At 36.2% G+C, this 72,089-nt stretch overlaps 1 protein-coding gene across 1 annotated transcript; it reads right to left on the bottom strand.

Annotated features, from left to right (window-relative positions):
- Positions 1-28,069: 28,069 nt before the first annotated feature.
- On the bottom strand, positions 28,070-31,946 carry LOC145159084 (Nucleotidylyl transferase superfamily protein). Its single transcript, XM_079077982.1, has 12 exons — positions 31,613-31,946; positions 31,186-31,305; positions 30,798-30,983; positions 30,602-30,653; positions 30,416-30,481; positions 30,087-30,173; positions 29,868-29,960; positions 29,689-29,769; positions 29,516-29,587; positions 29,341-29,409; positions 28,405-28,515; positions 28,070-28,294 (listed from the first exon to the last, which is right to left on the bottom strand). The coding sequence occupies exons 1-12, from the start codon at positions 31,828-31,830 to the stop codon at positions 28,244-28,246; spliced, it is 1,206 nt and encodes a 401-aa protein (XP_078934108.1). The 5' UTR covers positions 31,831-31,946; the 3' UTR covers positions 28,070-28,243.
- Between the last annotated feature and the right edge of the window lie 40,143 nt (positions 31,947-72,089).

The raw sequence follows: 72,089 nt of genomic DNA, 5'->3' as shown, positions 1-72,089 counted from the left end.
TTAGTTATACCATTAGTATGTTCAGTATTTTAAAAAACATTTTGAAATTTTTTGGCTATAGTTGTGGTTTTCCAAAGGAAAACCGGTATTCTCTATAACCTTCGGCTCTGATACCATTTCTGTCACACCCCGCTAAAGCGGAAACACGAGGCGTGGCAGTACAAAGGGTTTCATAGCAAAAGTTTAAAGACAACACCAACCATAGTATTAAAAATCATTACAAATTTACAATGGGTTTGATCAACTTTTAAAAGAAATTACAATGTAAATTGAAATACAACACATGCGGATGCTCCTAAAAGTGAAGTGTCCCTAAGTGCCACTTACTCGATGATTCCTGAAAAAGCATGTAAAACGAGCGTCAACTATAAAAATAGTTGGTGAGTACTCACAAGTTTAAAAATAATATTGGTTTCATGAATCGAAATCAAAATTTTGATATAAGTTTCCATAGATAAAAATATATTGCTAAAATGAGTAAATAAGTTTGTGTAAATAAAGTTCGTTGTCATCATGAGAAATAAAGTATGTTGCCCAAAAGAGATGCAACGTTCATATCCTCATGGAAAATAAAGTTTGTTACTAAAATGAGTAATCAAGTTTCATTGCTACAAGGAGCAAACAAGTTTGTTACTATAAGAAGCAACCAAGTTTGTTGCTAAAACAAGTAAATAAGTATTTAGTAACAAAAGTTCGTTGTTATAATGAGATACAAAGTTTATTGCTATAATAAGTAACGAGTTTGTATGTGTATGAGCAAACAATGAGTTCTCAACCAAGCCTATGACTGAAGCCCTATCAAGATCTATGCTTATCGTTCCATAGATTATATGGTATCATGCACTCCAGCAATCGGGCGAGTGAGGAGTTGTCAATTCCTAATAGCGCTATCCACAATGACCATTGGCTCAAAGAGTTAATGGTTAGAGAAAAGTGTAAGGGAAGGGCCTTAAGACGATAAGTTCTCATGTTCCGTGTTGCATAGACATACATAGAGAGATATAGCAATAAAATAGCAATCATGTTTGATACAAATCAATTTAAATACAACGAACAAATAATAGTTTTCCGGGACATGCTTTTCCACCCCAAAACATAAAAACCGAAAATAGGGGAGTGCGTGAATACTCACAATATGCAAAACATAGCAACCAAGTTTATACGAGTCAAATAAATACAACGAACAATAAATAGTTTTTCGGACATGCTTTTCCACCCCAAAACATAAAAACCGAAAATAGGGGAGTGCGTGAATACTCACCATGCATTGAGATGATGCAAATGGTGCCTTGAACTACGTTCCACGTGTACCACTACCGATTCCTACAATATAGGTATTCGCTAGTGAGTCTCTAATCGAAATCTAACACTACTATACTTACTACTACAATAGAATTATGCCAATATTGTGTCAAAATTTAATATTGATAAGTTACAAATATTTTTCTGTGAAAATTAAATTTCAATGGATCAATTGTTATATAACAATTTAAGTGGAAAATTCTCATTATTGAAATGTTAATATTTAACATTTTAAGAGGTGTTCTAATGATTAAATATTCAAAAACTAAATCAATTTTGTTCTAAATTTTCCAAACTTTGTATTTCAGTTTTAATTGAAGTCAAAGACCTTAAGATAAATTTTCTTGAATTTTTTGATTTGTCTAACTATTTTTCACCATTTAATTCCTTGAATAATCATAAAATCATGGAAAAATAGTAAATTATCATGAAAAATTCTTATAATTTTTGTGTAACTGTTTTACAGTGTACATAATCTGGGAAAAATATTAATATGTGTTTTCAAAAAGTTTAACACAATTTTTCTGATTTTTGTGTATTTATTCTATATAAATAGAAATAAATAGATAACAGTTTCAAAAATTCACAAAACTTTTTTTTACAAGTGTTATTACACATACTTAAGCTGGGAAAAATATAAAAATGGATTTATAAACTGTTTAACCCAATTTTATGATTTTTGTACATTTAAGTGTATTAAATCTTGGGAAAATAGAAGAAAAATAGCATACAGAAGATAAAAATCATCAACAATTTTATGTATCATCCTAACATATTATAAGAGTTTCTGGTAAATTTTCATTAATTTGGAATGGGTAAAACTATTTTTCCTGTTTTTAATCCATTATAAACACAAAAAAACATGGAAATATAGATATACATTTTGAAAAATTCCCAAATCATGTTTCTGAGTCTTAAATACAGGGTAAAAGCTGCAAAAAATAAGAAATAATATTTTCACATTCCCTAAAGTGGCTTTATGATTTATTAGAGCTAAATAAAAAGAAAATTAAAAACCATACTAAACAAGAACAAAAATCGATAAAACTTCATGAGAGATTTTTATTAACTTAAAGGGTCATCCACAAATATTTCCAGAATTTATTTACAGGTGTAAGTATTTTATATGCTTTAACACTCTATTTTCTTATTATTTTCATGTAAAAATAAAGAAAATATGTATTGAGCTGAAAATTTCCAGAATGCAACTTCAAACAATTTAATAACAATGAAAAATTGTTTTCGTATTTTTGATGTCGAAAAACATGCCTAAAGGCTCAAACAATTATAGAGAAAACTTGATTCTTGTGATTTTGGTAAAGATTATTGATGTTACTTTGAGAATTTTTGCAACATGTTCCAAAGACTTTTGAATCAAGATCTTTTTGTACCTATTAATACATGATGTTAAGAGTTCAAAATAATTTTTGAATGATTTTTAGTGATGAATAAGTTCTTTGAACGTGCAACACAAAACAAATGTTCATAAGGAAAGTGTTGTTTGAGCAATAGTTTTGTAAAAATTGTTAAAAATCGAAATATTGGAATTTTCCAGTGAGGTCAGATGGATTTGAAAGCTAACTCAAAATACTATATTTCAGAAAAAGAATCACGAATTTTGGTTAAGAAATGAGTGAGCTATGGCAGTTTAAAGTCAGGTAAAAAAATCTGGCAGATTGCATGCATGATGATTGGTTAGAAAAGTGAGTTTTCATCATTTCCTTGAGTAAATCTTTTGAAATATTTTAAATATATCATGATAAACTCATATTTTAGTCATGTTTCCAGAGATTAAAAGATTAAAACTTATCAAAATGTATACATGCATTTATGAACAAAATTTTGTTTCTCAAAAACTCTTAACTTGAGCTTGATGTTTTAGTCCTTAAAATCGATTTTTACACTAAGATCATGAACATGCAACCTTGTTTATCATACATGCATGGTGTTAAAACACATCCATCATGTTCTAAAAACCATTTTAAAAAAAAGAAAACAAGTTTGAAGAAGATGAAGAAGGAGAAAGTGTAAGAAAAATAGCAAAACTTGAAGGAAAAGTGAAGTAGAAATCGATTTTACCTTCAAGAACACCACAAGATGATGAAGATTTCGAGTTTGAGGAGTGTTCTTGGGTTTGTTTTCTGGAAAATTTCGTGGTTCTTAGAGGGAGGAAGAGAGAATGGAGTGGTGTTTGGAGAAAAAAATTTAGAGAGAAGGTAGAGAGAGTTTTCTAGAGAGAGAAAGAAGAGAGATGTGTGTGTGTTGGAGAATGAGAGTGTGAGAGAGAGATATGGGGAGAGAGGGATCCGAATTTTTTTGTATAATACCCCTTTCTCATTCATTTTCTTTTATAAAATTTAAGTTGTTTTATAAAATATCTCAATTTTTATATAAAATGTGCACTAAAATCAAGTTTTTATTCATAAAACCTTGATTTTTGATTTATAAATTAAGGGTAAATGTTAATGAGTTAAATTTTATTTTCCTTGAATGCATTTTTATAATTTTAATTATTATAAGATCATATTATGAGGTTCATAACTATGTTTATAGAAATTTTAAGGTTAAATTTCATAAATTTAGGTTTTTAGGGCATTTAGGGTTTTTGAGAGTTTGTAAATCTTTGGATATCAAAATCAATAGAATCTTTGAGACTTAAATTTATCTTATGGTATTAGAAATCTTTTATAGTTATAATAATGTTTGTAACTTATTTTATCGGCTTATTGGCATTCTATGTAGTGGTTTCGAGATTCAAGCGAAATTGAGGAAATCAAGTATACTAGTCCTAGTTTTCAACTTTGACTCAAGTTTCTATGAGATTATGACCTAATTTCTACTACTAGGTCAAGTGCAAGATGGGTGTATATGATTTATGAAATGGTGTTCGAGTCAAAGAGTGACCCGAATATGGATAGTCTCTATAGTTAAGTAGTTGTAGAATTCACATATCAATGTGAACTCTAAGTACACTATCCTTCGATTCTACTTGTTTCCAAGTTTCTAGTAGGTTATAACTTAGCTTCTATTTACTAAGTCTAGTATGTGTTGTGCCTATATGTGAAACTAAGTTTAGTCAAATCTTAGAACCGACTCAAATTTTGACGGTTGTCACACATGGCATTGGCCACCGGGAGAGTCATAGCCTCCACATGTCCATTCCACCAGGTGAGAGCTTGATCAACAAACGTACATGCTGCAAACTTCACCTTGAATTCTTCAGGGCATCCGCATATCTCGAACACCGATTCCACCTTTTCAATCCATCTTTTCAGGGTTATCACATCCCATGTACCGTTAAAGGTTCGCGGTTTGGCGTTGGTGAAATCTTTGTAGGAACATGTCTTGGTAGGCCCCTGGTTCATTCTGTTGTTTGAACTTCCGGCCCCCTGTCCGTTGCCTCCACCATGGTGACTGTGCGAGAAATTTGTGATGATGAACGCGTAAAGAGGGTAAATTTTGTAGAAATGAAATTTTCCCCTTCTGGGTATAAGATTAAGTTTTTGTTTCATCGATCATCACAATCACACCCTGGCACATGACAGTCGTACGTTGGTGAATGTAGTTGATCAAGCTACATTTACCCCCATTACGGCTTCATAATTGTCCGAGCACAATCGAAAATGTTCGAATCCTCCAAAGACTTTTAAATGTTGTTATATTGTTGTTTTTAATATAAGCACATAAGTATGAAAAAAAAAATTTGTTCAGAGTTATTTATTCCCATTATGTTTATAGTTGCATATCATGTATGGTTAGATATGCTAATTCACTATAAACAAAGCTCTGATACCAACCTGTCACACCCCCGAACTAGACGGCGGAAACGTCCGAGGGCTCGTGTGACTTAAATTGAAATATCATCACAATGAATATACATGAAACATAACATAAACATCACCATAGATTAATACATTACAACTGACATTGTTCACATCAAGTACATTGTTTACATTACATAATCCAAAACATAAGTTGTTTGATGATTGACATTACACAAAAGAAATTTCGAAAACACACACTTGATGATTCTTCATTCTAACGGTTACCTGAGAATACAAGTTATTTTGAAAACGGTCAACATTTATAATGTTGGTGAGTTCATAAGCATGTTTGATATAAAAGGTTTGTATTATTTGTAAAACCTAGAAAATCCGATATTTCCTGTAATAAAACTATTTACGACATGATGTGGTGATCCAATATGTGTATATGTATGTGATTTCAAAACATATAGAAGTGAATGACTTTCAAAATTGTTCCTTGTATTAAAGTTGATGTATGTAGAAATGAATGACGCCGTTTCCTGGAAAATCCGATGTTTTCCGATTTAGATAGTATGATAGTTTTGTATTATCGTGTGAATCACTTTGTATGGCCACAGTGTATGAATATGATTTCCCATGAATACTTAGATGGTAATGGATCTCTATGTGAGTCGTTATAACCATGCATAATAGTGACTAATTCGCCTGTCTTGGCATTTTTCCAAACGTCGGTTTTGATCAAGATTTTGTCACCCTAGACTGGCCTAGTCTAACTGTAGCGAACAGCTCAGGTGTGGGGGAGTCACCCTCATATAGATCTATACACAAACTCTCGCTCTCCCTCCAGGAGACCCTGATTATAACTACAGGCTACGGCCGACACTTATTGGTGCCACCCGATATTTCTCACTAAATCTCATTGAAATTGAATAACATTGTTTTACAACCCGATTGATGTTTACGTGAATATGAAGTAAGCCTAACAGACACGAAAGAGGACAACGGTGGCCCACTAATCATGTGTGTTATTATAGGCTGTCGAGAATGCTACGGACACGTTATAGCCCATTAAGCATATGATGAATATTTAGGGCCATATTAGCAATGCAAATGGGCCACTAAGGCCCAATAGCATGTTAAAGCTGATACAGGCCCATTGGGCATGTAATTGGGTCACCAAGACCCAATAAACATGTTTGAATATATTGGGCCCAATATTCATAAAATTGGGCCACAAAGGCCCAATAGCACGAATAGAAGATTTTGGGCCCAAATCATTGTATCATTTATCTGTTTATCGATTTTAAGTTCGTAGTGTAGGTTTTGTTGTATACCAAATGTTTATTCGCGATGTTAAAAAAAATACATTGACGTTTGATTTATAACGAAGCTTTGGTTATATATATGTATATATATCTATAAACATTTTAAAAACCATGCGTTATAAATTTAATATTCTTGACCTGATGGTTTAAATATTAGCCCATTTGACCCAGAATATTGATTTGACCATTTCAGCCCCTTATTAATAAAAATGACACTTTTAGTCCCTTTTGATGAAAATTGACATTTTTGGTCCTTAAACCATTTTTCTTGACATTTTCGGCCCAAACATAATTTAAATAATAATTTCAGCCCAAAACTATTGTATTTGCCATTTCCAGCCCTTATTTGTAAAAAGTTTACAATTTTGGCCCAAATTCCGTAAGTTTTACATTTTTGGCCCAATTTCCAAAAACTTTACATTTATAACCCAATTTAGGAATAAAAGACATTTTCAGCCCCTGAATTGGTTTATTTACGTTTTTAGACTCATAATTTAATGAATTGACAATTTCAACTCCAAAAATCTTCATTTTCGCAATTTTTGGGCCCAAAAACCCGTGAGACCCAATTGTAAGCCCAATAAGCTAAAATTTATATTTTTGACCCCTTGAAAAGTATTATTTTCATAGAAATCAGATTTTATATATATAAATACCATATAACCCTTATAAAACCGAAATTGTCATCTTTTAACCAATTCTTTGTTATTTTTGCTAAAATGACACTTATAAAACATTTGGCTTTGTTTTTCACTTCTTAACCATAAATACTCTTAGATCTGTGTATTATGTCATTTATTATGTTCTTGTTTATGAATCTTTCACACTTTTGCTATAGATCTCGAGATATAACAAATATTAACACAATTCTCACAAAACAAACCAAGGAAATCACATATAACATGCAAACACACATAGATCAACACATAACACTTGTATTCTCCCCCCAAAACCAAGTAAAAACCGAAAACAAGGGGGTATGAACTCACCTTTGTTTGTTGTTCTCGGTTTTGAGGAAGAATGGAAGAAGATGGTGTTGTTTTTGGCCTAGCTTGCTTCTTTGATGGGATCTTCGAATTCTAGGAAGTTTTAAGAGTATGATTTATGAAGACAAGGTGGTAAAAGGAGAGAATGAGTGTAGAAAGAAAATATGTTTGTAAGATCTTACCACTAGTATGTAACTTGAAGTGATTTTTGGTTGAAACCTCCTTGAAATGCTTCAAATCTTCGAAAATTTGAGAGGAAGGAAGAGTTGTTATTGAGGGTGTTTGAGAGTTTATTTGAGAGAATATTGCAAGTAAAGTGTGTGTGTGTGTGTGTGTTCCTCTCGGCCGAAGGTAAGAAGAGGGGAAGAGGAGAGAGGTGTGAGTTGATGGGTGCTTAGAAGTATGAGAATTGACTCTTTGTTTAGTGGGTAATTAGCATGGAGAACGACATGGTAAACTTGAGGTGTCACCATTTACTCCATGCACAATCTTTTTTTTATATAATGGGCCGAGTATGGGAAGGCATGAAGGAGCTTGGGCCTTATCTCGAAATCATAAAGCCCATAAGAAGATTTTCGGCCCATTGGGCCTTTAGGGTAATTCATGGTCCAAAAAGGCATAAAGAATGGATTTGTGGCTTACTATGTTTAATTAGATTAGCTATGGCCTAATAAGGCCCATTAAGGGTAAACCATTTCATTTTTAGGTCCATTATGGCCCAAAATGTTAAGTTTCATGGAAGTGGGACCTTTTAGAGCCCATTTAGGGTTCCTAGGCCCAAAATAGTCAGCTTGGATACTTATTGGTCCATTAGGCCCAATAAGAGAATCCTAGACCATTTTAGACTTGGTCCGAGATATTTAGAGTCTCAAACTCTTTGTTGAACATCAAAAGGTGTATTTGAATGAACACTGAGTGATATTTACTTACAGGACTTGCTTTACAATAGTTGAATGATTTCATGAGAATAGAATTTTCCTAGCTAAATTGCCAGTTGTGACAGGATCTATGGAGATAGATCAAAGTGATTCATTGGATTAAGCCAAAGTACATTGAATGTTGAGGAAACTCGACATGCAGAAATCAAAAAGGAGTTTAGGCTGGCATGACATTGACCAATGCTAATGTCCTAGTTCTACTATTGAGCTAAAGCAAATGAGTCGTGTCCCACATGCTTCTGCTATGGGATCGATCATAAATGCCATGACATGTACTAGATCTAATGACTCGTATGCCTTGAGCATGACAAGTTTGATTAGATCAATTTGGCAAGAATCAATGAATCAAGATCAAGAACATTCTTAAGTGTCCTTGGAGGACAGAAGAGATAATCTTGATAGTATGGAAGAGATCATTGTAAGAGTTACATTGATGCTAAGTTCCGCACTAATAAAGGCAATTTCGTTCGCAGTCGGAATTCGTGCTTTTACTGAATGGTGATATATTAGCTTGAAAGAGTACCAGGTAATACACCATAGTGGATTTAACATACTTAGAGTATATTGCAGTTGGTTAAATTGCAAAGTGGACAATGTGATTAAAAGAGATTCATTAGTGACATCTTTGTTGAAATTCAATCATTGATGGTCCTTATGAAGTTTCTTGTGACTTTGGGTGAACTTACCTCGAGTATGGATCCCAAGTCACACAAGCTCACATGAAACATACTCAGTAAGTACCAACACATTTGATAGTGAGTCAAATGTAAAGACATCATAGTCAATCTGTCATATAGAAAGATAATCTTGTCGATCCATTCCTAAGCCGATGTCATTGACCAAGTCTGACAGTCAGACAAAGTCGAGAGGCATTAGATTTGCAAGTGAATTGGCTTAAAAAACTCTTAGTTTGGTTTGTTTTAAAACCCGAGAACTTAAAGCAGTATAAGTGTTAATTTGATATGGCGATTATTAAGTGGAGATCTTAATATATGATGGACTTCAGTCATTTCAACTAGCTTACTACTATGTTCTCACTTTTGCATGTTTGGAACCCACTTCCCGAGTATTAATTTACTCAAACGTCCATAGTCAGTCATACTCTTGGAAGTAAGTAGTGATTCAAGATTGTCATGAGTATTGGTGGATTGTCCATATTGATTAGACATAGCATAGTGATTGCGCTAACACTCATGAGTGCTTAATAGAGATTTAAGTATTCGACCAACCCACGCTTAGAGATTACTTCATGGATTCAGTCACAAGTAATTCTAAGACGATAATATCTTCTATTCTTCAAACCTAGATACATGTGGGGTTTTGCTCTATGATTCTGTTATGCATTGGTCTACTCCAAGGCTAACCGTAACTGGTAGTTATAAAGGGTATGTCCATGTATGACATGATGAAATAGACAAAAACTATATAGTCAAAGTTTATTCGTTCCTTCTGCCTTAATAGGAGAAGCGATATCTATGGGCCCCTCGATGATTTGGTGCTGACATCTAAAGTGCTTGGCCGAGCCCTGACTGGAATTGATGTGTTCAATTTAGTAATCAGATGTAGTCGTCACCAATCTATATCGGAAAACATAATCTTGAATTTTTGAGATTGACCATTATCCATGTCTCGAATTCATACAGATCTCATAGAACGAAGGGATAGTTGATCACTTATCTAAGGTCTGAATCTTGATTAGATCAAGAGTTCGGTAATTGCATTGGATGGCTAACTCTCTGTTGATTATTGGAGAAATATTAGTCCTCGTATAGTTGATGACTTGTCCAAGTGGGAGACTGTTGGAATAGGGTCCAAGGTCATTAACTATTGGTAATATTTCTAATAATAGCAGGGTCCTTTTGGGTTGCCCTCAAGACCCAAATTAAGTAGAATAAATAAAGGAGAAATGAGTTTATTAATTATTATGATTAATAATTAATTAGAAAATAATTGGAAATATATTTTGGAAATATATTATGGGAATTAATTAACAGTTTAATTAATTAAAGGGTTGAATGTTCATTAATCGATAGTTAGTTAATCAGGAATGTTCCAGAACCTTATGGAATTAGGGTTGGATGAAAATCACTCCATCCCACATGGGAAAGGAGTGAAATTTCGTGGTTATGCCTCCATCCCACATGGGAAGGAGTACTAAACCTAATGAGGCATCCAAGGCTATAAATAGGGCCTTAGGGATTTCATTCCTCCTTGCACCTTGGCTTGAAATATTCGCCAACCCTTCTTCCTCCGCCTCTTAGGGACGATTTCTAACCCCTTTGGGTTTGTGAAATTGAACCTTCTCCTAGTTATTTTTTATTCCACTCTTTGGTGTCATTGGGTGTGATACCATTAGAGGGATTCTGGTTTGGATCCTTTCATCCAAGCAACTTCATGGAGGTTCAAGATCTCAAGCATGGAGAACAAGGGCTATATAAGAGGTATGTTTTCTTACTTATTTTTTAGTTTTCTAGGGTTGATGTAATTAGCATGAAGCCATAGATCCATAGGATGCATGTACACTTAGGTATATCGTTGTTTCGATTTTTCCGCTGCCTAGTTTTTTAGTGTATTTGATGCATAGAAAACCCAACATTGTGATCGACGGCCATGACGGCCATGACTTGGGATGATTTCATGACGAGGTTCTGAGAAAAGTTTGCACAAGCTATCGAGGTGCAGCAGCTGGAGAGGGGGTTCCAGGACCTTCACCAGACTACGGAGATTGTGGCGGAGATCACCGTCAAGTTCTAGGAGAGAGCTCTACTAGTCCCGCAGTATGTTGCGGATGAGGAGATGAAGAAGACAAGGTACCATAATATTTTGATAGATAACATTAGGGAGTTTGTGAGCTTGTCGGGGTGTAAGACCCTGGATGATATGATTTCTAGAGCCCGAGAATGGGATATTGATTTGGAGCTTCATAGGAATTGGAGACCAGTGCAGACACGAACATCGGAGAGCCGAGTGAAGAGGCTCAAGACTGTTGTCTCACGATCGAGAGGCCATCAGGGTCCCGACCATTGTCCAAAGTGTGGGAGGTCTCAATAGGGGAGATGTCGTGAAAAGGAAGGGAGCATCTTTAATTGCGGCCAGACGGGCCATTTCAATAGGGATTGCACTCATGGGGATTGATATGCTTCCACTACAATCAGACGGGCCATAAAAAGGTTGATTGGCCGAGACTAAGAGGGGGAGCAGTGGCGGCACCTGCACCAGCCATTTTGAGGATTACAATGGTCGCTAGGACAAGGCGACAGCTCCTGTGGTGAAGAGCAGGGCTTTCCAGTTGACAGTAGAGGAGGCACGACCATCACCTGATGTGGTTACCGGTGTGTATTTTTTACCACATCTTTTACACCTTTCTTTATTTATGCTTATGTTTTATCTGATCATGTATAGGGACTTTCTAAGTCAATGGTATGATTATGCATGTTATGTTCGATTTGGGTGCTACCCAATATTTTGTTTCTCTTGCGCTTAGCAAGAAGTTTAGCGATGCTCCAGGGACTCTGGATTACCCTTTGGAGGTGGAGATTGTCGATGACTGTTCAGTCGGTGCTTCGAGAGTTCATCGGGGTTGTGTTCTGAATATGTTCAGCGAGAGATATTCTATTGATTTGGTATACCTCTGCGAGGCTCCAAGGTCATCGTGGGTATGGATTGGTTAGGCCCCTATGAGTCTGTGATTGATTATGAGCACCATCTAGTGATGGTTTGAACCCCAAGTGGGGGAGACTGGTTATTCGTGGAGAGGGTACTCAGCATGGACTAGCAGTCTGTTCAGTTGTAAGGGCTAGGAGGTACATTCAGCAGGGATGCTCTGGATTCTTTGCTTATGTGGTGGATACACGAGGGAAGGGGAAGAGGGTGATGGATGATGTACCCATTGTTTAGGATTTCCCTAATGTATTTCTCGAGGATTTTCCAGGTGTGCCTCCCGAGAGGTAGGTTGAGTTTCGTATTAATTTGATTTCGGGCGCGATTCCAATAGCCAAGGTGTCGTATCGTTTAACACCTCCGGAGATGCAGGAGTTGTCTACACAGCTTCAGGAGCTATTAGATAAGGGATTTATCAAAAAGAGTAGGTATCCATGGGGAGCATTGATTCTGTTCGTGAAGAAGAATGATGGTTTACACCGAATGTGTATTGATTACCAGGAGTTGATCAAGTTGACGATGAAGAACCGTTATCCGCTCCCTAGGATAAATGACTTATTCGACCAACTTCAGGGTGCATCTTGGTTCTCAAATATTGATTTTTGATCGGGTTATCATCTGATGAGGGTCATAGATGAGGATGTGCATAATACAGCCTTCGGGACTCGTTATGGTTATTACGAGTTCGTGGTGATGACATTCGGGTTCACCAACGCACTAGCAGAATTCATGGATCTCATGAATCGGGTATGCAGACCGATGCTGGATCGATCGGTGATTATGTTTATTGATGATATCTTGTAGGGGTGATCATATTAACCAAAAAACCGAACCATAACCAAATTAACCAATATAACCGAACCATCACTAAAAGATATGGTGCGATTTCTAATTTTGATTAACTGAATACATATGGTTCGGTTATGATTTTCATCCAAAACCGAACCACTATTAACCGAACCGAATCAATAATTCTAATAAATATTTTTAATATAATATAATATTAAATACTCCCCCATGCCATATTTATTGTCCACTTTTGACTTTTGAATTCTTTATTCATCAAATTTGACCTTAAATATTTTTGTTTTTTATATATAATCCTTGATGAAGAATATATGAATAGATTGTGTTTTAAATGTCTTTTCATTGTTATAAGTTTCATCAAGTAATTTATAACACATATAAAAATATTAAAGGTCAAAGTTGAATAATAAATACTTCAAAAGTCAAGTGGACGATAAATATGGGACGGATGGAGTATATTGTATGTAACTGTATTAAGAATTGAAAATTTAAAGGGAAATTACTTGGAATTAGATATGATAAGTAATCTTCTATCAATATAGTTATATATACACAATCATTCACTTTTTATAACAATGGATTTATGTTTTCAATTTTTATAGAAAAATATTTTTATTTTTATGTCATTTTGGACCATTATGGTTAACCGATATTAACCATTAATCATAACCATTAACCGACTAAAACCGTTTTCCAAAACTAATATTAACCGTTACCCAATGGTTATTGAAATACATTAACCAATTGTAATGGTTATGGTTCGGTTTTGACCAATAACCGAACCAAACCGCCCCATACACACCCCTAATATCTTGGTCTACTCCAAGACCAAGGAGCAGCACGAGGAGAACTTGTGGGAGGTTTTGGAGACTTTAAATAGGGAGAGGCTTTACGCTAATTTCTCTAAGTGTGAGTTTTGGTTGTGCGAGGTGCAGTTTTTGGGGCATATCGTCAACTAGAAGGGTATATTGGTCGATTCGGCCAAGATTCATGTGGTGATGCAGTGGGAGGTTCCGAGGACACCATCTGAGATTCGGAGTTTTCTTGGTCTGTTTGGCTACTATCAGAGATTTATTCAGGATTTTCTCCAAGATTGTTGTACCTCTGACCCGCTTGACGAAGAAGAATGTTAGTTTCCGATGGGGGCCTGATCAGCAGACAACCTTTAAGACCCATGAGACAGATACTGTGTGAGGCTCTGATTCTCACTCTTCCCAAGGGTATGGATGATTTGGTGGTTTACTACGATGCATCGATTTGGGATTGGGAGCAATACTTATGCAAAGGGGTCATGTGATTGCTTATGCTTCGAGGAAGTTGAAGCCTCATGAAGCGAATTACCTGACGCATGATTTGGAGCGGTGCTTGACTTGTCAGAAAGTCAAGCCTGGACATCAGAGACCCCATGGAAAGATACAGTTGTTACCCATCGCTAAGAGTATATCTGCCGAGAAATTGGTTGATATCTACATTAGGGAAGTAGTGGTTCAACATGGGGTTCCAGTTTCGGTGGTTTCTAATCGAGATGTTCATTTCACCTCTAGGTTCTAGAGGAAATTTCATGAGGATTTGGGTACTCAGATACATTTTAGCACCGCTTATCACCCTCATACAGACGGACAGAGTGAGTGGACTATACAGACTGTCGAGGATATGCTTCAAGCATGTGTGTTAGATTTTGGCGAGAGTTGGGATACTTACCTTCCATTGGCCGAGTTCTCCTACAAAAATAGTTATCACGTCAGTATCGATCGACCTCCCTTCAAGATGCTTTACGGGAGGAACTATTATACCCCATTTTTTGGGGCGAAATCAGGCATCGAGTTATGGGGAGTACTGAGTTAGTACTCAAGATGACCGAGTTTATTCAGCAGGTATGAGGTCGGCTGCAGACCACCCAGAGCTGTCAGAAGAGTTATTTTGATCGAAGACGATCATATATCGAGTTATGGGGAGTACTGAGTTAGTACTCAAGATGACCGAGTTAATTCAGCAGGTATGAGGTCGGCTGCAGACCATCCAGAGCTGTCAGAAGAGTTATTTTGATCGAAGACGATCATATATCGAGTTTTAGGTTAGGGACTATGTGCTTCTGAAGGTGTTAACTTGGAAGGGTTTCATCCGTTTCGCCTAGCGAGAAAGGCGCTGGCCCTGCCAACCAAGTCAAAAGAAAAAAGAAAAAAGAGAACGAAAAAAGAACTTCGTATTTTGCTAACTCTTGCCACTATCGGTCTAAGCGCAGTTGGAAGAAGGGGAGATAGGATGAGTGAGGGTTCAATTCTTTCCCGGAAAGAAAGGTAAAGTACGGAAGCGGGGAAATTTGGACCCCAGTATATTGGCCCCTTTAGGATTATCGCCCGGGTTGGCAAGGTTGCATACCGATTGGATATGTCTGATGAGCTCATCCAGATCCACAACACATTCCACGTCTCTTAGTTGTAGAAGTGTCTAGCCGATGATTCCGCAGTTGTTCCCTTGGAAGATATTCAAGTTGATGAACGCATGAACTATGTAGAGAGACTGATCGCGGTCCTTGATAAGAAAACAAAGACCATGTGCAGCAACGTAGTGGGTTTGGTTAAGGTGCAATGGCAGCATCGGAAGCGTTCAGAGTGGACGTGGGATCAGGAGGAGGATATGAGAGAGCATTACCCTGAGTTATTTGCAGCAGCGGACTTCGAGGACGAAGTCTGATTCAAGTAAGTGAGAGTTGTAACACTCGTATCCTCAGGTACATTTCTTTGTATTTTAAACCTTTAATTCTTGGGGAAATTGGTCCTACATGGGGCATAGGATAGTCACCTACGTTGAGCGTAGGAAGAAAACGGATGCGAGGACTTATGCTCTACGCGGGGCGTAGAGATTTGTACACATGGCGTAGGAGTGCAGGGTTTAAACCCTAATTGTGGGGTTGTGAGCCCTATTTAATGGCCTTAACTCCTTGAGACCCTCTCCATACTCAGCCTCCACCCTTCATTCAATCACCTCTAAAACCTAGCCCTTTGGTGTGAATTTTGAAGCTTTAGTGTGATCTTTATTTGCATTTGTGAAGAAAGAGTCCCTTAGAGAAGCATTGGGGAGCTTCAAGCTAGTAGATCCAGACTTTACACTTCATCAACATTCTCCAGGAGGTGTAAAGCTTGAATCTTGATGTTCCCTTTTGATAGATCTAATTAGCTTTTGAGTTTTTAGGCTTTTTGGTCCCCTAATCTTGGTCTTAGTGAGTAGAAGTTACTCCAGACCTTATGAGTGTCTTTTCTAGTCATTTTTGAACCTGTAGAGTGATAAAAATAGGAGCTTGGTCACTCCCATCTTTTCATGCATGAGTTTTTGAGCATTGGAGTGTCTTATGAACCTAGGGTTTAGTCTTGTACTCTTTTAAGCCATGCAAAAGCATAAAGTCTGAGACTTTATCAGTTAGGATGTTCTTTAAGATCAAATCTAGTAATTGAACGTTTAGTCTTTAAGTATTAAGAGCTTATCATGAAGTTTGAACAATAGAGTAGTACACGGGGCTTAGATATGAATACGAGTGACGTAGCCTAAAATGTCCCCATTTTCCTTCAGATGATCTACGCTGGTCGTAGAGTGTCGTGTTACGCAGGGCATAGCACCAGGGGGTTGACTTTGGTCAAAATTGATGTTAGGTCAAGTGGGATGGATTCTAGCCATGGAAGGGTAAAATAGTCTTTTACCCAATTAGGACAACTACAAACCAACACCCTCGAATTGGATTATTACCTTAATTTTGATTAGGGTTTTTTCGCATATTTGATTAGTGTGAAGAGTTCATGTATCAACAGCTCGGGTGTGAGATTTGTTTGTCTTCAGATTCAGGTGACTCTTCTCGTTGTACTTGTGGGTCGAAGGCAGCAATGTTGGCCCACTAGATTGTGTTATGTAGGATGTTCGTTGTCTTTGTGACTCTTGCATGTGTATGTCGGCTAGGCCCATTTGTATGTTGGGTGGGACCCGTTTGTATGTTGGGTGGGGCCCATTATGATGGGCGGGGCCCGATATGTGGGCAAGGCCTAAGGTTATGTATGGTATGTGGTATATTGGGGAACTCACTAAGCTGTGTGCTTACGGTTTTCTAGTTTAACATTTCAAGAACTTCCGGTTCGAAAGGAAATGGTCTGTTGTGATTGCACAACATTCCCCTTGAATTTATTTCGTATAGATATTTGATTTTACCCTGATGTTGACAATATTTATACTATGGTTGATTTGGAACAATTTGGTTGTATTTTTGACTGTTTGAAAAATGAAAATTTTACCACTATTTTTGGGATGTTACAAAAAAGCACTAGAAGATTCAGAAGTGGCTATATGTGGGGTTTTATTGGAAAATCTTATGGAATGTGGTGTCATTTTTTAGAATGGCTGATGAAGGGATTTTGAGAATTTGGGTAGTCGTGTAATATCGCTTATACCCAATATGTGGGTGGACGGTGAGTTTGGAACAAATGGGTTCAGTGGTGGTGGTGTTGATTGTACAAAACATTCGTTGGGATTTCTCATTTTTTTTGGGAAATATAAGGACAAGAGAAGTAGATATGGATGTCATTAATGTCACAAAGATGGTGAAATTGTGCATTGTTAAATTTGTCACCATTGTAAACCTTGGATATCAGGTTGAAATTAATTTTTTATGTGAGCCGAAAAATAAAAGAAATTTAGACATAGCATCATATTTGGCGTGTAGTCGACAAACCAAAGAAAGTGAGAATACTGATCTAGGAAAACGATAAACAAATCAATGTCACTAATACTTTGAACTAGAGAAGTCCATACATCGATTAATATGTGATAGAAGAATCATCAATAGAGATATTATGAAGCTCATTGTCTAACTTAATAGCTTTTGCATCCTTGTCGTGAAATAGAGTCTCGAGGCTCTTCCAATCCAGTAGTGTTCTTCTACAAAATCATCTGCAAAAGAGGTAATGAAATTGTTCCGTAGAAACACAATTTCACAACAGTCAATGTGTTTCCATTTGATGTCATCTCAAGTGGTGGGAGCTTTGCATTCGCTTCATTTAGGTGATCGACAGCACCATAACCAATGCAGTATGTTTGAAAAAATTCTCGTTGGGCATCATAATTTAGACGACCTAGATCAAAAACAAATGGTATGTATGAGTTGATGTTGTTGATTCCAAAGGATTTGTTGTGTGTTTCGGGTGTTATCATCAAGAAATCAACACATGAAAGAGGATTCCAAGAAAATAGGGACATCGGAGGCTAGGGGAACGAGAAAGAGATTAGGAGATGAAATAGGGATATAATAGATTGTTATGTTACAACGAATAGCTTCCCCTCGTTGATTGTAGCATGCACAATTTATATAGCAAAAAACTGATTATGATCAGTAAACTAAAAGACCAAACTGATTTGCGAAGTGAAATTTATATAGCAAAAAACTGATTATGATCAATAAACTCAAAGACCAAACCGATTTGCGAAGTGAAACTTATATAGCAAAAAACTAATTATGATTCGGATATTTTGATTACTCATTGATTGATGTTATATGATATACATTAACAAACCTACAATCACAAAAGCAAACATCTTGTTTTTACTTATCATTGCTTGATATATATTCTTCCATGTTTGAAAACCAAAACTACAACAAAATAAGATGTTTTACAAAACCAGAAATACTCAAATTCCATGTTCTTAAAGAGCTTGTTTTCCATATCATTCATTGGAAGAAAAAAAAAAGGTCCTTTCTATTAAACCATGTATATGAAGTACCCAAATTTTCAGTTAAACATATTTGGAAGAGGTCTTACTGCCATAAATGCATCAACCATCTGCATAAAAACAAAATAGTGTAAAATCTAAAATCTCAATTATGATGTGTGAAATTATTTTTATATCCTTATTTAATAAATAAAAGTTATTAGAAATATAAATTTCTTAAATATTCAAAAAAAAATTCTGAACACTAATCACATAATCAATTTTATACTTCAAGATTTTTATTCTTAAAAATGGTTAAATACAAAAAATAGCAACATATTTTGATTTATTAATGAGAAAGAAAACTGAAAGTATAATTTTGTAATAGAAAAAACTAAAAGTAAGATAATAATATTAATGGGTTAATCCCATAAAAGACGTTATATTTTGTATTTTTTCCAAATTAAACCTCAACTTTATCTTTTTACTGAAAAACACATTGTAATTTTTCATTTTTCCAAAAAAAATCCTCAACTTTGTCTTTTTTTCGAAAAAACCACTCAACCTTCTAACTGTTTACGAAAAAACCCTCAACTTTTTGTTTTTTCCGAAAAAAAAAACCCTTACATTTCACAAATTTTTTCGGGGTTAATCTCATCAAAGACCTTATATTTTGTGTTTTTTCCGGATTAAACCTCAAATTTATTTTTTGCCTGAAAAATACACTATATTTTTTCATTTTTTCCAAAATAGAAAAAGTAAAATGTGAGAGTTTTTCAAGAAAAACTAAAAAATTTGATGGTTTATTTGGAAGCAGTCAGAAGGTTGAGGGTTTTTTCGGAATATATATATATATATATATATATATATATATATATATATATATATATATATATATATATATATATTAAGTCAAGGGTTTTTTTCGCAAAAAAAATGAAAAAATACAAGGTCTTTTGTTTAATCCAGAAAAAACACAAAATATAAGGTCTTTTATGAGATTAACACATAAATGTAAGTACTAACTACGTTGCATTTCTTGCAGTTTAACCTTTTTTTAAGAAATAAAGTAAAGATGCTCTAAAAAATAAATAAATAAATAAATGAAAGTAGATTGCTATTTCTTAATGTAAAAATTACCTCATCACTAACCTTTGCCCTAGCTTCACGGTGTTTTTCCACAATGTTTGTTAAAACATCTATCAGTCTCTTCTTAATCTCACCTGTAAGCATGCGTCCCGAACCATACTCCTAAAAAAACAATATTTTATTATATTATATTATATTATATAATTTTTGTGGAAGTTAGAAAAATATAAACATTTTGGTATATGATAGATTTTGGAATCAGAAAGGAACGAAATCATTGATTCCGCTGGAATGAGAAAAAAAATAAAGTTGTTTGTCTTATTATCTTATATCTTAATAGAATGGAATGGACCCTTCTTTTCATTTCTTTTCGGTTTGTTAATTTCATTCCATCACGAAAGAAAATGAAAATTACAATATAACCAATTTTTAAGTACGTAAATTATCATGACAAGTTTTTTTTTTTTTTTTGAAACTCATGATTTCTGTAAAACTACAATTTTATCATCTAAAAATAACAAGAGTATATATTATGATCTTATTTGGGAAGTTCACTAATCTTTGGCTTACAGATGCAAATTAAATGTTTTTACACACGCACATCAGCCGTTTTATGATTCGAGATTCCGCAATGTTTTCCTTATAACTCTTATTTTGAATTATGATTATGAACAAATGGTTTTGACTTAAAAGCAACTTACTTGAAGTGAGTGTTTGTTCTCTTTCAAAAATGAAAAATTGTATTTTGGAATTTGGGACGTTACACCCACATAGGTGGTTGATGAAAACATTGAAGGGTTTATTAGCTTAACTCCAACATAAGTTGGTATGAAAACTTTAAAGGGTTTATTAGTTTAAGTTTCAATCAAATATTTCAAAGTGATTTGGATGGAATTCTAAAATGAAGCTAGTTTCTGGGGTCTTTTGGAAATTGCACCTTTGCACATTGCACACAAATTCCTTTCATTTTTGTCCAGTTTTTGACAGTTTGTTAACTTTATGTTAACAGTTTTTTAAGTTGTATTTTTTGGCAGGTATTTTCAAAACATTTCATCTTTTCATAAATGGTTTCAACAGTTGGAATTTTGGTTGCTATAATATATATGGCGTTTGGCCTAATTTTATAGTCCATCACTTTTTCATATCTTCCATTTTTTCATAGAAGAATGCTTAACTTTATGTTCGTGGGAGGGGATTATGGGATCGTTGCCTACATCCTCTAAATTCTAGGATAACCTGGGAGGATCTTATCTACCTAACCCAATAACAACGATTAGTATAGGATAATTCTCCTTAACAATAGCAAATCCATCACCTCCTTATTTTACTATATTTACAATTCAGTTTATATTTATATATACCAGTCCCAACAAACTTAATGATAATTAAACAGGGATGCTTCTAGTACTAATCTGCAAATGTTCGTTCAAGATTCCATCAAACTTAACAAAATTAATGGAATTAATTTCACCTTTGGAAAGAGAAGATGAAGTTTATGTTGATTGCTTCAAAAGTTAACTATGTTGTGGAGACACCCCAAATTGTGTATCCAATCAAGAAGGAAAAAAGACAATGTGAATATGATGATATGTTATATAGAGATGCATCCTAAGAATTTTGACTAACACCTATAAATTAGGTGTCGTTTGTTTTTTCGAAGCGAAAATACCTAAAGTCTGCAAAACCACCTCTGCAACCCTCTGTAGCAGAAGATGGGGACCAAACGGCTGCAGCATATAATAAAAAGTCTGTTTGTTTTTTAACCTCTGCAGACTGTTGCAATAAGTTAAAGTAAGGTATGAAGAGGTTTGAAGCATGGTCAAGTGTTGGGCCACGCAGCACACGCGCAACAGTCTTTAAGTCAGAAATCTTCTGAAAAACAAACAGCTGCAAAGGGCCAGGTGTTGTGTGTGTGCTGCGCGGCGCAACAATAAGTGGTCAGAAGTGGTTTTTTAGAAAAAATAAACAGCACCTTAGTCTCTCCATGACATCTGCAAATGGCAATTTGGAATACTTTAGACGAAAATTACATTGATGAAAAAGAAGGAACTGATAAGTTCTTAACTTTTAAGTTCCTTGAAATTTATATAAAATATAATGTTTCAATTGTAACATCCCAAAAATACTGATAAAAAATTTTCATTTTTAAGCCATCAAATCCATACATCAAGTGTTCCAAAACCAATCATGATAAAAATGTATCTCAAACCTCAGAGTAAAACAATAGTCATCAATGCGGAAAATCATAAAGGGATGTTGTGCAGTCAAATCAGGCCCTTCCCTTTAAAACTGGGAGTACCTGAAAATGTTAAATCCAAAACCATAAGCACAACGTTTAATGAGTTCCCCAAAATACCACATACCACACACCGAGCCCAGCCCAGCATACAAACGGACCCAACTCAGCATACAAATGGGACCAGTCCAACATACAAACGGCCCAGACCAACATACAAACGAGCCTAGACCAACATTCCAATGCAAGAGTCACAATGACAACTAGCATCCTATACAGTATAGTGAGAAGACTCACCTCAATCTGCTGATAGATAAATCGCACACTCGAGCTGATGATACTAGAACTCCTCACACTAAGCACATACACAATAAAACCCTAATCAATAATTAAGGTAATAATCCATATTCAAAGGGTCTTGTTTCATAGTTAACCCTCCTTGGGACAAAGACCATTTTACCCTTCTAAGACTAAGACCCACTAAATTTGTACAGAAGTCTAACTTGTCAAAAAAAAAGTCAACATTCAACCCTCAATCGACCTACGCTCAGCTTACATGCTGCTCTACGCTCAGCGTAGAGCGTCAGATGGAATATAGGGAAAAACTAGGCTACGATAAGCATAGAAAAAGCTACGCCCAACATAGCTCCGTTGATGCACCAGCTTTCAATTAAGCTCTTAATACACAAGGACCAACCATCCAATACTCAGATCTGAACCCAAAGAATGTCTTAATGGGTAAAGTCTCTGACTTTACCCTTTTGCATGGCTAAAAAGAGCACAAGACCAAACCCTAAGCGCATAAAGTACTCTAATGCTCAAGAACACGTGGATTGATGGATGAGAGTGACCAAACACTTATTTTTGTGACTCAACAACCCCAAAAACATCTGGAAATTACCTTTAATGGTCTGGAGTAATCCATACTCTCAAAGACCAAGGCTAAGTGATAAAAAGCATATAAATACATGACCAAAATAGATCTATCATAAAAGAACATCAAGATGGGAACTTTATACCTTCTGGAGATGGATTATAAGGTGTAAAGTCAGGATCCACAAAGCTTGAGACTCCCAAATGCTTCTCCTATGAACTTCTCCTTCCAAGATGCACACAAGAACACTCTTAGGCATCAAATCTCTCACAAGGTGGCTAGGGTTTCGAGATGACTGAATAAGGGGGTGGAGGTTGAGCATGGAGAGGCCATCAAGGAGTTAGAGCCTTTAAATAGGGCTCATGACCCCAAAATTAGGGTTTTGACGTTACGCACTTACATTCAGCGTAATTCACTCTACGCTCGGCGTAGGGCATTAAATCCTCGCATGCGATCAATTACCTACTCCCAGTGTACAGGACTATCCTACGCTTAGCGTAGGACACCCAAAATGCAAAAATGACAATTTTAGACTTAAAGAATTATACCTTAGGATTTGGGTGTTACATCAATCATGGATCAAGTTCGTGAATTTATTATTTTTGTCTCCAAATTAAGAATCTCAACATTAAAATTCCTAAAAAAAATTGATGGTTGGGGCAGTCATTACTAAACTTACCTCATCTTGGAGGAATTATAGGAGATTTTTTATGCGTATCTTTGAAAACTTCTCTTTGGATAAAATTCAGGAACATTTACGAATTAAAGAGGAAACTAGTATTCACTAAAAGAATATGGATGGTGCATCTACTTCTAAAGTGAAAAATATTTAATCTAACACGATTCAAGAAAAGAAAAGGAAGGTATATTCATCCTCTTCTACAAACTCACAAAATAATGCAAAAGGCCTTTTCCTAAAATCACTAGTTATAAGTGTGGTGAAAAGGGACATGTGAAGAAATTTTGTAAGAATCCAAAGAAGAAAGTGGATCAAGGGAACAAGAAGAATGGAAGTGGAGATGTGAACATGGTTGAAGAGGCTAAAAAGGACTCTACTATTGAAATTATTGTTATGGTCTTGGAGTTGTACAATTCTATGAGACAAGAAATGCATGTAGCAAGGTTTACAATTTTTTATGATTGGTGGTATGATTTTGGTGCTACAACATATGTTTCCAACAATATATATATATATATATATATATATATATATATATATATATATATATATATATATATATATATATAGGATTAGGTTATTGTATTCAAAGTAATTATTGTGTTATTGTATGCATAAATGTGGGCCAATCATTTTACATATTTTAAGAAAGTGATTAATACATATTATTGAATTAAATATAATTGAAAATACCATCTAATTTAACTAGAAGGGTATTTTAGTCAATTAATATAGATTTAATAAAGGAAATTTGCATATTTTAAGGGATCATAGATTCTATTAATTTTAAAAATCTGATTTTACGAATTACCTGATTTTTTAATTAATTCAATTTTAATTCTAACGTATTTTTTAATTTTATCCGATTTTATTCTGTCAGAATGATATTTTGTTAGAATAACATTTTATAAGAACGCTAGGATACACATTTCTGACAGAATACATATTTTTATTAAACAAACTTCTTGAAAAAAGACAACAATCTTGAACCATAGTTGAAAAATAACAAGATCCTTATATATATTCACCAACATCAGAAATTTGATTCATACATATTCTTACAGAAATTTGATTCATACATATTATTACAGAATAATAGCCTTATATATTTTAATACAATTATACATATTTTGATTAAAAAAACTTCTTGAAGCCTTTGATCATCACATTCCCTTCACACATTCTATGAGAATAACTGCAAATCGAATTATGTAGAATAAAAATCTGTGAGAATGATTTAATATGACAAATAATAAAACAAATTATAGTAATTTTGACAGAATATACTGATATAAAAAATAACAATGTTACATTATTGCATAATAGTTCATATTAGAATCTTTACCAAGTTCATATTCTTTAAGAATGCTGGTTTTCAAAACCTTACTTACAGTTCTACCGTCATCATTACAAAAAAAAACACAGTAAATAACACAAAAACATCCAACTTAGAAAGGTTTCAATTTGACATTGAATTTTGCAAAAATAAATGGGACAGTTCCATTTTCATGTTTTGAACCTACTAAAGAAAACTAACTTTTCTTAAAAGAATAATAAAGAAATGTTTTCATGTTTTGAACCTAATAAAGGAAACTAACTTTTCTTAAAAGAATAATAAAGAAATGTTGTTCTTAAACTGCAACTACTAGGTCCATTCTTGAAGTTGGTCTGCAAAACCCAAGTCCTTTTGGCATACCCAAAAACTATGAATTGAGTTTACTAGTTCCAATAGCACCAAAAGTTCTATTAGAATGCAACAGGATGAATGTTCATATTTAAGCACTCAAATACTTTTTTTAGTTTTTCTATGTGATTTAACTATTAAAAAGTTTTGTTTTTATAGCTTGTTGGAATTCATAACAAGAAATAACTAAAAGTGCAACATAAAAAGGCTTGCAAGCAATCAAATTTAACCACTAAAATATTTTTTCATTTTTTCTATATATGCAACAAATCCAGTATACAAAAAAAAAAGTAGACAAACCTGCAATCTTGCCCTTCTGATTTCTTTGTGTTGAGAAAATGCAACATAAAGAGGCTTGCTAGCAACCATCTTTCCATTCATCTCATTCAACTATAAAATTAGATACAAAATTTTAACTTTTTACATATACTATTCGAATATAATAAAAATAGTAAATGCAAATATCTGCTTACTGTTCTAGAAGCTTTCTCAGAAGTGGAAAATGCAATAAAGCCTGGTCCTTAAGTAGTTCCATTAGCATCACGTGTGGCATGTCACCTGTTGATAAACAAATACACTTAACAACTGATTTATACAATTAGTTTGTATCTAGAGTAGTGATTCTTGATTAACAAACCTTACAAGAACAAGAGAGCAATAGTGTAGGAGAGTTGATCGTCATATAGTTTGCAAGTAGAAAAACTGTTTTTGTTCCATATAGAGCAATACTCTACACCTAACAACCACGAAAAAGTAAAACCTCTTAAAAGTTAAGATAAAAAAATATAGAATCAAACCTAACACGAAGGGGACTGGAGATGCTTCTACAAGTCAGGAACATTGATTTGGCGCTGAATTGCTCGTTTCCGATTCACCACAGGAAGAAATCTCATCATTCCGGCGAGCATTACTCCATCGCTGGAACGATCGACGAAGAAACAAAAGCAAAAATCAAACTTCCGAATCTACCTTCTGATTTGGCGTTGTTGTTTTTCTTCTCTTACATACGCAACGCTGACTTCTACTTTGGGTTTCCGACTTCCTAATTCAACGGGTTTGAACTATGAAAGAGGGTAGGTCTGAACCTGGGCTAGTAAAAAAAATTGAAAATTAATTTTGAGGGTGGGCCTGGGCTTACCCTAGCCCTCATGTGCCTCCGCCCATGCCTTGCAGTCGTTTACGGTGGTCGACTGCCCCAATTGTGTCAACATCTTCTTCAATCCACCTGTGTAATCCAGATTGTTTAGCTGCAACAGAATGAATCCACCCTAAATTTCCTACATAAAAGTTTCAGACAGATAAAAAATTTTAATTGATGATCACAGACCTGCCATAAAATTGGGGAAATAAGAGCTGCGATTGGTTCTGGAGATGGCAATGGTGTTTCTTTTGGTAAAACATAGAGTTATGGTGAGCAATAATCTGGATCTAAAAGACCTCGATTGGGTAAATAGTTTTTCCCGATTCTGAAATCGGTGGTGTTTAAAGGAAGAAGATGATAAATCCGATGAAGGTTTCTCGATGGTTACTGATGGTGTACGAGAGGGAGATGAGAGGGAAAAGGTTGGTGTGACGATGAATAGAAGAGAAGAGAGAAGAGGCGGACGTGAGGATATATATTAGGTTTTAAAACTGATATTCCTAAATTAAAGGGATATTAATTGATTTATATATTTACCATAATTAATTAAATGTAAGATTACATATTTACTCTTTTGAAATGATTGGCCCATATTTATGCATACAATAACACAATACTTACTTTAAACATCTGAACCTATATATATATATATATATATATATATATATATATATATATATATATATATATATATATATATATATTTCAAGGACTACAATGAATCACAAGCACACAAAGTGATGATGGGTGACAATCATACTTAAAATGTCTATGGGTTAAATGACTTTCACTTTTGAAAGAAATGGTGCTCTCAAAGATATTCTTCATGTTTTTAGTATTAGAAGAATTTAGCTTTTAGGTTCAAAATATTTAAAATGGGATAAAATTATTGTAGAATATGATAAAGTGATTCTATCTAAAGTTGTTGTTGTGTTAAGGAAAGACTATATTATGGGTGAGATTCAAACTAAGTATCAATAAAAAAAACTAGTTCCATGTATATTGTTGAGTCTTTATTTTCTTCAAATTTTAGCATCTTTTAATTTATGGGGGCATAGAGACTATGACACTTAAATTATAGAACAATTCAATACATGTCTAAAAAATAGATAATTTTTTATAATAATAACCATAATGACAAGAGTGACATAAATGTTCAATCAAAGATGAAAAAGGAAACATTTTACCAGTACCGTACAGTACTGGTAGGTACACTATAATCGTTGAGTAAGTTCATGCATACATATGTGAATTGAATGGACAACTAACTACAGGAAGAACTTGATGTTTTATAACTTTCATTGATGATTCGTGGGAAATATACTTAAGTATATTTATTAAGATCGAAGGACCAAGTTTTTGATCCTTTTAAAAGTTCTTTTTTTTTTAAAAAAAATGGGAGTAATATGTGGAACAAGGTGTAGTTTGTGGGCAAGTTTAATTCCATGATACGCTATATTCTCTCTTAAATAACTTTCCCACAATAATTGCAATATACAATTTAGAATGTAATTGGGCCTATACAAAATAAGGCCGAGATAACGGGCCAATACATAAGAACATAATAACACAATAACAATATACACTACTGGTTTCCAATTCCTTTTCAGTAATGAATGGAAAATTTAGTATGAAAAAAGGAACAAATTTTGAATGTTGTAGATTATTTACCCGATTTCCAAAACCACAATATTGAATGGGAACATTTTGGATGAGAAAACGAATAAATAAATTCAAGCCTTTAAAATCGTAGTCAATGTTGTAGATAGTAATGAATCCGGATAATTAAGAAACTACATATTTGCAAATTGAAAGTTATATAGCCAAAAAGTGATTATGATCCAGAAATTTTGATTATTATATTTAATATGATATACTTTGACAAACCTACAATCGCAAAAGTAAACATCTTGTTTTTACTTATCATTGCTTGAAAACCAAAACTACAAGAAAATAAGATGTTTTACAAAACCATAAATACTCAAATTCCATGTTCTTAAAGAGCTTGTTTTCCATATCATTCATTGTTAAAAAATGTCCTTTCTATTATATGAAGTACCCAAATTTTCAATTGAACATATTTGGAAGAGGTCTTACTGCCATAAATGCATCAACCATCTGCATAAAAACAAATATTGTAATATGTGAAATTATCGGAAACGGTTAGAAGTTTGAGGGGTTTTTTGGGAAAAAAGAGAAAGTTTAGGGTTTGTTAATGTAAAAATTACCTCATCGGTGACCTTTGCCCTAGCTTCACGGTGTTTTTCGACAATGTCTGTTAAAACATCAATCAGTCTCTTCTTAATCTCACCTGTAAGCATGCGTCCCGAACCATACTCCTAAAAAAAAAACATTATATTTTATTTTTTTAAAAGTTAGAAAAATATTTAAACATTTTGGTATATGATGGAATTGGAATCAGAAAGGAATGGAATCGTTGATTCCGCTGGAATTAGAAAAAAAAAATGGAATGGACCCTTCTTTTCATTTCTTTTCAGTTTGTTAATTTCATACCATCATGAAACAAAATGAAAATTACAATATAACCAAATTTTAAGTACGTAAATTATCATGACAAAAAAAAAAAAAAAAAAATTTAATTCATGAATTTTGTAAAATTACAATTGTATCATCTATAAATAACAAGAATAGATATTACGATCTTATTTGGGTTTTAATGAGCTTTAATTTTATGGGCAATTTAAAAAAAAAAAAAAACAATTATATTTTGGGTAGTTTTGCAGTTTAATCATTAATATTTTATTTTTTCCAATCAAATCACAAAAGTTTAAAAAAATAATCCAAATTGACCATTTTGTAATTTTGTTATATCCAGTTAACATTGTTAATTTGAAAAAATGTCTGAAACTTTTACAGTTTGATTTTAAAAAACAAAAAAAATAATTGGTTCAACAACAAAATTGCCCATGATATAACGGTTTTTCTATAAATTTGCTCTAATTTTATTATGTTCCATTTCCTATTTTTCTAAATAAAAATTTCATTACCTATGATTAAATAATGTATAAAACAGAATTAAAACTAAGCATCATATTTACATACAGTATAAAAAACATGATGATGGAATAAACAAAAAATTTTAAAAAGCAAGGGTATAAAAGTAATTTTATTCTACCCAAACAAAAAATTAATAGTTTTCTTACCTTCCTAATATGTTCAAGTTCATCATCATCCTCCAAGAAGAAACTAAGGTATTTGAAAGGTATATCCACCTATATAAAAACATCCAACTTTTTTCAATTCTGATTATTTAAAAAACCAAGGGTATAAAAGTAATTTTATTCTACCCTTTCCTAGAAATCTTTCAAATTCAAATACCTCAAGATTTGCTCCCAACTGTCTATGCTTCTCAATAGAATCCTGCCCTCCTGAAAATGCATATCTGTTTACCTGTAAAATATTAAAAAAATAATAATAATAATAAAAATTAGGTTACAATATATTGCAATAGTTATAGAAGTTATAAAAATAATACAAAGATTTCAAAAAACCTTGTTTTTAATTTCATTTTTAGAATCAGTCACATATATTGCAGAATTCGCATCACTTGCAGACATTTTCCCTGTCTCACCCTACAATATTTTTTTTTAAAAAAAAGGAAAAACAAATTAATACAGAAAGTGAAGGAAATGATTTTTTTTTCCAAATTTACCCTTGGTTATTTATTTACCTGAAGAGCTGGAAAGAATAAAGATTCGATTAATGCAGGCTTGTTATAACCTAACCTAGGGGCAACATCACGTGTCATCCTGAAATAAGGATCCTGAAAAAAAAATTCACAAAAGAAATTATATAAAAATTACACAGATAATAAAATAATAAATAAGGGCATAAATACAAATTACAAAACTAGGGTTTTGTTTTATTTTTGAGTTTATGTAGAAAGAACCTGATCAATTGCACATGGAATCAAGCATCTAAGTTTATCTTGTCCAGGAAACAAATGTGGAAATGAACTAGGAAATGATGGAACAGCCTGCAGAAAAAAAACATGTTATAAAATTACTTAAATACCCTTTTTCTATAATTGAATGATGTATTAATATTATACTGAAATTGTAAAGCTATTGAGCCTCTAGAAAATAGAAATATGTGTTGCATTCATGACTTGTTAACTTTGTTAAAAAGGTTTGAAGTTTCCAAGATCAATATTTTTGTTCAAACCATAAAAATAATGAGAAACACAATAATTATTAATTAAAAAAAGAAAACAAAGACCTGGACAGGTGGAAAACTGATCTTTCCAATGTGATCTTCACCAGTGAAACCAAATATACCAACAACCTGCATAACAACAATAAAGAACATTAGAATAAAAGAATTTAATAGATGGAAAATTTAGAAACAGTAAGTTGAAAGAATGACAAATGATTGTAAATTACTAAATTGTAATGATATATTCACCTTATTGTATGTGACACATTTAGCAACCTTTACCATGTTCTCATAAAAGGCACTGCAGATAAGATTCTTCTCACATTAGAGGCATAAGGGAATACAACAAGCCAATAGAAAAACAGAAGAATTTTCAAAGAAAGAAACTATTGTGTGTGTGTGTGTGTGTTTTCTTTGAAAAAATTGAAATACACAGACTACTTACCCACCAACATAGTCAAAATCAGAGAATATGAAGGTCCTTGAAATGTCAAATCCACAAGCAATGATATCTTTTGCATTCTCACGAGCAAGTCTCTTGCTTTCTTCCACTGTAAGATTCTTCCACATGCATTTTTCATCATCTGTTAATTGTATCACAAGAGGAACCTTGAAAGCCTCCTGCAAATATCTGCAAAAATGAGGGCAAATTTGTAAAAAGTTAGCCTGGTTTCCCTGACTTTCTCTATTAAGTCACAAAGACACACTCATAGATAGTTTACTGTTTACCTAATTAAGTCCTATAAAAGACTTGTAAAAGAAAAAAGGGTTATTGATCTTTGTAGTTGAAGCGTATGATTGAGGATAAAGGGTATATAAGTAACAGAGCTTACTTGGTGAACATGAAAGGAACAAGATGCCCTAAATGCAAAGCTTCAGAAGAAGGACCTCTGCCAGTGTAGAGATAGAATTTCTCCCCACGTTCATAAGCATCCAGAATCTCATTGAAGTCTCTGTTGCATAATATGTACAGATACATAGGTTAACACTCCATCAATTATCAATTCAAGAAGTTAATATACACATACATGATAACTACTCTTAATTGATAAGTCAATCTTAACATACTTGACTTTGAAAGCCAAAAAATATGCTCAATGATATATCGGTAAACCTACATTGCCAGTTTCATACTTTTATATGCAAAATTACGAAGTCCCTCAATTGATATATTCAATAGGAATTCATAAATACGATTACATTTGAGATGTATATCTCTAAAAATCACTAGATTGCAACTCGATGGAGTATGATGGATACCTGTGAGCGAAGAAAACGTTACGGCGGAGGAAGATATGGGGAGTACGACCGGTGAGGCTAAACACTCGATCAACAAAGAATTGGTCGAGCCTTTGACAACCAAATTTGTCGATGAGTTTATCATAATCAATCTTGCCTTTAGCCGATACTTCCCATGGATTCACAACTTGCTCTTGTTCTTGTGTTTGCTCTGCTTTCGTTTCGTTCTCCGGCTCCATTGATGTAATCCCTGCTTTCACCTTTTGCGGCTCGTTTGAAGGCTGAAAATGAAAAACCCTTCGTGGTTTTGGACTTCTTTTCCTGTTGTTCCTCAATTTCTATTTTGTTCCTTTTATCTACTCGTTTTCTCCTTTGGTATTTATCTTTTCACCTTTTTATGTTTAATCTTTTCTTTTTCTAAATAAATTTACTCTCATTCAATGTTAACTATTTTTTATTTGATAAACGGTTAATTTATAATTCAAACATTAAAAAGAAATCCCTATCATTGTTATGGAATGATTACATATTGATGTGAAAAGTGCTCTCGACAAATCCCTAATTAGCATTGTTAAACTTTCATCAAATGGCCTTTATATTTCTCATATGTTTTATGCAGATGATGCGATCTTTGTAGGAGAATGGGACAGGGTTTACATCAGGAATCTCTCAGCAATTCTCAAATGCTTTTCACATCTCATCCGGATTAAAAGTCAACTTTTATAAGTCTTGATTATTTGGCATGGGGATTTCAAATCAGGAATGAAATGGTTGTGGCATCTGATGAATGAAAATGGAAGCCTATAGAAAACAATTGTTATCAGTCTACACAATTTGTGGAAGAAACCTACGCAGTATATAGAAGACTTCCACCGGGGTTTAGTGTAATATACATAAAGCAGTCAAGGCTCTGGGGGGAATTGGTATTGATACGCATCAGATATTCAGACTAATTCCTGGATCTGATATTCAAATTCTGTTCTGGAAAGACATTTGGTATGGAACGACATTTCAGGAAAAATTCCCTCATCTTTACAAGATCGAATCTGTTAAAAATTGTTCATTGAGTGATCGTCTGTCCGTAGACGGCTTCCTTGGTGTTGGAAGCACGAGCCATCCAATCCGATGGAATTACACGAGATGCTCCAATTATACACGGATATAAGTGACTTGAACTTCAGTAGGGTATCAATTATCATCCCCCATATGGTTTTCGCTTCAATATAACAGCTGACGGAGATTACAAGGTAAATGACATGAGACGAGTCATCGATTCAAAATTGATCTTCTCCACAGGTCCTAAGATCTGTTGGTCAAAAATAATCCTATTAAAAGTTAGGTGTTTTTTCTGGCAGACTTCGATAGGTAGGATTCCAGTGGCAGATACTTTATTAGCGAGGGGTATAAATGTTACTAATCAGGTATATCCATTTTGCAACAATGACTTAGAATTGGTGAACCACCTTTTCCTCCATTGTGAGTTTGCCCAAAATGTACACCCTTGGATCTTCAAATGGCTTGGATTGGGAAGTAGAAGGTGCTCGAGTGTCTTGGAAGTTCTCAACTCAAGTAACGGGTGGCACAACTGTGACATCCTGGCATTTAGGTCTAAATCTATAAACGGTCAGTTCATCGCGAACCTCTTTGTAACTTGACCTATTGAGCTTAAATGCATATTTTGGTAATATATAGTGTCATTACAATTACAATGAGATATGAAATAGAATCTTACTCCCAGTTGTGAAAAATCTCAAACGAACGATAAATGGATATATACACTAAAGTCCCAATATTTTCATCGATTTGACAAGAAAGTCCTAAACTTTATTTTTTTTACAGTAAAGTCCTAATTACCGGCAATTTTTGACACATTTACCCTTTTTCCGGTTAGCTGGTAATTAGGACTTTATTGTCAAAAAAATATAGTTTAGGGCTTTCTTGTCAAATCGTGAATTAGGACTTTATTGTCAAAAAAATAAAGTTTAAGACTTTTTTGTCAAATTGTTGAAAATATTGGGACTTTATTGTATATATCCCTTTCTCTGGTTAGACTATCATACCATTAAATTTCACAATATTTTCAATGATTTGACAAGAAAATATTGGGACCTATGTTCTCACTATGATTTGCAAACAACTATTGAATATCAAGAACCCTAAAATTATGTTGCTATTTTCGAAATTAATAAAGAGTTATTAGAAAATACATATTGTTAGTTTATTATAGCAAATAAACTAATATTCCTTCTTTGTTGGTCTTCAGAAAGCAAGCACCAGAAGTCTCGTGCCTCTAATGGCACCCAAACCCTAACAAGTTGGAGGCTTAAGATAAGAGGGGAGGAAAAGGAGTATTTTCGGATTTCTCTCTAGGAAATGAAGTGAATTTCGAAAATCAAACCCAAGGAGGTTTATATAGGTGATAGGGAGGCTAAAGATAAGGCATGTTCCTTTTAGATAACCCTAATCATTTTGTTTTCCCCTTAAGGCATCCGAGCTTCTTTAGAGCCCAAGAAAAGCTCTAGAAACCCTCTAGAAATTGTCCCCTCTATGGGAAGTTCTAGAATTGGTTAATGTTCAACTTTTAAACCTTCTAACCTTTAGTCCTTCCACTTTTAATTAATCCAATTAATTCCAATTAATTTCTAATTAATTTTTAATTAAACAATATTATTTCTAATTAATATATTATTCTCATAATATATAAATAAATCATTTATTTTGATTTATAATTAATTTATTAATCATATAATAAATTAATAAATTAGTCTCTCTCTCTCCAAAAAGCATTGCAGTCAATTACTAGATTTGAGGGCAACCCAAAAGCACTTTGCTAATAATTCAAGATTATACTAATTTAGTTATTGGCTTAGACACCTAATCCAACAATGTAACAACCGTCAATTTTTGGCCAAGTTAAAGTCAAGTAAAGTCAACAAGTCAAATCGGCCAACTCATTTAACCCTTGTACATTATTAGGGTTTCCATTATGTTTCTTATTGAACAACTCGCAATCTTAATACAAAGTATCACTTAGAGTTTTCACGTGTTCGGAAATTCTAAACCCTAATCAGGGCAAGTGATGAAACTACTCGATAAAACATTATTCCTTAACCCTCAGGGGCATATAACAATCATAACGAGACTTAACGGGATGTACAAACCTTGCGTTGCGAAGCCAAACACTCAAAAAGGTCACAAAAGAAGTCTCTCCCAATCTCTTTCACTCTAACTCTCCCAAAACTCTCTAAGTAGGAGAAATCGCTACAAGTATGTGTAATCTCTCCCAAATCTCTCCAAGTATGTGAAATCTCTCCCAAATCTCTCTCTGTATGAGAAATCTCTCCCAAATCTCTCTCTGTATGAGAAATCTCTCCAAGAATGTCAAATCTCTCCCAAATCTTTCTAAGTATGCCAAATCTCTCCAAGTATGTGAAATCTCTCCCAAATCTCTCTCTGTATGAGAAATCTCTCCAAGAATGTCAAATCTCTCCCAAATCTCTCCAAGTATGTGAAATCTCTCCCAAATCTCTCTCTGTATGAGAAATCTCTCCAAGAATGTCAAATCTCTCCCAAATCTCTCTAAGTATGCCAAATCTCTCCAAGTATGTGAAATCTCTCCCAAATCTCTCTCTGTATGAGAAATCTCTCCAAGAATGTCAAATCTCTCCCAAATCTCTCCAAGTATGTGAAATCTCTCCCAAATCTCTCTCTGTATGAGAAATCTCTCCAAGAATGTCAAATCTCTCCCAAATCTCTCTAAGTATGCCAAATCTCTCCAAGTATGTGAAATCTCTCCCAAATCTCTCTCTGTATGAGAAATCTCTCCAAGAATGTCAAATCTCTCCCAAATCTCTCTAAGTATGTCAAATCTCTCCAAGTATGACAAATCTCTCTCAAAATCTCTCTCAACTTTTTATAATCACTCGGGGCATCCCGACCCTCGAATTTGACGAAAACAGCTCAAAAACGGAAGTCTACGAGAAAAACAGCCTTAAGGAGCCGAAACTCCTCTTAGGAACCGAAACTCCTCTTAGGAGCCGAACCTCCTGAGAACCGAAACCCTCTCAACCGAAATGGACCGAGCGGTCGGTCTATTTCGGTCCCCTGACTAATCAGAACCGAGACCTGACTTTCGGCTCTTCCCTTTTTACCTTCGGTCCGAGAAGACTTCTCACTTTCAGTCCGAGAAGCACCTGCGCAGCCGAACCCCTCCACTCTCGGTCCCTTCTGATGAGCAGCCTGCGAGACCTCTCGGTTCCCATGCACAACCGAGCCTCGCCTTCGGTTCTATGCTCCTAAGGAGCCGAACCTGCGCACCTTCGGCCCTGAAGTTCGGATTTCAGCAATTCCTACCCGGTTTTCAATATTTTTAGCGTTTTGAGCCCGTTTTTCGAGATTTTAACGCGGGTTTTTCAACCAAACTCGTATTTTAACATAATAAACCCTAAATATTCATATTTTAATTATATTTTGGGGAAAATCCTTGCCTAAGAATAAAATCTAGTTGGTAAGATATTTAGGAGGAGTGTTGACTTATCCTTTGAACAAGGACACAAGCAACCTCCCCATACCTTCATAGTACAACCCCTAGTCACTATTCACCCATACCTAGTCAATCATTGTCCTTTTCCCACTCTTTTTCAGCCATAATGTTGAACAAAAGCTGGAGATATCCTCCCCTCTCCTCCCAGCTTATTCACTCTTTCTTAAGAATAACAAACACCTCTCTTCCACTTTCTCTCTCTAAAAATTCGAGATTCAAAGGCTGGTCTTGGGTTTTTCCTCCACATTTGGTAAGTATCTTCCTCCCACACTTAGATATTCTACTATCTTTCATCCAAATCATAGATTGCTTACACAAATATCGTCATATTTGTGTTAGATCTTCAAATCTTCAAGCACCTCCCAAGTGTTCTTGAGTTGAGCACTTCTTTTCTCCATCATCCATCTACTGAAATCACTCAAGGTGAGTTCATACCCCTACATTTTCATGTTTTCTTCAGTTTTCAAGGGGGGAATACAAGTTAAAATACCAAAAACTTAACTAAACTCAAACAACAGCTTTCATCAGAAAAGTTGAGTCTTATTCACAGACGGTTTTGACTAACTTAAACTTAATATCTTTCAAAACTGTATAATATGAAAATAGTTCAGGTTCATACCTTTAAAATGACCACTTGCACATCTCCATACGATTTTTTTACAAATTATGGTGATTTTTACAAACCTGCCTATCATTTCAAAAACGAATTCGGACCAGTCTGTGAATATGAACATTTTAACACAAGTTAAAGGCTTCCAAAAATCATAATAAAAATTATGAACAAACTAGACACATTTTATGAACTCTCAGAATTTACGGATTCAGTTTTCGACTTCGTATGATTTTTCTAAAACAGTGCAGAACGGTTAAAAACTAGTTAACAGCTTATAACTTTCATAACACTTTGTATTATGTTGAGCAAAGTGTATAACAATAAGTTCTAAATATTGAATGTATTTTCTTGTTAGTTTATCATCATAAACTGAAATTTAGTCATTCATGATAAGGTTTACTCATTCATTTCGAATACATATAATAAACTTCAATAAGTATAGTTTATGGATTTTTACTACATGAAAAAGGTTTTACTCTCAAAACAAATGGGTTTTTCATATCTTACGTAATAAACTATCATAGTAATAGTTTAAGGATTTCATATCACTAATGTATTTTCATAAAAGGTGATTTCACTTCCTCCACGGAAGAGGTTTTAATATCAAACTATGTGTAAACTAGTTAACTTAGGTTGTGAGGCAATTCTCTCCCCGTACGTTCGAGTACGGGATCCCAATTCCTGTAAGTTATAACCAGAGTCTCTTGTAGGGAGAGCGTGATAATTGTGTATAGATCTATATTAGGTTTGACACCCCACACCTTGCTGCTAGCTACAGTGGGACCTGCAGGTCTATGGGTGACAAGAGTCATAGTATCTTAACGTCTGAAAAACGTTGTGCAGGTTATTGCTCGTCATAGTATGGTTATAGCGACTCATATAGGTAGTTAACAATCATTCAAGTTTACATGGAAAATTCTACTTTGAAAAAGGGTTTTACTTCTAAAACTAAACGAGTTTATGTCGATTTAAACTTGCAAAAATTACTTTAAGTATGGGAAAATACTTGTTCATTTTCGGTCCTGGGATTTAGGACTACCTAACTTTAAAAAGGGTTTTATGCCGATTTAGAACCACTTTTATATCTTTAAGTATGGTAAAATACTTGTCTATTTTCGGTCCTGGGATTTAGGACTACCTAACTTTAAAAAGGGTTTTATGCCGATTTAGAACCACTTTTATATCCTTAAGTATGGAAAATACTTGTTTACTTTCGGTCCTGGGATTTAGGACCACATAACTTTTATAAGGAAAATATAGGATTTTCTTTTGAATCATATCTCTGTTAAAACTATATTTCATCTAGAATTGTTAGACTTCAGCTATAATTGCTAAGTGTATATGCTAGAGTTATATAAGAATCTAGTCATAATCGACTTAGAATTGGTGGGCCCGCCTTACTTCATGTTCCTTGTTTGGTTGTGGACCTAGGGCAGACCCATTAGATTCGACGGTTTATTTAACATAAATTTTATATAACTTATATACACTGGGCGTATAGAAGGAATCTATGGGTCTTTCTAGGGTTCATTATCGCATAACATAGAAGCATTCATTTCACTCAATAAAGAAAATATTGGATTTTCTGGAAACATACTTTGTCGCTTTTACAAGGAAAACGGTTTCTTTCTCAAACAAAACTCTTATGAACTCACCAACTTAATTGTTGACACTTTTTCAAAACTACTTGAAATAGGAAAACCAACATCATTTTGAGGATGGGACGATAAATCGTCAAATAGTTCATTTTGTCATCATAATGTAATTGATTTTGAAACATGTAAACTTATTCTATGGTGTAACCTTTTCAATTATATTTATGATGGTTGTATTTACTTTGAGCACTATTATACTCATTGTTGTGATACTATACATGAAGTCCTCCACCCCCGGACGTTTCCGCCATCCTTGGTTTGGGGGTGTGACAAACAACATGCATAACAAGGAGTTATCCTAGTCAACTAGCATACTTGTACTCAAACAGTATCACTATCCTACAATGCAAAGGATATACAATGGGATACATGGCATAATGAGAAACTCACCTGAACTGAAGAACTGGAGAAGCATAACAATACTCTTACACCTTGCAATGCTCAATCCCGCAAATCAGCTAATACCAAAAGAGATAAATCCTCAATCAACAATCCAAATCTTCCAAGTTTGACCCCAAGTCAAATTGGTCAAAAGTCAACGGTCAACAAAAGTCAACAGTCAATTAAGTGAACTATCATCACAATGTAGTAACCTTTTGGCCACGTCATGGGCATGCCAGACAAAATAGTCGTGAGGTTGAACCTCTTCTACGACATTGGGACCTCTTGTCCACGACGTGGCTACTGCGAAAAACCATTTTTCTCATTTAGAGCTTAATCCTAACAGATCAAGGCTCATACTTTCAGGCATGATTCTTCTTAATGACTTATTAGATAAAGTTTCCAATTTTATCCATTAGGACCTCACCACGAGACAAGATGTAACACCCGGAATCTAGAAGGTTAATTGTGGAATTAAGCAAATTTCAAGTTGAACTCGACGAGTTGGAGGAGCCAACTCGGCGAGTTGAATATGAAGAATCATGGGATTTAATGGGTCTACTCGACGAGTTGAGGAGCCTCAACATCGGCGAGTAGAAGTTGGCTTGACCGCGAAGTTTAATGAGGTAACTCGACGAGTTGAGGAGCCTCAACTCGGCGAGTTGGCCACTCAGAAGGAAACCCTAATTTTAGGGTATTGCACCCTAATTAAACACCTTAAGTCCCAGGTGTTGGCCTCATTTCCAGCCTCCATAGCCCCTAACCCTAATCTCGAAACCCTAGAGCCTCCTTGAGTGTTATGAGCTCATTGTGGGTGTGTTTTGGTGTGTTTGAAGATCATATAAGGAAGAAAAGTTTGGTGCAAAGTGGTGGTTCGTGTATGAGCTTTTAGATCTAGGTTCTTTGCTCCATTTCCAGCACATTTCGGGTATAAATTCCTAACGTTGCTTAATATTTGATTAGATATCCTTATTTTGGGTTTTGTGGTGTTTTGGCCTCTTTTTGGAGATGATGATGGAGTAAAGTCATTTTAGGGGTTGTTCTTCTAGATTTGGGTTGTTTTTGGTACCCTTGAGCTTAAAGGTGCAAGCTTTATGAGGATTTTGGTGTCATGCATGCATTAAGTCAATTATTAAGTCCATTCCAAGCTTAAGAGCTTCATTTAGACATGCATGAACGTAAAGTTGGCAACCTTACGTGGTTTTCCAGCTCAAGGAAGTCAGATCTATGTTTTGGAGTCAGTCCCAATGGATTAAGTGCTTAATGTGTTAAGAAGTGGGATTCTGGCGAACTTGGTGAGTTGTTGGATAAACTCGGCGAGTTGGCTCGGTTATCCCCAACATTTTTAGATTTATAGAGGAACTCATCGAGTTGACTTGGTTTTCTCGATCTGTGCAGATTAATGGGGAAACTCGACGAGTTAGGTCAACTTGGACAGTTGACTTTGACTTTCGATTTATGTCTTTGACCAAGTTTGTCCCGAGGGGTGTTTGTGATAACTTGATTTGGATTTAAGGAAAATATGGGCGTAGGATAAGACCCACATGGGGTTGGGCCTAATTCGGAAAATTGGGCCATTAGTGGGCCTTTGTGGATCTTTTGGTTTCGGGCCTCAGTTTTGGTGTATGTTGGGTCAGGGGTAAAATGGTCATTTTTCCCTAAGTGTGGATTATAGATTATTGCATGGGACCCAATTGCTAATTGGGTGTGTTATTGGTTTTGATAGCTCGGAAGCCGGCAGGGCAACAACTAAGGACTTTCTTTCGGGGAGCTTCTACATTCGAGGTGAGTCTTCCTTATTGTGCTTATGGGTCGAAGGCACCAATGTCGGCCCTTTTGGATGGTTATCCTGGTTTATCGTATGCTTGTATGATGTAGTGATCTGTTAGATCGATATCCTGGTAGATACGATGTTACCATGATGTGGTGATATGTTAGATCGGTATCTTGGTAGATAGGATGTTGCTATGTTGTTATGGTCTGTTAGATCTGTATCCTGGTAGATAGGATGATGCTATGCTTAGTGATCTGTAAGATCTGCCTGTTTGTCTGTTGACTGGTTATATGTTAATTGTATATGTCGACATGTTATGTGATGTTGGGTTGAAGCGGACCTGCTTTGTGTTGAAGGCCAACAGACCTAGGGCGTCCCGGATAGACTGAAGGCCAGTGGGGCGTACTGTTGGATTAGGTGTCTAAGCCCATAAATATAATTGGTATGTACTTGATTTGATAGTAGCATGGTCTTTTTGGGTTGCCTTCACCATAGCAACTAGACAGGATGAGTTTTGGAGAAAGAGGTTAATTAATGATTTATTAATATATTATAAGAATAATATATTAATTGAGAAATCATATTATTTAATTAGAATTGATCAGAAATTAATTTGGAATTAATTTAGTGATCAAAAGAGATTGATTAAAAGTACTGGGACTAATATTGCAGATCACTGATAGTTGCAATATTGGGGCTGTTGGACTCCCTTGTAAAGGATTGGACGAAATTTATAGGAGGCCCTATAGAATTCGTCCAAGGCCTTATAGAAAGGGGTTCATGGACTGCTTGGAGCCTAAGTCAAGAATTAGGGTTTTCACCTAGAAACCCTAGCAACCACGAGTATTTAAAGGCCTCCTGACCTCTCAATTTCGGCCACTGCTTCCAAGGGAAACCCTAGCCGAAATTATGCTCTCCTTCTCCTCATTCTTTGCTTGTGGTGTTTGTGACTCCATTAGAGGTGCAACGCTTGAGGCACTAAGCTCTTGAAGGTCAAGATCAAGTTATCAACAAGAAAGGTATTCTTCTAACCCTAATATGATTAGATTTCGTTTTCTTGTATGCTAGATTAGGGTTTTTCTTTGGAAAATTAATTTGCATGTATAACTTAAGAAAAACCTAGATCCAAAGCAAATAGGGTTGCATGTGCACCATATGAATGTTGTAATGCTCAAAACCCATCAGTGGTATCAAAGCTTAGGGTGTTTTTCTGTTATATATGATGTAATTGTAATTTGTTCAAAGTTGAATCAAATTCGTTTTTGGTCTCTGTCTGATGAACTTGACGAGTTCTAAGATGAACTCGACGAGTCCATGCCCTGACTCGACGAGTTGGTTCGTCTGTTGGCAGATTTTTCGGATTTCAACCCTAAATTAGATAAGGATCATCACCTTAAATTGTTTTAACTGTTTAAATTCGAATTTTCTGATATGATAATGAATATCCTCGTCTAATTGAAAGATAATGGTCAAATTTTACGATAATGTTCAAAATTATGTTATCAGTTTAATTATTTAAAATTTGATCTAGAAGTTTTGAAAAGTTTCAAAATTTGCCCTCAAGTTTTGGAATTTAAAATTTGATTAAAAGTTTTAATTTTGAAATATTAAATTCTAAAACCCTAGTGTTTTAAAAGTTTAAAATAGGGAAATCTCGAGAAAAGTCCTAAAATTTTACCCTAATTTACGAAAAAGTCACAAACTAAATTTTGTTTACGAAAAAGCATGAATTACCGGTAAAAATGGCGATTTGACCACTTTTTCCGGTTTACCGGTTTTATTACTTACCTGTTTCACTAAAGTCCCATTATTTTACCCGAATTTGCGAATAAGTCCCAAAATAAAATTTACTGATGATTTGGCCCTTTGCTCTATGTAACATACATTTTACCGGTTTCATTGCTGACACGGACGCCTAGTCATTAAATGAGATGATGAGATGGATATGTTCAGTTATATAATGCTATGTTTAGCATAAAACTTGATATCCTGATGTATTGTATATCTTTTTGGAACATAAAATGCATCCAACGACGACTACAATAATTACATAAACTAACAACAACTACGTTATTTTTAACATTTATAAGAAATATCAAATTGTCTATCTAATCTTATGTAACCCAATATATTCATCTCATCAGACATCAACTCATTTTCTGCCTTTTTTCTTGGAAACACACATTTTATTGGTTTCATTGCTGACAGAGATACATAGTCATAAATGAGCCGATGAGATGAATATCAAATTTTTCAGTAAATGTGACATTATATAACCAATTGTATTCATCTTGTCAGCTAACTTAATGAATAGGTGTCTAAGTCGGCAATGAAACCGATAAAATGTATGTTACATGAAGAAAAATGTCAAATCATCAATAAATTTTATTTTGGGACTTATTCGCAAATTAGGATAAAATAATGGGACTTTAGTGAAACATGTAAGTAATAAAACCGGTAAACCGGAAAAAAAAGGGTCAAATCGCAATTTTTTCCGGTAATTCATGCTTTTTCGTAAACAAAGTTTAGTTTAGGACTTTTTCGTAAATTAGGGTAAAATTTTAGGACTTTTCTAGAGATTTCCCTTTAAAATACAACCCTTATATTATTATAATATTAAAACATTAATATGTATATATATGTATAAGATGAGTCAGTCTTATCGTTAGTAGGCCTCATTCACGAAGCCGATCTATAAGGGGGTATAATGAAACTGCCTATAAAATGGCTGTTGAATGGGTGTCCACTATCACCCACCACTTCCATGATTGGTGGAGGGTCGTTAGCCAAACGGGTAGGATAGGACATTAATTCCTCATTAATAAGTATAATGAATATTATAAAGTAACTAAATGTTTTTATAAATTCCAAATCTTAGTTACTTTAGGAAAATGTGAAAATGATACTAGTCCATGAAATTGCACTTTGCACCTTGTCAAGTCGTTAGTGGAGCGTGTGTGGTTAACCGTCACACTAACTTGGACTAACAAGTGTGGTAAAGGGTAGCTCGAGAATTACCATAGATCAATGGAGCGTGTGTGGTTAACTGGAAAATTGATTAGGTGGTAAATGACATCGAGAGTGCCAAGCTAATTTGCATGGTTATTCACACCTTGTTTGTGATCATCGGTATCCTAATCACAAACTTGAAGGGCATAATCGAGATTAAACATGCCATTGAAAAGTTTAATGAATCTCAAAAAGAATCTAGGAATTTCATTTCATTTAAAACCTAATTCTTCATTTCGTTTTTCGTGGTGGAATTGGTAAATCGTCATTTACCTACCTTCAAATAATTTGTAATTAGATTACGGCATCCCTCTTCCGAATTGTGAATTATTGTGTTGGGTCCTAGCCTTAATATTTCATTTGGGTGTTATATTAAGGATTCTTTATCTAATCAAAAATTTATTCCTTTTCTTTTTCAGATGTCTGGCTCAAACAACGCTTCTGGGTCAAACTCCAACTCCTCAAGATCCTTTTCTCTTTTGAACATTTGTAGGAGGGTCACTTTTGATGGATCCAATTTTAATGATTGGATTCGCAACATTCGAATGGCCCTGCGATACGAGGAGAAAGAATACTTCCTCGACAAAGAACTCAAAGTGATAGATGAAACCAAAGCTACTGCTGAACAAATAGCTGAGTATAGGGCTCATGAAAAGGACGCGAGAAAGGTGTCGTGTATTATGGTAGCCACTATGACTCCTTAGCTGCAGCGCTTCTACGAGGACTACTGGCCTTACGACATGTGCCAAGATTTGATGGAAAAGTACCATCAAAGCGTGCGTCAAGAAAGGTACAATATTGTCGCCTCACTGATAACAACCAAGATGAAAGATGGAGATTCCATCACGAGCCACTTGCAAAGGATGCAAAGGTATGTGGATCGTTTGCTCAAGTTGAATGTCAACTTTGACGAAGAGTTTGTGATTGATATTATCCTTCACTGTTTACTTCCTTGTTATGATCAGTTCAAGATGACTTATCATATTAACAAGGAGGAAGTCACCTTGAGCAAGCTTCAAGGTTTGTTGAGAACTGTTGAAAGTGGACTTAAAGGAAAAGTTGTCGAGTCCACCCCCACTGCTGCTGCCCCGGTCTTTGCTATAGGACATGGAAAAGGGAAAAAGAGGAAAGCTCCCTCTAAGAGCCACAAGGGAAAGTCCCATGATGGATCTTCTTCAAATGGATCCAAAGGTAAAGCTGGTTCTGCCACTCCCTCATCCGATCCTAAAGAAGCAACGTGCTTATACTGTCACGAGAAGGGGAATTGGAAACGAAGCTACCAGAAATACTTGCAGGACATCAAGGATGGGAAGATAAAGCCCACCTTCACAGGTATTTATACTATTCAATCTAATAACTCATCACATGCTAATTCTTGGGTCCTTGATACAGGATGTGGTTTTCACATTTGTTCTGATTTGCAGGGGCTAAGAAGAAGTAGAGATGTGGAGCATGGGAAGATGAACCTGATAATGGGGAATAGAAAATCATCGCCTGTCACCAAGATCGGGATTTACTCTTTAGTGCTTAGTAGTGGGTTAGGATAAGAATTAAATGATTGTTGCTACTCGTCAGAGATGACGAGAGGAATATTATTTCTTTTCATGGTTTATACAGACAAGGTTTTATATTTTCATTTAATAATGAAGTTGGTTCTATTAATGCTTTCTATAATGGTACTTTATATTTTGAAGCATTGCCTTGTAATGGTGTATATGAAACTGTGATGGTTGTAGACAACATAGGAAATAATGTATTGCATATCGATTCGTCTAATGGTTTAGACAAGGCATGCTTGTGGCATTGTCGTCTTGGACATGTCAACAAGAAACACGTAGCCCAACTCCAAAAGGATGGAGTCTTGGAGTCATTTTACCTAAAGTCAGATGACACGTGCGAATCTTGTTTACTTGGAAAGATGACTAAATCACCTTTCACTGGTACTTGTGAAAGAGATGAGGGATTGTTGGGTCTCATACACACATATGTGTGTGGGCCCTTCAGATCCACCACATGGGATGCTAACCGCTTCTATGTAACGTTTACCGCCGACGATTATAGCAGATATGGATATATCTACTTAATCAAGCACAAGTTGGAAACCTTTGAAAAGTTCAAAGAGTTTAAGCAAGAAGTGGAGAATCAATTGGGCAGGAAGATAAAGATGCTCATATCCGATAGGGGTGGTGAGTATCTTAGTATCGAGTTCCATGACTATATTAAGGAATGTGGAATTGTTTCACAATTGACGACACCTAGGACTCCACAACTCAATGGTGTAGCTGAGAGGCGCAATCGAACCTTATTGGACATGGTGCGTTCCATGATGAGTCGAGCTTTGTTACCTATCTCATTTTGGGGGTATGCCTTAGAGACTGCCACCCATATCGTTAATCTAGTCTCAACTAAGAAGGTTGCCAAAACACCTCATGAGATGTAGATAGGGAAGGTTCCCTCGTTGGCACATATCAAGGCTTGGGGTTGCCAAGCTTTCGTAAGACGAGAGGCTCACGACAAGCTTGAACCTCGTAGTGAGCGGTGTATTTTCATCGGCTACCCACAAAAATCTTTTGGATATCTTTTCTGCAGACCTAGTGACAACGTGGTCTTCATAGCAAGGAGAGGGGTTTTCCACATGAGAGAACTCATATGCCAAGAGGAGAGTGGGAGGCAAATTTATCTTGAAGAGCTTCAAGAGTCAAGCAGTGAAGGAACCTCTAATGCTAGCACTCAACTTGAGGAAGAGATTCCTGTTGAACCAGCTGACGAGTCCTTACCTCTGAGACGTTCCAGTAGAGTTATGTGTTCCACCTGTGTTGTATGGTTTCCATATAAGTGCTGAAGGTGATACGTTTATCAGTGATAGTACACTGATAAATCTGGATGAACCTAACAACTACAAGGAAGCCATGGCGGGTCCGGAGTCTGCAAAGTGGAAGGAGGCAATGGACAGCAAGATTCAATCCATGTATAACAATCAAGTTTGTGTTGGATAAGGTGTCTAAGTCCGTAACTATATTTGGTATGTACTTGACCCGACCTGACATGGTCCATTTGGGTTGCACTTCACCGAAACAATTTGTATGGATAATATTTTGAGAATAGTATATTTATGATTTATTAATATATTATAAGTTATAATATATTAATATGAAATCATATTATTTAATTAGTATTGATCAAGAATTAATTTGGAATTAGTTTAGTGATCAAAAGAAGCTAATTAAATATGGACTCTTATATATATAGAATGGGCCAAAGTTCATTTAGGATGGGCTAAGCTTGCATGGATAGTCCATGGAGTTTTTAACCCATGGATCCTATGGAAATGAAAGGTCATGGGTATTAGGGTTTACATGGATGTAACCCTAATCCACCATACTATATAAAGAGGTCTTTGGCACATGAAATGGCACTATTGTGTGTGAGAACAAGGGTGGGCCGATTTCTTGTGTGCATACTATTCTCTCAAGTCTTCCAAGTTGTTTTGGTGATTTGTGATTCCACTTGAGGCACCCACATTATTGGTGCTAGGCTCTCATAACTCCAAGCAATCAACCACAAGGAAAAAGGTATGTTATTCTACTAGATTTTATGTTACAAGTACCCCATAACATGCTAGTTAGGTTGAGAACCTTGGAAAAATCAAATTTGCATGTATATAGAGAAAACATAGATCCAAGGTTTCTAGGGTTGCATGTATACCATAGGAGTGTTAGAATGCTCAAAACCCATCAGTGGTATCAGAGCCTAGGCTTGTTTTCATTATACTTGATGCAATTTGCTGAAAAAAGTCGAAATTGTGCTCACTGTTCAGTGGACTCGCCGAGTCCATGGGGGGACTCGATGAGTCCAAGTGAAACTTCATCCTACTCGTCGAGTAGGTTCTCACACTCGGCGAGTAGGAGGCCCAGAGTGCAGAATTTCGAGTTTTGTTGCTGGAATTGGACAAGAATCATTACCCTAAACTGTTTTGGACTTGTAAAATCTGTTTTTGATGTGGTAATGATTATGCTAATCCAATTTCAGTGATAATTATCAAAGTTTCAAGTTTTATATGTGTTTATATGATTCTTGAAAATTGTTGATATGTATGTTCATGCTTATGAGTTTTGGTAGATCATAGGAATTATTTGCAAATTGTTTGATAGTGTAATTCTTGATCTAAATGCCAATTAATGGACTCCATAACTTGTCCTCAAGTTATGGAATTCCAAAAGTCTCTTCTTTAAAACCATTAAGACTCATAAGTTATAGAAATGAAAAGTTTTGAATAGTTTCAAAACTTGCCCTCAAGTTTTGGAATTTGTAAAGTCTCACACACACTTTAATTCCAATCCCTAGAGTTTTAAAAGTTAAAATTCAACCCTTATACTTTATAGTATTATAAGTTAATAATATATATGTATAAGATCAAGTCAGTCTTACTGTTAGTAGGCCTCATTCAAGAAGCCGATCTATAAGGGGGTATAAGGTTGTTGCCTATAAAATGGCAGCTTAATGGGTGTCCACTCTCACCCACCGCTTCCTTGACTGGTAGAGGGTCGTTAGCCGAATGGGTAGGACAAGGACTATAATTCTCATTAAAAGTATAATGATGATGATAAAGTAACTAAATATTTTATAAATTACCAATCTTAGTTACTTTAGGAAAATCTGAATTTGGTGCTAACCCATGAAATTACACTTTGTACCTTACCAAGTCGTTGGTGGAGCGTGTGTGGTTAACCGACACACTAACATGGACTAGTAAGAGTGGAAAAGGGTAACTTAGGTCTCGTTTGATAGTTTCTGTCTGGGAAAGTGTTGTCTAGTAAAGTGCTGTCTGGGAAAGTTTTCTGACTGGGAAAGCAACCATGTTGTTTGATTGTACATCTGATTGACTGTGCTGAATGATGAAAAAAGTAATAATTCAATAAAAAATAAATTTAAAAAAAGTTATTTAAAAAAATTAATAATCCAATAAAGAAAGAAAGAGGCGGGGTTTGGTGTATAATTGTCTTTCCAGCCCATTCAGCCAGAAAGATATGTTTGGGGCTTTCTGGGAAAGACATATCTTACTGGGAAAGACCCCTTCTTTTGTGCAAATCAAACAGTCTTTCCGGTCCATTCAGCCAGAAAGATCTGTTTGGACCTGGAAAGATGCGTATCAAACGGGGCCTTAATGTTTATCATAGATCGGTGGAGCGCGTGGTTAACCGACACATCGATTAGGTGATAAAAATTAAGGGTACCAAGTTAATTTGCATGGTTATTCACACCTTGTTTGTGATCCTCGACATCCCAGTCACAAACTTGAGAGGGCACAATCGAGAATTAAACATGCCATTGAAAAGTTCAATGAATCTCAAAAGATCTAGGAGTTTCAATCCAATTAAAACCTAATGCCTATTTCGTTTTTCATGGTGAAAATTGGTGAATCGTCATTCGCCTACCTTCAAATATTTTATAGCTTGGATTACGGCATCCCTCTTCCAAGTTATAAAGTATTGTGTTGGTCCTAGCCTTAATATTACATTTGGGTGTCTTATTAAGGATTCTTTATCTAATCTAAACTTGTCTTTCTTCTTTTCAGATGTCTTCCAACAATGCTTCTGGCTCAAACCCTACCGGCTCCTTCTCTCTCTCATGAACCTTTCTGGGAGAGTCATCTTTGATGGTTCCAACTTTAATGATTTGATCAGGAACATCAGGATGGTCACACGTTACGAGGACAAGGAATATATCCTTGACAAGGAGCTGAAAGAAATTGATGAGTCTTCTGCTACTCCACATGAGATCGCTAACTCTAGGGTTCATGAGAGAGATGTCACCAAGGTGGCATGGATCATGTTGGCCACAATGACAGCTGAACTCCAGAAGTCCTATAAGGACTTTTACCCTTTTGAGATGCACATGGACCTGATGGAAAGATACCATCAGAGTGCTCGTCAAGAGAGGTATGAAATCATCTCCTCCATGATAACAACCCGAATGAAGGATGGTGAACCCATCACGGCCCACATGCAGAAAATGCACATGTTTGTGGACCGTTTGCTGAAGTTGAATGTGAACTTCCCCGAGGAGTTGGCTATTGACATCATACTGCACTCCTTACCTCCATGGTATGATCAGTTCCGAATGACCTATCATATGAACAAGGAGGAGGTCACACTCAGCAAGCTTCAAGGACTTTTGAAGACCGTTGCAAGTGGTCTCAAAGGTAAATCGGTTGTTACCACTCCTACTCCTAACACCACCCCTGTCTTGGCAATCGGTCAAGGTAAGGGGAAAAAGAGGAAGACCCCTTCGAAGGGTACTAAGGGAAAGTCTCCTGATGGCTCCTTTTCGAGTGGAACCAAAGGTGGTTCTGTCACTCCCTCTTCCAACCCAAGAGAAGCTGAATGCTTCTATTGTCATGATAAGGGGCATTGGAAACGAAACTGCCCCAAGTACCTACAAGATGTTAAGGATGGGAAGGTCAAACCTACCCATGCAGGTATTTACACTATATTGTCTAATAACTCACCGCATACTAATTCTTGGGTCCTTGATACATGTTGTGGTATTCATATATGCTCTGATTTGCAGGGCCTAAGAAGAAGTGAGGATGTGGAGCACGGAAAGATAAACTTGATCATGGGGAATAGGAAAGCTTCACATGTCACCAAGATTGGAGTTTATTCTTTGTTGCTAAGTAGTGGATTAATGTTAGATTTGAATAAGTGTTGTTACTCGTCTGAAATGGCAAGAAATATTATTTCTTTTCACGGTTTGTACAAACAAAGATTTACTTTTTCATTTGATAATGAATATGGTGGTATTAATGCTTTTTATAATAATGTTCTTTATTTTAAAGTATTACCTTGTGATGGTGTATATGAAACTGTGTCGATTGTAGACAACTTAGGAAATAATGTGGTGCATATCGATTATTCCACTAGTTTGGATAAGGCATCCTTGTGGCATTGTCGTCTTGGATATGTCAACAAGAAGCGCATAGGCCAACTCCAAAAGGCTGGAGTCTTGGAGTCATTTGACTTAAGGTCAGATGATAGTTGCGAATCTTGTTTACTTGGAAAAATGACTAAGTCACCCTTCACTGGTACTTGTGCTAGGGGTGAAGGTTTGTTGGACCTCATACATATAGATATGTGTGGTATTGGATATAGTGTCTAAGTCCATAACTATATTTGGTATGTACTTGACCCGACCCGGCATGGTCCATTTGGGTTGCACTTCACCCGAACAATTTATGGATAATCGTTTGAGAATAGTATAAGTTATGATTTATTAATATATTATAAGTCCTAATATATTAATATAAAATCATATTATTTAATTAGTATTGATCTATAATTAATCTAGAATTAATTTAGAGATCAAAAGTATGACTAATTAAATATGGGCTCTTGTATTTATATAGTGTGGGCTAATGCTTATTTGGAATGGGCTAGGCTTGCATGGAAAGTCTATGGATACTCCATGGAGCTTTAACCCATGGATCTCATGGAAATGAAAATACATGGGTATTAGGGTTTACATGGATGTAACCCTAATCCACCACACTATATAAAGGAGGCTTTGGTTCTTGAAATCACACGAGTTGTGGTGAGTAAAGTAAGAGGGCCGATTTCAAGAAGGTGATTACTATTCTCTCAAAGTTCCAAGTTTGTGGTGATTTGTGATTTCCATTTGAGGCATCCACACTATTGGTGCTAGGCTCTAAAACTCCAAGCAATCAACTACAACTACAAGGTAAGTAATTCTACTAGCTTTATTTGATTCAAGTTCCCCATGTCATGCTAGATAGGATAAGAACCTTGGAAAAAATAATTATTTGCATGTATCATAGTCAAACATAGATCCAAGGTTTCTAGGGTTGCATGTACACCATAGGAGTGTTAGAATGCTCAAAAACCCATCAGTGGTATCAGAGCCAGGTTTGTTTATTTGATACTTGATGCAAAAAAAAAAAAAAAAAAAACTTGAAAATCGAAGTTTTGTTCAAAAGCTCGTATCAAAATTTCAAGTTTTGTATATGTACTTACGATTCTTGAAATTTTTGATATGAACATTCATAAACATATAAGTTTAGAAGATCATAGAAATTATGTGCTAATAAGTGGTTAGATTAATTCTTGATATTTATGTGTTTTAATGGAGTCCATAACTAGTTCTTAAGTTATGGATAACCAAAAGTCACATTTATAAATAACCATTAAAAGAACACATAGGTTACAAAAAAATGAAGAGTCTTCATTTTTAATAACCATTAACTCATAAGTTATGAGAAATGAAAAGTTTTGAAAGTTTACAAAACTTGCCATCAAGTTTTGGAACATGTAAAGTCATATTAAAAACTTTAGTTCCAATCCCTAGAATTTTAAAAGTTAAAATTCAACCCTTATACTTTATAATATTATAAGTTTAATAATATTTATATATGTATAAGATCAAGTCGTCTTACCGCTAGTACACCTCATTCACGAAGCCGGTCTATAAGGGGGGTATAAGGTTGTTGCCTATAAAATGACAACTTAATGGGTGTCCACTCTCACCCACCGCTTCCTTGATCGGTGGAGGGTCGTTCGCCGAACGGGTAGGACAAAGACTTATAAATTCTCATTAAAAGTATAATGATAATACTAAAGTAACTAAACTTTATTGAATTCCCAATCTTAGTTATTTTAGGAAAATGTGAATAAGGTGCTAATCCATGAAATTACACTTTACACTTTGTTTAAGTAGTTAGTGGAGCGTGTGTGGTTAACCGGCACACTAACTTGAACTTAACAAGGTAGGTAAAGGGTGATTTAATGTTTATCATAGTATCGATGGAGCGTGTGTGGTTAACCGGCACATCGATTGAGGGGTAATACATTAAGGGTACCAAGTAATTTGCATGGTTACTTCACACCTTATTTTGTGATCCTCGACATCCCAGTCACAAAACTTGAAGGGCACACTCGAGATTGAAACATGCCATTGAAGAAAGTTCAATGAATCTCAAAGAATCTAGGAGTTTCTAAACCAATTAAACCTAATTAAATATTTCGTTTTTCATGGTGGAAATTGGTGAATCGTCATTCACCTACCTTCAAATATCTTATAGCTTAGATTACGACATCCCTCTTCTAAGTTATAAAATATTATGTTGGGTCCTAGCCTTAATATTACATTTGGGTGTTTTATTAAGGACTATCTCAAAATCTAATCTAATCTATTCCCTCTTCTTTTCAGATGTCTTCCAATAACAATACTTCTGGCTCAAACCCTACTAGCTCCTTCTTTCTCATGAATCTTTGTGGGAGAGTCATCTTTGATGGGTCCAACTTTACTGATTGGATCAGAAACATCAGGATGGTCACTCGGTATGAAAACAAAGAATATGTTCTCGACAAGAAGCTGAAGGTACCCGAGCCAACTGCTACTCCTGAAGAGCTTGCTGATTATGAGGTACATGAAAGAGATGCTACAAAAGTGGCATGCATCATGATGGCCACCATGACAGCCGAGCTCCAAAAGTCCTATGAGGACTATTATCCTTTTGAGATGCACCGGGACTTGATGGACCGCTACCATCGAAGTGCTCGTCAAGAGCGATATGAAATAATCTCCTCCATGATAACAACCCGAATGAAGGATGGTGAACCCATCACAGGCCACATGCAGAAAATGCAAAGGCATGTGGACCGTCTACTGAAGCTGAATGTGAACTTCCCCGAGGAGTTAGCAATAGACATTATTTTGCACTCCTTACCATCATGTTATGATTAATTCCGCATGACATATCACATGAACAAGGAAGAGGTCACCCTCAGCAAACTTCAAGGACTCTTGAAGACCGCCGAAAGTGGTCTAAAGGGTAAGTCGGTTGTTACTACTCCTACTCCTACTCCTACTCCAACTGCGGCTAATGTCTTGGCAATCGGGCATGGCAAAGGGAAGAAGAGAAAGAACCCTTCTAAGGGTACCAAGGGTAAGACCCTTGAAGGCTCCTCTTCAAGCAAAACCAAGAAATGTTTTGTCACTCCTTCTGCTAACCCTAATGAGGCTGAATGCTTCTATTGTCATGGAAAGTCGCACTGGAAGCGAAACTGCCCAAAGTACCAGCAAGATTTGAAGGATGGGAAAGTAAAACCCAACCATGCAGGTATATACACTATATTGTCTAATAACTCACCTCATTCTAAGTCTTGGGTCCTTGATACAGGTTGTGGTATTCACATATGTTGTGATTTGCAGGGACTAAGAAGAAGTGAGAATGTGGAGCAAGGAAAGATAAACTTGATCATGGGAAACAGGAAAGCTTCACCTGTCACCAAGATAGGAGTTTATTCCTTAGTGCTAAATAGTGGGTTTACATTAGATTTGAATAAATGTTATTATTCGCCAGAAATGGCAAGAAATGTTATTTCCTTTCATGCATTGTATAAACAAGGTTTTACCTTTTATTTTGATAATAATAATGGTAGTATTGATGCTTTCTTTAATAATGTTCTTTATTTTAAAGCATTACCTTGTGATGGTGTGTATGAAACTGTATCTGTTGTAGATAATCTAGGAAATAATGTATTGTGTATTGACTCTTCCACTAGCTTAGATAAAGCATCTTTATGGCATTGTCGTCTTGGACATGTAAGCAAGAAACGCATAGGCCAACTCCAAAAGGATGGAGTCTTGGAGTCATTTGACCTAAAGTCAGATGATAGTTGTGAATCTTGTTTGCTTGGTAAAATGACAAAGTCACCTTTTACTGGCACTTGTGCTAGGGGTGAAGGTTTGTTGGACCTCATACACACGGATGTGTGTGGACCCTTCAGAACTGCCACAAGAGATGCTAATCGTTTCTATGTGACTTTTACTGATGATTTTAGTAGATATGGATATGTCTACTTAATTAAGCATAAGTCAGAAACCTTTGAGAAATTCAAAGAGTTTAAGCAAGAAGTGGAGAATCAGTTGGGCAGGAACATTAAGATGCTTCGATCCGATCGTGGTGGTGAATATCTTAGTACTGAGTTCCTTGACTATCTTAAGGAATGTGGGATTGTCTCACAATTGACACCTCCTAGGACACCACAGTTGAATGGTGTAGCTGATAGGCGCAATCGGACCTTGTTGGACATGGTTCGTTCCATGATGAGTCGAGCTTCGCTACCAATCTCATTTTGGGGGTATGCCTTAGAGACTGCCGCCCATATCCTTAATCTAGTCCCTACAAAGAAGGTTGCCAAAACACCTCACGAGGTGTGGACTGGAAAAGTTCCCAATCTAGACCACATCAAGATTTGGGGTTGCGAGGCTTTCATGAGACGCGAGACTCACGATAAGCTCGAACCCCGAAGCGAAAGGTGTATTTTCATCGGCTACCCACAGAAATCCTTTGGTTACATCTTCTACAGACCCAGTGATAATGTGGTCTTTGTAGCAAGAAGAGGATTCTTTCGAGAGAGAGAATTCATGAGCCAAGGAGACAGTGGGAGGCAAATTGACCTTGAGGAAATTCAAGAGTCAAGTGGTGAAGGAACCTCAAACCCTAGCCCTCAACCTGAGGAGGAAACTCCTGTTGAGCCGACTGAAGAATCTATACCTCTGAGGCGTTCCACCAGAGTTAGGAATGCACCTGAGCATTATTATGGTTTTCATATTACTGCAGAAGGTGAGACACTTATCAGTGATAACACACTGGTAAATCTGGATGAGCCTAACAGCTACACGGAAGCCATGGCAGGCCCTGAGGCTGCTAAATGGAAAGAGGCTATGGATAGCGAGATACAGTCCATGTATGACAATCAAGTTTGGAACTTGGTTGACAATGTACCTGATCGTAAGATAGTTGGGTGCAAATGGATCTTCAAGAAGAAGACCGACATGGATGGTAATGTACACACTTATAAGGCACGACTGGTTGCAAAGGGTTATTCTCAAACTCCGGTAGTTGATTATGATGAGACCTTTTCACCAGTGGCCAAGATTAAGTCTATTAGGGTTCTGTTAGCCATTGCTGCATTTCATGATTATGAAATATGGCAAATGGATGTCAAAACCGCTTTCCTTAATGGAAAGTTGGCTGAAAATGTTTACATGGTTCAACCAGAGGGTTTTGTCAGTACACAGTACCCCAGTAGAGTGTGTAAGCTCGAGAAATCCATTTATGGATTAAAACAGGCACCTCGCAGATGGAATCTTTGCTTCGATGAGAAAGTCAAAGAATTTGGCTTTTCAAGGAGTGAAGATGAATCTTGTGTCTATATCAAGGCTAGTGGGAGTATAGTCAGCTTTTTGGTACTGTATGTGGATGACATACTACTCATAGGAAATGACATCCCAACCCTGCAGGAAGTAAAGTCCTGGCTTGGGAAGTGTTTCGCTATGAAGGACCTTGGCGAAGCTGCCTATATCCTAGGGATAAGGATTTTGAGAAACATGAGTAAAAGACTAATTAGACTTAGTCAAAGCACCTATGTGGACAAAGTGTTGAAAAGGTTCAACATGCAGAACTCCAAGAAAGGAGAGTTACCCATCCAGAGTAACGCCAGATTGAGTAAGACACAAAGCCCTAGTACTGAGGCTGAGATAGCAGAAATGAGTCGAATACCTTATGCTTCAGCTGTAGGATCGATCATGTATGTTATGACGTGTACTCGACCTGATGTAGCCTTTTCTTTGAGCATGGTTAGCAGGTATCAGGGGAACCCTGGCAAGGCACACTGGACTGCGGTAAAGAATATCCTCAAGTACCTATGGAGGACTAAGGACTGGGTCCTTACCCTCGGTGGCAGTGAGGACTTGAGAGTTGTAGGGTACAGTGATGCTAGCTTTCAGACTGACAGGGATAATTTCCGCTCTCAGTCGGGCTGGGTCTTTACTCTAAACGGAGGGGCAATTACTTGGAAAAGTTCCAAGCAGGAGACAGTGGCTGATTCCACTTGTGAATCAGAGTATATAGCAGCAAGCGAGGCAGCAAAGGAGGCTATATGGCTAACGAACTTCGTCGGAGACCTTGGAGTTGTACCAGCTATAAAGGAGCCAATGGAGATTTTCTGTGACAGCAATAGGTCGGTTGCCTTAGCCAAGGAACCAAGAGATCATGGGAGATCCAGACACATTGACAGAAAATATCACTTCATCAGACATCGAATAGAAGAAGGAATCCTCGTGGCAAAGAGGGTATCATCAGATGAGAACCCAGCAGATCCCCTCACGAAGGGACTGACTCGGGCTAAGCATCTCCAGCATGCTCGGAATATAGGGCTGAAGGATGATATTAGTTTTAGTAGTTAGATAATCTTGAAATTTGTAAAATGTAATTGACATTTGATGATAAATAAAAGCTGTTATTTATGAGTAAAGTGTTGTTATCTCTTGTCAATCGTTTACTATTATTTCTTTTTGCATGTTTTGACTTCCAGAATAATTATGTTATGGTTTATATCATATTATTCAAACTCTCCACAGTCGGTCATATGTTGGAAGTAGATATGAATCAAGACTGTCATGGGTTGGCTTGTAGAGGTCTAAGATGTTAGACAAAGTGGGGCTACAACACTCATGAGTGCTCATAAGTTCTGAGTATTGGATTCAACCCACGCTCACTTGTATCACTTCATGGAATTTATCTCGAGTGATCGTGAGACGGTAATATCATATAAGTCTTCAAACCTAGAGATATGATTTGTTGCCTATGAGTTGGTTATGCATTGATTGCACGAAAACGCATTGATAACTCAATGTTATAAACTGTGCTTTTATGTGTAATTCAACAAGTAGTAGAGCAAACATATGAGTCGAAGTTTATCTGTTCCTTCTAGGATTAGAAGCGATATCTGGGCCCCTCGATGATTTTGTTTTGACCTATGTACCGGGCCCGGTCAGAACTAAATTGATGTGTTCAGTTAAGTTCTATGTCAAACAAATCGGAAATCGGGAAACAAATGCTGGACACTAAGCAAGACCATGTTCCATGTATTTGTCCGGCTGATATCTAGAACAGAGGATTATATGATCACTTATCTAAAATGGCGCTTCATAGTTCAACAGAGTTTAAAGAGCTACGATTGCTGAACGGTTCCTGAAGTCATACTTGCAACTATAGTTATTAGACTTATCCAAGTGGGAGACTGTTGGATATAATGTCTAAGTCCATAACTATATTTGATATGTACTTGACCCGACCCGGCATGGTCCATTTGGGTTGCACTTCACCCGAACAATTTATGGATAATCGTTTGAGAATAGTATAAGTTATGATTTATTAATATATTATAAGTCCTAATATATTAATATAAAATCATATTATTTAATTAGTATTGATCTATAATTAATCTAGAATTAATTTAGAGATCAAAAGTATGACTAATTAAATATGGGCTCTTGTATTTATATAGTGTGGGCTAATGCTTATTTGGAATGGGCTAGGCTTGCATGGAAAGTCCATGGATACTCCATGGAGCTTTAACCCATGGATCTCATGGAAATAAAAAGACATGGGTATTAGGGTTTACATGGATGTAACCCTAATCCACCACACTATATAAAGGAGGCTTTGGTTCTTGAAATCACACGAGTTGTGGTGAGTAAAGTAAGAGGGCCGATTTCAAGAAGGTGATTACTATTCTCTCAAAGTTCCAAGTTTGTGGTGATTTGTGATTTCCATTTGAGGCATCCACACTATTGGGGCTAGGCTCTAAAACTCCAAGCAATCAACTACAACTACAAGGTAAGTAATTCTACTAGCTTTATTTGATTCAAGTTCCCCATGTCATGCTAGATAGGATAAGAACCTTGGAAAAAATAATTATTTGCATGTATCATAGTCAAACATAGATCCAAGGTTTCTAGGGTTGCATGTACACCATAGGAGTGTTAGAATGCTCAAAAACCCATCATGTGGACCCTTCAGAACCGCCACAAGGGATGCTAACCGCTTCTATGTGACTTTTACTGATGATTACAGTAGATATGGTTATCTATACTTAATCAAGCATAAGTCAGAAACCTTTGAAAAGTTCAAGGTTTGGGGTTGCGAGGCTTTCGTGAGGCGCGAGACTCACGACAAGATCGAACCTTGAAGTGAGCGATGTATTTTCATCGGCTACCCACATAAATCCTTTGGTTACCTCTTCTACAGACCCAGTGAAAATGTGGTCTTTGTGGCAAGGAGAGGAGTCTTTCGCGAGAGAGAGAATTTATAAGCCAAGGAAACAGTGGGAGGTAAATTGACCTTGAAGAGCTTCAAGAGTCAAGTGGTGAAGGAACCTCAAACCCTAGCAATCAACCTGAGGAGGAAACTCCTGTTGAACCAACTGACGAGTCTGTACCTCTCAGGCGTTCCACTAGAGTTAGAAATCCGCCTGAGCATTATTATGGTTTCCATATTACTGCGGAAGGTGATGCATTTATCATTGATAGTACACTGGTAAATGTAGATGAACCTAACAACTATAGGGAAGCCATGGCAGGCCCTGAGTCTTCTAAATGGAAAGAGGCTATGGACAGCGAGATTCAGTCCATGAATGACAATCAAATTTGGAACTTGGTTGACAATGTACCCGGTCGTAAGACAGTCGGGCGCAAATGGATCTTCAAGAAGAAGACCGACATGGATGGGAAAGGGCACACTTATAAGGCGCGACTGGTTGCGAAGGGCTTCACCCAAACTCAGGGAGTTGACTATGATGAAACCTTCTCACTAGTAGCAAAAATTAAGTCTATTAGGGTTATGCTAGCCATTGTTGCATTTCATGATTGTTAAATATGGCAAATGAATGTCAAAACCGCTTTCCTTAATGGAAAGTTGGTTGAGGATGTTTACATGAGTCAGCTAGAGGGTTTTGTCAATGCAGAGTACCTTGATAGAGTGTGCAAGCTTGAGAAATCCATTTATGGATTGAAACAAGCATCTCGCTGCTGGAATCTTTGTTTTGATGAGAAAGTCAAAGAGTTTGGTTTTTCGAGAAGCGAAGATGAGTCCTGTGTATATGTCAGAGCTTGTGGGAGTATAGTTAGCTTTTTGGTACTGTATGTGGATGACATACTGCTCATAGGAAATGACATCCCAACTTTGCAGGAGATTAAGTCCTGGCTTGGGAAGTGTTTCGCTATGAAGGACCTTGGAGAAGCTGCCTATATCCTAGGGATAAGGATATTGAGAGATATGAGTAAAAGACTAATTGGACTTAGTCAGAGTACCTACTTGGACAAGGTGTTGAAAAGGTTCAACATGCAGAATTCCAAGAAAGGTGATTTACCGATCCAAAGCAATGCCAAACTGAGCAAGGCTCAGAGTCCGAGTACAGAAGCTGAGATAGCTGAGATGAGTCGATTACCATATGCTTCCTCTATTGGCTCGATCATGTATGCTATGACTTGTACCCGCCCTGATGTGGCCTTTGCTTTAAGCATGGTCAGAAGATATCAGGGGAATCCTGGCAAGGCTCACTAGACTACGGTGAAGAACATTCTCAAGTACCTACGGAGGACTAAGGACTGGGTCCTTAGCCTTGGTGGGAGTGATGACTTGAGAGTAGTGGGGTATAGTGACGCTAGCTTTCAGACTGATAGGGATAATTTCCGCTCTCAGTCGGGCTGGGTCTTTACCCTGAATGTAGGAGCGATCACTTGGAAAAGTTTCAAGCCGGAGACAGTAGCTGATTCAACTTGCGAATCAGAGTACATAGCAGCGAGCGAAGCGGAGAAGGAGGCGATATGGCTGAAGAACTTCATTGGAGACCTTGGAGTTGTACCAGCTATAAAGGAGCCTATGGAGATTTTCTGTGACAACAATAGTGAGGTTGCCTTAGCCAAGGAACCGAGAGATCATGGCAGATCCAGACACATTGACAGAAAATATCACTTCATAAGACACAAGATAGAAGAAGGACTCCTTGTGGAAAAGTGGGTATCGTCAGAAGAAAACCCAGCAGATCCCCTCACAAAGGGACTGACTAGGGTTAGGCATCTGCAGCATGTGAGGCGCATCAGGCTGAAGGACGATATTAGTTTTACTGATTAGATAGCTATTTCTGAAACTTGTAAAATGAAATTGACATTTGATGATTAAATAAGAGTTGTTGTTTATTTATGAGTAAGGTGTTGCTATTTTGTGTCAATCGTTTACTATTGTTTCAACTTTGCATGTTTTGACTTCCAGAATAATTAATTTAATCAAACTCTCCACAGTCAATCATACTTTGGAAGTAGGTATGAATCAAGACTATCATGAATTGGGCTTGTAGATGTCTAAGGTGGTTATACATAGCAAAAGTTGCTACAACATTCATGAGTGCTCATAAGTTCTGAGTATTGGATTAAACCCACGCTCACTTGTATCACTTCATGGAATTTATCTCGAGTGATCGTGAGACGGTAATATCATATAAGTCTTCAAACCTAGAGATATGAGTTGTTGACTATGAGTTGATTGTACATTGATTGTACGGAAACGCATCAGTAACTTGATGTTATAAAACGTGCCTTTGTGTATGATTCAACAAGTAGTTAGTACAAGCATATGAGTCGAAGTTTATCTGTTCCTTTTAGTCCTTGGAGGATTAAAAGCGATATCTGGGCCCCTCGATGATTTTGTTTTGACCTATGTGTCGGGCCCGGTCAGAACCAAATTGATGAGTTCGGTTTAGTTATATGTCAAACAAATCGGAAATCGGGAAACAAACTGTTGGACAATAAGTACGACGTTGTTCCATGTATTTGTCCGGCTGATATCCAGAACAGAGGATTATATGATCACTTATCTAAAATGGCACTTTTATAGTTCAACAGAGTTTTAAGAGCTACGATTGCTGGTCGGTCCCTGAAGTCATACTTGCAACTATCGTTATCAGACTTATCCAAGTGGGAGACTGTTGGATAAGGTGTCTAAGTCCGTAACTATATTTGGTATGTACTTGACCCGACCCGGCATGGTCCATTTGGGTTTCACTTCACCAAAACAATTTGTATGGATAATCTTTTGAGAATAGTATATTTATGATTTATTAATATATTATAAGTTATAATATATTAATATGAAATCATATTATTTAATTAGTATTGATCAAGAATTAATTTGGAATTAGTTTAGTGATCAAAAGAAACTAATTAAATATGGACTCTTATAAATATATATATATATATATATATATATATATATATATATATATAGAATGGGCCAAAGTTCATTTAGGATGGGCTAAGCTTGCATGGATAGTCCATGGAGTTTTTAACCCATGGATCCTATGGAAATGAAAGGTCCTGGGTATTAGGGTTTACATGGATGTAACCCTAATCCACCATACTATATAAAGAGGTCTTTGGCACATGAAATGGCATTAGTGTGTGTGAGAACAAGGGTGGGCCGATTTCTAGTGTGCATACTATTCTCTCAAGTCTTCCAAGTTGTTTTGGTGATTTGTGATTCCACTTGAGGCATCCACATTATTGGTGCTAGGCTCTAAAAAATCCAAGCAATCAACCACAAGAAAAAAGGTATGTTATTCTACCAGATTTTATGTTACAAGTACCCCATAACATGCTATTTAGGTTGAGAACCTTGGAAAAATCAAATTTTCATGTATAATAGAGAAAACATAGATCCAAGGTTTCTAGGGTTGCATGTACACCATAGGAGTGTTAGAATGCTCAAAACCCATCAGTTTGGAACTTGGTTGACAATGTACCGGGTCGTAAGATGGTCGGGTGCAAGTGGATCATCAAGAAGAAGACCGACATGGATGGGAAAGTGCACACGTTCAAGGCACTACTGGTTGCGAAGGGCTCTACTCAAACCCCGGGGGTTGACTATGATGAGACCTTCTCACCAGTGGCCAAGATAAAATATATAAGGGTTATGCTGGCCATAGCTGCATTTCGTGATTATGAAATATGGCAAATGGATGTCAAAGCTGCTTTCCTTAACGGGAAGCTGGCTGAAGATGTTTACATGTATCAGCCAGAGGGTTTTTGGATGCTAAATATCCTAATAGAGTGTGCAAGCTTGAGAAATCCATTTATGGATTAAAGTAAGCGTCTCGCGGATGGAATCTTTGTTTCAATGAGAAAGTCAAAGAGTTTGGATTTTTGAGAAGCGAGGATGAGTCCTCTGTATATGCCAAGGCTAGTGGGAGTATAGTTAGCTTTCTAGTTTTGTATGTTTATGACATACTGCTCATAGGAAACGACATCCCGACCTTTCAGGAGGTTAAGTCCTGAAATAGAAGTAGGAGACTAATAGGACTTAGTCAAAGTACTTATTTGGAGAAGGTGTTGAAACTTTTTAGCATGGAGAATTCCAAGAAAGGGGAACTGCTAATCCAAAGCAATATCAAACTGAGTAAGACTCAGAGTCCGAGTACCGATGCCGAGATAGCGGAAATAAGTTGAGTACCATATGCTTCCGCCATTGGCTCGATCATGTACGCTATGACATGTACTCGCCCTAATGTGGCTTTTGCATTGAGCATGGTTAGCCGATATCAAGGGAACCTGGGTAGAGCTCACTGGACAGCGGTTAAGAACATTCTTAAGTACCTGGGAAGGACTAAGGATTGGGTCCTTACACTTGGTGGGAGTGATGACTTGAGAGTGACAGGGTATAGTGATGCCAGCTTTCAGACCGACAAAGATAACTTCCGCTCTCAGTCGGGCTTGGTATTTACCCTAAATGGAGGAGCAGTTACTTGGAAAAGTTCCAAGCAGGAGACCGTGGCTGATTCAACATGGGAATCAGAGTACATATCAGCGAGTAAAGCGTCGAAGGAGGCAATATGGTTGAAGAACTTCATTGGAGACCTTGGAGTTGTACCAGCCATAAAGGAGCCTATGGAGTTTTTCTTTGATAACGAATGAGCGGTTGCCTTAACCAAGGAACCAAGGGATCATGGTAGATCCAGACACATCGACATAAAATACCACTTCATCAAACATCGGGTAGAATAGGGACTCTTCATAGTCAAGAGGGTATCGTCAGAAGAGAATCCAACAGATCCCCTCACAAAGGGTCCGAGCAGGGTTAAGCACTTACAGCATGTGAGGAGCATTGGTTTGAAGGACGATATTAGTTTTAGTGATTAGATAGATGTTTAGAAACTTATAATAGATAAATGTAATTAACATTTGATGATTAAGTAATGAAGATTTATTTATGAGTAAAGTTTACCATCTTGTGTCAATTGTTTACTATTGTTTCGCTTTTGCATGTTTTACTTCCCGAATAATTGGATTGTTCAAATTATCCACAATTGATCATACTTTGGAAGTAAGTAATGAGGCACGACTGTCATGAATTGGTTTGTAGATTGTTTAAGTGCTTAGACATAACAAAGGTTTGCTGCAATGTTCATGAGTACTTCTGAAATAAGATTTGAGTATTGGATTAAACTCACGCTCATTTGAATCACTTCATGGAATTTATCACGAGTGATTGTGAGACGATAATATCGTATAATCTTTAAACCGAGATATATGAGTTGTTGTTTACGAGTTGGTTGTGCATTGATAATTCATAAACGCATCAGTAACTTGATGTTATAAAACGTGTTATTGTGTATGATTTGACGAGCAAATAGTACAATCATATAAGTCAGAGTTTATATGTTACTTTTATCCTAGGAGGGTAAAAGCGATATCTTGGGCCCCTCGATGATTTTGTGTTGACTTATGTGTCGGGCCCGGTCAGGACTGAATTGACGTGTTCAATTAAGTTCTATGTCAAACAAATCAGAAGTCGGGAAACAAACTGTTAGACATTGAGAATGATTATGTTCCATGTCTTTGTCCACAGGATATCTTGCAGAACGGAGGATTATATGATCCCTGATCTAAAGGACGCGTCATTGACTAGGTCAGAATTCGACAGCGACTTTTGAGAGCTACGATTGCTAATCAGATTTTGAATTCATACTTGCATTTATAGTTATTATACTTATCCAAGTGGGAGACTGTTGGATTAGGTGTCTAAGCCCATAACTATAATTGGTATGTACTTGATTTGATAGTAGCATGGTCCTTTTGGGTTGCCTTCACCATAGCAACTAGACAGGATGAGTTTTGGAGAAAGTGGTTAATTAATGAATTACTAATATATTATAAGAATAGTATATTAATTGAGAGATTATATTATTTAATTAGTATTGATCAGAAATTTTTTTGGAATTAATTTAGTGATCAAAAGAGATTGATTAAAAATACAGGGACTAATATTGCAGATCACTGATAGTTGCAATATTGGGCTGCTGGACTCCCTTGTAAAGGGTTGGACGAAATCTATAAGAGGCCCTATAGAATTCGTCCAAGGCCTTATAGAAAGGGGTTCATGGACTGCTTGTAGCCTACGTCAAGAATTAGGGTTTTCACCTAGAAACCCTAGCAGCCATAAGTATTTAAAGGCCCCCTAACCTCTCAATTTCGGCCACTGCTTCCAAGGGAAACCCTAGCTGAAATTCTGCTCTCCTTCTCCTCATTCTTTGCTTGTGGTGTTTGTGACTCCATTAGCGGTGCAATGCTTAAGGCACTAAGCTCTTGAAGGTTAAGATTAAGCTATCAACAAGAAAGGTATTCTTCTAACCCTAATATGATTAGAGTTCATTTTCTTGTATGCTAGATTAGGGTTTTTCTTTTGAAAATTAATTTGCATGTATAACTTGAGAAAACCATAGATCCAAAGCAAATAGGGTTGCATGTGCACCATAGGAATGTTGTAATGCTCAAAACTCATCACGTACCAGTCAGGCTGAAGGCCCGGAGAACGGTCCAAATAGGCTGAAATCCCGGTGAGGCGTACCAGTCATGTTGTAGGTTCTGTGAGCGTACCAGATAGACTGTAGGCCGGTGGGGCGTTCCAGTCAGACTGAAAGCTCTGTGGCATACCAGATGGACTGTAGGCCGGTGGGGCGTCCCATTCATGCTGAAGGCCCTGTATGTATGTTGTTATTTGTATATGTTATCTGTTTGGGTGTTGGTACTTTGTGGGAACTCACTAAGATTTGTGCTTACAGTTTTGGTTTATGGTTTCAGGTACTTTAATGGATCGTGGCAAGGTGAAGGTGTGGCCATACACATCCTCGCATTTTGGACTTATGATTTCTAGGAAACTCTGATAATGTGAATGTTTTGAAAACTATGTTGAAAGAGATTCTGATTTTTAAATAATGGTTTGGGAACAACAGTTTTTGTAAACACTTCTATAGAAAATGGTTGTTTTGAAAAGTTTAAATTTTATGAAATTTTGTGGATGTTACAAGTTTACCAGAGCCTTGGTTTGAGTGAATTGTAGGAACACTCGTGTGAATCCAGTCTCAAACTAAGGAAAAAGATTTTCAAAATGATTTTGTTGAGTATTTGAGATATTGAAACTGATATGGCATATTTCGTTATTTAGGGAAGCCTTTTTAGGGTTAATCATTTTATGATTCCCTACGATGTCTTTACAGTAGAAGTTCTTAATCGAGCTCTTCTAAGGCATTGGTTTTATATTAGGCATATATTTATATTTATGGTAGATATTTATTGTTCCGTAAATAAATAATCATTAGGTTTACTTTTGGTGTAAGCTTTTGACCAGATTAGGGTTTTCTCTGTACGTTAATCTCATAAATCAATACAAGAAAAACCTTTATCAGATTACTTGCATATGTTGGTGATTGATTCTTGATTGTTCTTGATATTCCGCATTCGTCATCTCGGAATTATTCCTAACAAGTGGTATCAGAGCGGGTTCTTGTAGATCTCAGCGATTATTGCAAGAATCGATCTTGTTTATGGCGAAATTCTATCTTGAATCTCATCTTTTCTTCAAGTTTTGTAAGTTTTCTGAAAAGAAAAAGTCTACTACTTCGTTTTATTGCCAAATCTTGTTCAGATCTTTTATGTTCTACCCATTCTATCATATAATTTGTTCTTAATTCATATTGTGGAAGAAAAAGGAGAAGAATTTCGTGATTTGTCAAAGTATTTGTGTTCAGATCTGTTCTCTCTCACTAGAAACCTTCTCAGATCCGTTTTCTCTCTCTAGAATTTTTATCAGATCTACTTTCTCTCTCTACAAGTTCTGTCATTTGTTGAAGATCTAATGGATAAAACGAATTTATTGTTTGACTCCATTTTAGAACTCGGATTAAAGGTTACTAAACCAATCTATGGTGTTAACAAAGTGACCATGTTTCAAATCAGTGGTCGATCTATGTTGAATGATATTCCTGAGTTGTATAATCTTCTTGTTGATAAGAAAATATCTAGATACTCATCTGTTAATTACCGTGAGTTAAGAGAGAATGAGAGAATAGTAGAACAATTTCAGATTATTTATGAACATTTAGATCGGGAACATAAACAGATGTTGAAGATAAAAAGGGCTGAAAAAGAAAGAGAAGAAGTTCATGTTGTTCTTCAAGTGTCTGATGAAAAAGTGACTCCAGATGTTCTTGTTGAGGGGGAGTCAAGTGTTTCAAGTTTTTTAGAAGCTTCACAATCCGAATCTAATTGTTCTGAAGATGAATCTCAAAGCAAATATTTGGAAATCGTGAAAATGAAGACATTTTGTTCTATTGGAACTCAAACAGATGATTCTTTATGTTCTGAAGATGTTTTTGAAAGAATGACTCCTTACAAAAAGCCAATAATTCAAGATGTTCAGATTTATCAAACTCCTAAGGATTGTGTTCAAAGGTCTTCTAATGTTCAGATTCAGAATAGTGAAAAGGTTGTTCAGATCCACAATTTGTTTTTGAAGCCTAAAAATAAGAAAAGGAAGAAGAAGAGAAAGAACAAGAGTAAAATAAAGAAGGTTTGGATGCCCAAGGTACAAGTACCCAATGCTTGTGAAAAGGTTGAGAAAGTTGATGTCAAGCATGCTCAAAGAATCTCTGATTCTTATTTTTCTTCAGTTAAAAATCTTAGAAGTTGGAAGGAAAAGAAAAGAGAATTTGGTTGGTTTAATGAAATTTTTGGAAATTTTTGTTTTCCAACTAAGAAGCGGGTATTATTTTCAGATGATGATAGTTTTTCTTCGAATAAGTGGGTATGCAAGAAACCAACTTCAAAGTTGAACCTTAAATGGGTACCAAAAGTCCCATAAAAGTTTTGTCCTTTATAAAAAAAAAAACCAAAATGGGGACAAAATCTTGGTGAAATCTGGTGGATTTGGTTCCAATATGATATTGTGTTGAAGAAATCAAATTTATTGTTTTTTTTTGTGTTGGAATTGACAAAAGGATGAAAAAGTTGATTGTTGGGTGAAAAAGTGATTTTTTTATGCAAAAAGAAAGCTGCAATCTGACATCACAGCTTAAAGTGGGATGAAACTGTCAATTCTCAGCAATCAAGAGGATCAGATTCGCTTTTAATGGAAGTGTTGGGGTTAGATTCGGAGTTATTCACAAAATGATTGTCATTTTCGGTCTTTGGGTACAAAAATGCCACTTCATTAAAACGAAAAGGGGTCTTAGTGGAACTTTGGTCAATTGATTAAATTGGTTCCTGCGTTCGTTCTTGAAGCGGAAATGTGACACAACCAAAAACGAAACTTGCCACTTTCGTTTGGAGGTATGAAATTGAGATCAAATCACGACTCTACATTGAAATCGCATCGACATCAAACAAAACTGAAAGTCAAGTATGCGAATGCAATGAGCCAAAGTTAGTTTCGTTTGCTCGTCCCTATGTACTTTGAAGCGAAGACAACCAAGACGCTTTACAACCACAAGCGAATCCCAAAGCAAAAATCACAATCACATTCGCAGGTTAATGATCAAGAACAACCAAAGGCAAACTCATCATCAAGAAACGAACTCAGGTTAAGAAGCGAAAGTCTCGTTCTTTGCAGTAGAATTGTCAAACAAGAAGCGAAAGTGAAGAAGCGCCTTGCAAAAAAAAATTGGAACCGAAATAGACCGAACGTTCGGTCTATTTTGCTTTGGGTGTGTAATTGACGGATTCGGAGCGAACTTAAGGTCGGTCCATGTCAATTTGAAATCGGAGCCATAAGGAGCGAACCTGAAATTGAAGCGAACCTGCAATTCGCTTTCGGTCCTTGATTAGCTTTCGGAGCGAAAAGGATCGAATCTTTCGCAGTCGACATTGAAGGATTCACACTTGTAAATCAAACGAATCGGAATCGGATTTTTAATCGGAGATGGAATTTACAGTCGGCATAAAAGAAACGACATTTGATTTTAGAAATTCAAAATTGGGAATCTGGAATCGGGTTTCAAGCAAAATTTGAAATCGGAACGATGCTATACTGTCGATCGGAACTTTCTTTGGTGTTGTTGTTTGGATTGAATACGATCGTTCTTTAATTTTGACTTTGAAAAGTCAATGGACTGGTATCATCGGCGTTTAAACGAACCAGTTGACTCGATTCGCATCTCACAAACGATCACTGTGTTCAGAACGAAAAGGGAACATTTGGACTATGGATTTAATTCGCAGCGAACGTGTCAATCGGGATTCATAGCGAACCTGTGATTGGGTTTGTGTTTGAAATTGGTTCGCTTTGGGTGTACTTGGAATGAATGGTGGCACTATTGGACTCGGACACGAACATAAGGAAGAAAACAAAAGGGTCGATCGACGTTATTGGCTGATCGGTATCGTATCTGTGGTTTCGCTTGTGACCATTCGTTTGAAATCATTCGTCCGAGGGGGTGTTTGGCTTGTCTTTTTGAGATGCAAAAGTCCTTTTTGGAAAAGTTACAAAAAGTCAGGTTTTTCTAACTTTTCCAAAAAGTCAGTTTTCCTTATATCCAAAATCCAAAAGTAGCTTTTAAAATGTTTTTACCAAACATCTTTTACCTTTTATCTTTTCCAAAAAGGACTTTGGCCTCTCAAAAAGACAAGTCAAACACCCCCTGAGTCGTCGTATTCTTTTAATCCGGAGTAATTTGGAGAAGATGACTCATGTTACACTATCGGTCCATGAAATTTCAGCTATTTTACAGTTTCGGTCCCCAGAGTTTGAACAAATTGGCCGCTTCCATTTACTTTCACAAGTCAAACGCGCGTTAATCTGATTCAATGAAGATGATGGGTAAATTTACATTTCTTGTCCCCGAAGTTTGTGTGGCTTGACTGATTTATCCCCATATCCCGATTTTTCACAATATTTTTGGGATTTTACCATTTTTACCCCTTCTTTCCAAAATATTTTCACTTCGTATTCTATTCTTTGGTCTTATTCTTTTCAAACCCTTCTAAAATAAATTGCTTCTGTTCTATTCTTTTGTCTAAATTTAAAAATCGAAAAATACAAAATTATTTTTTGTTATTTTTCCGGTTTTAATTTTTGTGAATTGGGGATATTCCAAAAGAATTTGTTTCATCATATCTGACGGGTTTTGAAGATTGTTGGTGATTCTTCTTAACTTTCCGGATTCTCTTCATGGTATTTGTTGAAGATTCAAGGGGGAGTGATGATTATTCAAGGGGGAGTTCGTATTTGGAAGATTATTTCTATTTCTCTCACTTTGAAGACCCCATGTACTGATGATTCTCACAATTTAGGGGGAGAAATGCCAAGAAGATCGAAAATCGTGATCTTCATCACTTTCAACATCTAGGGGGAGATTGTTGAGTATTTGAGATATTGAAACTGATATGGCATATTTGGTTATTTAGGGAAGCCTTTTTAGGGTTAATCATTTTATGATTCCCTACGATGCCTTTACAGTAGAAGTTCTTAATCTAGCTCTTCTAAGGCATTAGTTTTATATTAGGCATAGATTTTATATTTATGGTAGATATTTATTGTTCCCTATAAATAATCATTAAGTTTACTTTTGGTGTAAGCTTTTGACCAAATTAGGGTTTTCTCTGTACGTTAATCTCATAAATCAATACAAGAAAAACCTTTATCAGATTACTTGCATATGTTGGTGATTGATTCTTGATTGTTCTTGATATTCCGCATTCGTCATCTCGGAATTATTCCTAACAGATTTTTAAATAGTTTTCAAAATATTTAAGCAGGATGTGATGTGTACGATCAGCTGGAGCCAGTAAGTAGACCCCAAAATACCATATTGTTATTTGATATTGTGATATGTAGAACAATATGCTAGTGATAGGCTATGGATCTTCTGGAATCACATGATTATATGATGCCTGATAGACTAGGGTTCTTCCTTATATGAAATTGACATCATTACTATAGTTGCTTAGTGTATGCATCATAAATATACATAACTAAGATTCTATAGCCTGAGAATATTTGGTTTGACTTTATTTCCTGTTCCTTATCTGGTTGTGGGCTTAGAGTAGGACCGAGTATTCGACTGTCTATAGGATCCAGTGTTATGTATGGCTAGCATACGCGAGTACTACAGGGTTGGTGGAAGTTTCATGAGCGGGTGGGGTGTATAGTGGGTCAACGCGAGGAATGATTAGCCACTCTTGAGAGATTGAGGGCAGGACGAAGGTGTACCTGTGGTGCTGGGAGTTGGAGATCGAGGATTTTGCGTGAGGATGTGTCTGATTTGATTACATTTTAGTGCTAGTCGACTTCTCTGCTCGGATGTTGCTTGCTTTGTGCTTAGTGGGACCCATGTTGATGGGAGCTAACCATCAAATGAATACATTAGATTATATGCTATGAGGGTTAAATAATCTTAGGATAAAGGACTTGGACCTATTGTGGAGCTCTTGTCTGAGTCCAACCGTTGTAGGGTTGAGTAGTTTAGCCGAAGGATTGTTTAAGCCTGGTTGCATGTAATTGTATTCGTTAAGTGGTTAGTTGGCGTTGGTAGGGGTTCATCAGCAGCTGATGGCAGAGGGGGTGTGGGTGAATCCTAGGATAGCCTATGGAGTATGCTAATGCATATGTTTCGCTGTTGAACATGTTTCCAGATTATTTTATGATTAGGTCTTAGAGGACCCGAGAGGATTCTTGAGGAGAGTATGGATAGGTGTGGAAGGTAGTACTGGGCCCGTACTACTGGAAGCACAGGATCCATACTCAAATCGAGGAGCATTTTGGAGATTCTAAGGACTGATCAGGGTAGATAGCATGGTTTGTAACACCCCCAAAATTCAAGCCAATTTAAAACTTTTTAAAATGTTTAAAATCATTAAGTCATTACAGTTTACTTCCAAAATAATTTAAACATCAGAGTATCCCCAGAATCAATCATGAAAATGTAAGGAGGTGCACGATCACGCCTTCGCCTTCGCGCGATCATCCGAATACCTGAAACAATAATCGATAAATGTAAGCTCGAAGGCTTAGTGAGTTACCCCCAAAATACCAACCCATACTAACCAGAACAAATATCATATTAATACAAATACATAACAGCATGCATAGTGAGCCTTCAGCCTGACTGGACCGCCTCGCAGGCCTTCAGTCTATCTGGACCGCTCTCCGAGCCTTCGGCACGTCTGGACCGCCTCGTAGGGCCTTCAGCCTATCCGGACCGCTCGTCGGGCCTTCGGTTTGAAGTCTATCCGGACCGCCCTGGGTATGTTGGCCTTCAGCACAAAGCAGGACCGCCTCAACCCAAACCCCCAATCAAACAAACATGTGCACATACATATCATACGCTAGCATA

The sequence above is a fragment of the Lactuca virosa genome, chromosome 2 (genome assembly GCF_052849685.1).
Source record: "Lactuca virosa cultivar CGN04683 chromosome 2, Lactuca_virosa_CGN04683_v6, whole genome shotgun sequence".
NCBI lineage: Eukaryota > Viridiplantae > Streptophyta > Magnoliopsida > Asterales > Asteraceae > Lactuca > Lactuca virosa.
Note: the sequence above shows the minus strand (reverse complement) of the source record. Positions and strands in the feature narration are given on the sequence as shown.

What these genes read in the sequence shown, in the direction of transcription:
- LOC145159084 (XM_079077982.1), bottom strand. Translation starts at nt 31,830, where the DNA reads ATGGAGCCGGAGAACGAAACGAAAGCAGAGCAAACACAAGAACAAGAG. An exon ending in TATTCTTTCCAGCTCTTCAG is followed by an intron (nt 29,770 to 29,867) that starts GTAAATAAATAA and finishes AAAATATTGTAG; the next exon opens with GGTGAGACAGGGAAAATGTC. An exon ending in AACTTGAACATATTAGGAAG is followed by an intron (nt 28,516 to 29,340) that starts GTAAGAAAACTA and finishes TTTTTTTTTTAG; the next exon opens with GAGTATGGTTCGGGACGCAT.